At 52.6% G+C, this 66,988-nt stretch overlaps 6 protein-coding genes and 1 long non-coding RNA gene across 18 annotated transcripts; 3 read left to right on the top strand and 4 right to left on the bottom strand.

Moving 5' to 3' along the window:
- The first annotated feature begins 19,790 nt into the window (after positions 1–19,790).
- Positions 19,791–25,772, top strand: LOC110364134 (uncharacterized). Its single transcript, XR_002422697.2, has 3 exons — positions 19,791–20,157; positions 21,022–21,257; positions 23,121–25,772. It is a non-coding gene; the product is annotated as an uncharacterized LOC110364134 (long non-coding RNA).
- A 234-nt stretch (positions 25,773–26,006) lies between these two features.
- Positions 26,007–34,108, top strand: ZC3H12A (zinc finger CCCH-type containing 12A). Its single transcript, XM_065041449.1, has 6 exons — positions 26,007–26,164; positions 26,261–26,770; positions 29,754–29,893; positions 30,232–30,466; positions 30,990–31,096; positions 31,200–34,108. The coding sequence occupies exons 2-6, from the start codon at positions 26,304–26,306 to the stop codon at positions 32,219–32,221; spliced, it is 1,971 nt and encodes a 656-aa protein (XP_064897521.1). The 5' UTR covers positions 26,007–26,164; positions 26,261–26,303; the 3' UTR covers positions 32,222–34,108.
- Positions 34,109–37,947: 3,839 nt separating this feature from the next.
- Positions 37,948–40,645, bottom strand: LOC110364119 (uncharacterized). Of its 9 annotated transcripts, XM_065041459.1 has the most exons (6): positions 40,012–40,585; positions 39,761–39,893; positions 39,362–39,418; positions 39,067–39,166; positions 38,838–38,995; positions 37,948–38,770 (listed from the first exon to the last, which is right to left on the bottom strand). In XM_065041459.1, exons 2-6 carry the CDS (start codon positions 39,884–39,886, stop codon positions 38,570–38,572), a joined length of 642 nt encoding a protein of 213 aa, XP_064897531.1. In that variant the 5' UTR covers positions 39,887–39,893; positions 40,012–40,585; the 3' UTR covers positions 37,948–38,569. The 9 variants fall into 9 exon arrangements, with proteins under 9 accessions (XP_064897531.1, XP_064897530.1, XP_064897522.1 ...); XM_065041458.1 differs by having other exon boundaries at positions 39,067–39,466; positions 40,521–40,645; XM_065041450.1 differs by having other exon boundaries at positions 39,067–39,466; positions 39,761–40,302; positions 40,521–40,632.
- An 81-nt stretch (positions 40,646–40,726) lies between these two features.
- On the bottom strand, positions 40,727–47,151 carry MEAF6 (MYST/Esa1 associated factor 6). Of its 4 annotated transcripts, none has more exons than XR_010468136.1 (8): positions 46,975–47,151; positions 46,731–46,846; positions 46,564–46,651; positions 46,124–46,169; positions 45,307–45,499; positions 42,657–42,714; positions 41,988–42,021; positions 40,727–41,526 (listed from the first exon to the last, which is right to left on the bottom strand). XR_010468136.1 is itself a non-coding variant. In XM_065041461.1 (8 exons), exons 1-8 carry the CDS (start codon positions 47,068–47,070, stop codon positions 41,518–41,520), a joined length of 612 nt encoding a protein of 203 aa, XP_064897533.1. In that variant the 5' UTR covers positions 47,071–47,145; the 3' UTR covers positions 40,727–41,517. The 4 variants fall into 4 exon arrangements, 3 of the variants coding, with proteins under 3 accessions (XP_064897533.1, XP_064897534.1, XP_064897535.1); XM_065041461.1 differs by lacking the exon at positions 42,657–42,714 and adding an exon at positions 42,818–42,847 and having other exon boundaries at positions 46,975–47,145; XM_065041462.1 differs by lacking the exon at positions 42,657–42,714 and having other exon boundaries at positions 46,975–47,145.
- Positions 47,152–48,863: 1,712 nt separating this feature from the next.
- Positions 48,864–50,883, bottom strand: SNIP1 (Smad nuclear interacting protein 1). The gene is made up of 4 exons (XM_065041240.1): positions 50,726–50,883; positions 50,557–50,647; positions 49,564–50,156; positions 48,864–49,128 (listed from the first exon to the last, which is right to left on the bottom strand). Exons 1-4 carry the CDS (start codon positions 50,881–50,883, stop codon positions 48,864–48,866), a joined length of 1,107 nt encoding a protein of 368 aa, XP_064897312.1.
- A 54-nt stretch (positions 50,884–50,937) lies between these two features.
- On the top strand, positions 50,938–54,808 carry DNALI1 (dynein axonemal light intermediate chain 1). Its single transcript, XM_065041460.1, has 6 exons — positions 50,938–51,150; positions 51,287–51,411; positions 51,491–51,660; positions 52,202–52,380; positions 52,657–52,821; positions 53,564–54,808. Exons 1-6 carry the CDS (start codon positions 51,070–51,072, stop codon positions 53,597–53,599), a joined length of 756 nt encoding a protein of 251 aa, XP_064897532.1. The 5' UTR covers positions 50,938–51,069; the 3' UTR covers positions 53,600–54,808.
- Positions 54,501–64,181, bottom strand: GNL2 (G protein nucleolar 2). The gene is made up of 16 exons (XM_005509649.3): positions 63,954–64,181; positions 63,785–63,869; positions 62,574–62,668; positions 62,121–62,260; positions 61,252–61,436; positions 60,740–60,806; positions 59,340–59,498; positions 58,662–58,775; positions 58,263–58,391; positions 57,525–57,629; positions 57,256–57,414; positions 57,002–57,109; positions 56,263–56,696; positions 55,700–55,779; positions 54,896–54,999; positions 54,501–54,681 (listed from the first exon to the last, which is right to left on the bottom strand). The coding sequence occupies exons 1-16, from the start codon at positions 64,015–64,017 to the stop codon at positions 54,532–54,534; spliced, it is 2,178 nt and encodes a 725-aa protein (XP_005509706.2). The 5' UTR covers positions 64,018–64,181; the 3' UTR covers positions 54,501–54,531.
- Between the last annotated feature and the right edge of the window lie 2,807 nt (positions 64,182–66,988).

Raw genomic sequence — 66,988 nt, 5'->3', positions numbered from 1 at the left:
TGCTAAACAGAGCGACCGAGGCATCATGTCGCTGAGGCTGAAGGTGGCTGATGAGCCCTGAGGTGGTTTTACCCAGCGACATGAGCACTGTCACGGGAAGGGGAGGGGACCTGGAGCTCCGTGACTTCTCAGCACAGCCAGCAAAAGGCAGCGGAGTGACAAAAGGAAGCTCTTACAGTAGCGTATGACAGGCACATGTGCCAAATGACTTCTGAATTTTTGCCCAGTTAATTATTTTGTAATTAAATTCAAGTTGAAAGGCAAAAGCGTTGCTGCCACTGAGACAGCAGCTCTGTGGGAGTGAGTTGTAGCGAGGTCAGGAACTCGTGGGGGTTTGCTGCAGCACCAGCTCTGTGCGCTATGAAGGTTTTACCCAAAAGAGGCTCTTCTGGAGGGCCGGTCCCTCTGGCCCGCAGCTCTGAGCCCTTTCGGAGGTGCTGGGGGTGCTAATTGCCCTGAGAGCACCTGCGCTTTGCATGGGATTTATTGTGTCTGGGCTCACAGTGCTGTCCTGCCGGGTTAGGAAGACTCCGACCTGGGAGGTAAGGATTGAAACGTCTGGGGGAGGGACAGGGTTTCCCACATTGGAGATGTTTTCGGGGCATAGAGGAGTTGTTGCAGAACGGGGCTGAAGCGTCTCGCGTGCGGGCACAAGCAGAGTGGGGCTCGGAGCTGGGAGAGAGCAGGATCCTGCAAGTCCCCACTGCAAACACTTGTAATGAAAGAGATTTTCAGCTTTAAGGACAATGAGCATGAGAACAGGTTGCTGGAGAGGATGTGGGATTCTCAATTTCTGAGAACCGAGTAAATAAGCATGTGTAGGAAAGGTGAAGCAGAGCTGCTCTTGCCCGGGGTGGGCGAGCGGCCCCTCGCAGAGCGCGTTTCTGTCCGTCTGTGATGTGCTCCTTGTTAGCTCACCCATCTCAGCCCCGCTCCAGGATTAGGCCCAGCTTTGCAGAACTGTGCAGAAGACTGGAAGGACCTGATCCCCATCTTCCAGCCCTTGTGAACAGCAGATGAATAGGAGCGAGCGGGGAGAGGCACAGGGAGCCGTGCCCACGCCTGTTCTGAGTGTCACTGGGTGGTACAAAGTCAGGTGAATTTTCTTTACCCAAAATACGGTCTGTAAATGAATAAGCAAGTAAATAAACCAGTCGTCTCTCAGCAGTCTTCCTGCCATCTGCTTACCATTACCAGCTGGCATCCACCCATTAGTTTATATCCCTTTTGTTCCAGAGGATCCAAAGCATCTTGCAGACTTGGGGCAGCGTTTGGCTCTCACTCGTACCTGCGTACGTCCAACAACTTTGTCCTTGAAAAAGCTGCTGTTACGGGTTATTGAGCTGCCCACGGAAATGCAGATGCCCCTGGCAAGCCATGCAGCAGCTGCCCGGTGGTCCAGGGTGGGTGGTGGGTGCCAGGCTGCCCTGGGGACCCACTGTCACCCCGTCCCACCAGCCTGGACTCCCCAGAGGAGCGAACGGCTGCTCCCGCGCTGGGCACGGGGTGGGCGCAACGGGAGGGTTCCCCAGCGAGCGGCACGTACCCGAGCTCTGCACGAGGAGTTGGTCTCGGCTCTACGGCCCAAGTCAGCCACGGAGGAGCGGAGTGAGGAATTAGAAACAAATTGTGAACAGATGTCAGGCAGAATAATAAGAAATGCATGGAAGGCCCACCAGGACAGATCGATGAGGCAAAACCAGCTCCGGGCTCGCTCGAGCAGCAGCTGCTGTCCCGGGAGGAGGAACCAGCCTGCGCGGGGCCGGCAGTGGCCATGGAGAAGCTTCGTTTGCGCAGGTTGTGGTCCTGCGGCTGCTGGGGTTGCGCAGCAACATCGCGTCGGGATGCGGGACTGAAACATCTCGGCTCCGGTGCTGCAGAGCGGGAGCTGGAGACGGCTTTCCCTGTCCTTGCGCCCCATCCATGGCTGCAGGGAGGGAGGAAGCTCGTGAACAGGACAGCTCATAAAAGAGGCAAAAATGCCTTGCAAAACCTTCTTTACCTTATTTGTTTATAAGGGGGAAAATGTAGGTTTTGTCATTAGCACGTTTTAAAGTCGATTCTGATAAGTGAGTCTGGCTGGTGGTGCAGAACTGTCAGGGGAGAGACGGGATTGGGTTTGACGGACGCTTAGAGCCGGTGAAAGGCTGATGTGCCCGCGCAGAGCTGGTGTCTGTCCCCATTAGTACCAGCTCTCCTGCCCGGGCTGCTCTTGGACCAGTTTCTGGGATCCCTGTCTCACCCGTAGGCCAGATGCAGCCCCAGTGCCAAGTGTCAGCCCAGGGCAGGGTCCCTGGGGACACGTGTGTGACCCGGGCAGGAGCCCTGGCCCTGCCATCCCTTCTTTAAATGGGTTTTTCTAGGAAATGCTTCTTGCCAGTGCTAACGTTGATATTTAAGAGTGTTTCTTTTTAGCGGTATCTTTAAGCAAAATCAAGCTTTTAGCTGTGATTCATTCCCACTTGACAATCAAGCAGACACACATAGGCACAGATATATCCGCATATATATATATACACACACACACACATAGACACATATATATCTGTTCAAAATTGGAAAGCGATCAATTCCGAGATTTATTTAATGCTGCATTGCACAAGTTTGATAGCCGGGTTGGTTAATTGTCGCGCTAATAACGCCCTTCGTCCAAAAGATTTGCAGGCAAAAATAAAAAGCTTCAAAATGGAAAATGGCAGTAAATACAGACCCTTTCTGTACGTGGCCCGGCGCTTTTTAAAACTAGCATCTAAATAGCAAATCAGCCGACACTGAGAACTGTATTTGCAGTGCAAGGTCGCGGCTGCAGAGCCGGGACTGCGATTCACGGCGCTGCTGAGCGCGCAGGCAAAACCTATCAGAACGTAGGTAATTTGATTAGAAATTAATTGGCCTGCATCAGAGCCTTAAAAATCTAACAGATTTGCTGCTGATAAAATTAAACTTAGAAACGGAATTGATTAGCCGGTGCCAGCAAAGGAACCAAAATGTCAAAGGCACCAGCTGCACATTTGCATTTGGTACTTAACGAAGTTCTTACCAAAGCGGGTGAGAGATGTTTGACATTTCCGTGATTTCTGCAATTCTAATGTGTCTTTTATTGATATTAATTTAAAAATGCAAGGGAATCATGATGCCTGCGGGTCCCCTCCCATGTGTCCGTGCATCCCATGCATGCCTGCGTGTCCGTGCATCCCATGCACGTCTGTATGTCCAAGCCATCCCGTGCACATCTGCGTGTCCGTGCATCCCATGCACGTCTGTATGTCCATGCATCACATGCATGTCTGTATGTCCATGCATCCCCTGCCTGTCTGTATGTCCGTGCATCACATGCATGTCTGTATGTCCGTGCATCACATGCATGTCTGTATGTCCATGCATCCCATGCACGTCTGTATGTTCATGCATCCCATGCATGTCTGTATGTCCGTGCATCCCATGCATGTCTGCATGTCCGTGCATCCCATGCATGCCTGCATGTCCATGCATCCCATGCACGTCTGTATGTCCAAACCATCCCGTGCACGGGGTGATTTTTCAGGAAGAGCGTGTGCGTGTGTTAGTGCAGTTGTGTGGAAAGGGGACGAGGGGCCGTGTCCTCACAGCCCATGTTTTAAACAGGCAAAGTGAATAAATCACTTGATTCACTGACTCATTTCCATTGGCAGCGCCCGTGTCATTTTTATGCTTACCATGATGAAAAAGGAGTGCTTGTGGAGCGTAAACCCCGGTGAAGTTTTAATTGGGAGCAGTTATTTTGAAACATTTTCTTCTGTAATTTATTTTACCTTGGGGACTTGTGACTGGGGGAGAATCCTGTCAGGTTTCTGCAAAGGTTTCTGCCTTAGTCTATGGGGATATTTTAATTTTAGTTTCACAGTGAGATATTCAGGAATAAATAATTGTAAAGGTGCCACATAGAGCAATGAGGAATTGTTAGAACTTTTACCAGAGAGCGAGAACTTTTACCAGAGAGATGTTGGGGACAGGGGACATTGGGGACACTGGGGACAAGGGGACACTGGGGACAGGGGGACACTGGGGACAGGGGACATTGGGGACTCTGGGCACAGGGGACACTGGGGACAAGGGGACACTGGGGACACTGGGGACACTGGGGACAGGGGACATTGGGGACACTGGGCACAGGGGACACTGGGGACATTGGGGACAGGAGACACTGGGGACATTGAGGACACGGGGGACATTGGGGACAGGGGACACTGGGGACAAGGGGACATTGGAGAGAGGGGACACTGGGAACATTGGGGACACTGGGGACGGGGGACATTGGGGACAGTGGACACTGTGGACAGGGGACATTGGGGACACTGGGGACTGAGGACATTGGGAACACTGGGGACAGCGGACACTGCGGACAGGGGCATTGGGGACACTGGGGACTGAGGACATTGGGGACACTGGGGACAGCGGGGACAGGGGACATTGGGGACAGCATCCCCAGGGGTCCGAGCCCTGTGCCAGGACCCCCAGTTTCTCCCCTCTCCTCCCCATCTCTCCGCACTTTCTTGCCGTGTTTTGCTTCATATCTGTCCCTGCAGGCTGAAATTATAGATAGGTCAGATGAAAAGCTCCGTTCTCTCAGAGTGGAGGTGAAGGAGAGCCCATAAATTCTGCAGCCTGTGTCTGGAAACACAAAGGACAACTTAAAATTCCCTTTAAATCAAAAATCCTTCCTGCGTTATAAATATTAATTTCAAGTACGTGGTAACAAGAGAGACGGGGAGCCTCGGGATTATTTCACTGATATTAGCAACAGTTTAAACATGGCAGTTGCTGTTTGATATGACGCTAAATTAAAAGGTTCACACTTGGTGTCAAAGATTGGCTTATTGAAGAGGAGGGCAAATGTGGTTCTGCAGGTCAGAATTATTCCCAGCAGATGTGTTGATTAAATTAGGCACTGGCACATGGTTCGTTAAGATGCCGCCTGGTCCCTGGATGGCGGGGGCAGAGCCGCTGTGCCCCCAGACACCTCAAGACCCTCAAACAAGCCACCGAAAGAGAGGAAAAGATGGAATATTCCATCCCTGGGGAGCAAGGTTGTGGGTCCTGGTCCTGGTCCTGGTCCTGGTCCTGGTCCTGGTCTCGGTCCCGATCACAGTCCCAACCCTGCGCTGCCAAAAGATGAGCACAGAAATCAATAGTCATGTTCCTGATCCAGGCAGATCTGGATTTCATCCTTCAGCACGTTAATTGGACATCACTTTTCCAGTCGTCTTACAGGCTTTGGGAAATAGGAGGCATGGTTTCTTTTTGACACTAACGAATAGAGCAGCTGCTGGTTGCGAGGCTGGTTTGGGTGACGAGCTGACGGTGAAGGCTCCGGTCCCAAAAACTGCTCGGGACTGAGCACAATCCCGCAGATCACTCGTGACACTTTAACAGACTTACTGGGAATAAGCTGACAATAACCAGAGGAACCTCAGCCCCGCATCCTCTCTGTACCCGAAACCTGCTGCATCCCCCACAATTAACAGCCCGAGCCAGAACGACCCCGTGCGGCGCCAACCATTTGAAGTCTGTGCTGTGATGCCTCTAAAATGACCAAACCTCGCTGTACTTAGGAAATAACCATTATCAGAAGCTACTTTTATTACCATGGAAACAGAAAGATAACCCAGGTCCGGTCCCATCTCTCGGCCAACAAAGGCAAATATGTATTATGTATGCGTGATGTTTATGGATGAGGCGGCAGCGATCGCTGCTGGCCTGGGTGAGGCTGGGGTGCATGTATACATGTGTGTATAACACATACATACAAATGCATATCGGAATCTCAGCAGAAATACAGTTTTGTGTAAAACTACCAGAACAGGCCAAACACCAAATTCCATTTTTCCAGACTTGTAGACTGAATTGTGCAAAAAAATAAAAGCAGAAAAGCCCAGGGGGCACCACGGTGGGTTTGATGTCCCCCAGCTCTGGGGTCTGTGCCCCACGGGCTGTGCTGGGGGGTCACTCGTCTGCTTCAGGCAGCAGGAAGCAACCGGCATCTGCATTTCCAATGGGACTCATGTTCTCCTGTGTGTTCCCCCTCAGTCTTGCGCTCTGATGAGTGTTTTGATTCCAGGCAGTTGTTCCCTCTTGCTCGACATTAAATCTTCAGCTCATCAGCACTTGACTGCGTTTGTAGAAACAAATAGAAGAGGGAACTTGGGCATGATTTAACAGCTTAAGATTAGGAAAGAGTTCATACAAATCCCTGATCTGTCTGTCCGTCAAACGTGGTAACACAGGGACTGAGGTGACCCATTGCTGTCCGTCCGTCTGTCCCGACACAGTGGCTGGGACTCCTGCGCTTTGCAGCCCCTTTGCAAGGACTCTAATTTACGAATTTCCCGTGATGTCAGTCAGTATTTATGCACGATATAGAAAGTAATAAAAGGGCAGCCGTGCCGAGGGTTGCGTTGGTACATCTGAGCAGCACCGGCCTTAAAACCTCCATTAAGCTTTCACGATGTTGAAATAGGAGCAATAAATAATGACACAGCTTTTTAGAACTAAGAAATAAAGCAGAAGTAAAGGGCTATGCCAGTGATGGATTGGCACCCCTCAAAACACACAGGATGTTATTGTGCAGAATGATTTCCGCGCAGTTTGATGCACAGTGCTAACATTAAGCACTGCGCTGCTGAGAAATCCTTGTGGGCGCTTGTTATGCGTGTTTTCTAAATAATTTGTTAATCTTGGAAGATGGGAAGAGCGATCAGGTTAAAGGTGCAGAGAGCACATTGGCTGTGGAGCAGCTGCATGATGAAGTTCGATAATTTGAAGGGTCTTTTCCAACTTCAATGACTCTGTGATCCGTTTTTTTCCGCCAAGACGGCAGGAGGTGCGAGAGGAGCCAGGGTCTCCCGAGACAGCCGGGCTAACTCGTCCCCCGTGCTGCCTGTTGAAATGGATTACATTGTGCTGATGAAGTGAAATTAAAGCAAGAAGATTTCAAATGTAGCTAAAGCAACAGTTTCCCTATAGGATGCAGGAACACGGAGCCGAGCTGGGAGGGATGCGGGAGCAGCTGCTCCCCATGGGCTGTGGCAGAGGGAGCTGAGCCGCCCGCAGGGTGCCCTTCTTCTCTGCGACAGATGGCGACAATGACATTGCAATCAGAATGTCCACCAAGGGTGCGGAGCTGGAGCTGCTCCAGCTCCACCTTCATCCTCATCTCACCTGCGATCGCCTGCAGACCCATCTCGGAGCGTTTCGTGGTCTGGCTTTGCGTAGGATCTCGAGCTGCCTAATTTACACTCCTCTGAAGCAAGAGAGCTGCTCAGTCTCTAATTTATTTGTTTTAATCAGGGCACTGAGGTGTGAGAGAGCTCAAGGGAGACGTGTCCCTTTTAGAACCAAAGTTATTGCTTTAATAAACATGGGAGGAAGGCAGTAATGGACTAGGGAGCTTCCCCTGGTTAAAAATTTAGTAATGAAGTGCCGCTCTTAATGAAACCGAAGATTAGTCCTATGGAACAGAAGCTCGTTTCTTGGCAAGGCGGTGAGGAGTGGCGATGGGAACACGGGGAGATGCCACCGCCCGGCACAGTCCCGCTGGCGCGGAGGTTTCTCACCTCTCAGGAGCCCTTTGGTCCCTCCTGGTCCCCGGGTGCCACCCAGGGAGCCACCAAACCCGGCACCACCTCCGATCCTGTGCCCGGGACAAGCGCCGAGCTGGTCAGAGCGCTTCGGCATCGTCAGCTAATTAATTAATGCAAATATGGCGCAGCCGTGCCGGTGCTGGGCAATGGGTGAGTGGCCGCGGTCCAGCCGGGGCTGGAGACAGGCGGCCTTGGAGAGGACTTTAATTGCTGCCATTTGCCTTGCGGTCGTGATTTATTGCTCCTTGTCTTTTCCCAGTTGGAACGGGAACCGGGGCTCTGGGAATGGTTTTCGGTGCAGTCTGAGCATAACCTTGGGGGATTTTTAAAGTTCGTTTTTTATTTTCCTTTCTCTTGTTATTGGAATAAGTTCCAAAATAAAATCTAAAACATGGTGGGAAGCCTTTCATAGCTCGGCTTTCTCCAGCGGTGCCCTGTAACTCATAGAAACAATAGCGACTTGCAAAATGCAGCAATTTCCATCATGAATTTGGAGGGCGAGGTGCACCGAGATGCTGCTTTCTGGGGTTTAAATTGATTTACAGCATATTCAAAGCAGCTGTCCTGCTCCTTCACCGCCCTCCTTCCCCTCCGGTGCACACAGCGGTATGTGCTGGAGATCCCTACTGGTATTTCTTGGTCTTTAATTGTGGTGTAATTTACTGGTGGAGCCAGCGCGGTGCTGGTGGCTCTGCCCGCCATGGGCACCCCTGTGCTCCCCGCTCCTGCTGCCCCGTTCCGAATCTGCCTGTGTCCTGCCTAACTTTGATCTAGGTAATGACTCTGAACTCTCGTTAAGTCTCATTTCATGTTGCGCCTTTCATGGTTCCTTGTCATCTTGTTTATCCCGCTGCACGCTTTGAAGTCCCCGTGCTGCGCGTTGCACCTCCCCGCGTAGCGGGCTCAGCGCTGCGAATTAGCGTCATTATTTTTTAAGAGCCCATTTGCAGAGCTACGGTAAGTCTGTCCTAGAACAAAGGAGCCCCAAAGCACGCCGGGATGTGCAGGGCAGCAGCGGGTGGTGGCACTTGGGGACGCTCCAGCCGGCCCCGGTGACTTCGCTGCGGGAAGGTGGCGCTTGGCATCTGGTCTTCTGAAAACAGCGATAATACCTGATACCAGTATGCGCCAATTCTGCTGGTTCGCTTGGTGCTCAGGTTCTGCCATCGGGTCACCGAGAACACCCTCATCTCAGGCAATAGGACGTTGACTGCCCCTTTATTCTGCTTTTCAACTTCTCGCTCCTCTGTTCGTATTTAAAGGCGTAATTCTGTCATATCGTGCTTGGCAGCGAGTCAGGAGCCTGTGCCAGTCCAAGTGGGAAGCGAGACTGGAGGATTTCCTTCACACATCCACTTCTATTTAAAATATTCTCAGTAATCACCAGATCGGTTCGCATTTGCTCTTGAAAATGCTCCTTGTGCAGAAATCCTGCATCTCTGCCCACCTGGCTTGAATCTCCCTGCAACCAAACACGAGCTCAGCTCCAGCTCTGTGTTCACGCAGCAGGAGAAAACCCAAGGGCAGCATCCCATGGAGCGCACGCAACGAGACAAAGAGAGCAGGAAGGGGTTTTTGCGAGACAAGTTGCTATAAAAGGCATTTATTCATTTTTCATAGTTCATTACAGGTGAAACGAGGCTTTTCCGCTCAGAGCCCCCCGCAGCGAGTCCCTGCGAGCCTGGTGCTCCCGCTCCAGCACCCCGTTATTTCGGGGGGTTCCTTCCCGCTTGTCCCATCTCTGCTGCAACACCCACCGGGAACCCCCTAATGCTGGGTCAGCTCTGCAGGGCAACCACTCGCCCCTTTGGCAACTGCACAGCCAAACACCCCCCGGTACCGCGTGCCTGCTGCTGCACCCTCTGCTTTAGTGCCTTTGCACTATATATATAGATTAGTCCTGCTCTAAGTAGTTTAATGAATCCAGGCCTTTAGGGAGAATTAACAGTGTATTAGCACTGCATCTGAAAAATTAAAGGAATAGTCAAGCAAATTTGTTTTTATTGACTTTTAGTGAGGCATTTAATCCAAACATCTCGTTAACTGCAATATAACTGTACTATATAATGGGTTTTGCAATAAGAACAATTAGCTTTGCAATTAGCATAGAGTGAGCTCTCTGCAATTGGCAACGGGCCTATTAAAAACATGTCCTGTGGAGAAAAAATAATAGCATTTCAGATGGGTGGATTGAAACCGTTTGACTTTAAGCACCAATAATATTTCTGGTATTGATCCAGTGTCCCGGATGATGGAGCGGGGGGAGGGAAGGTCAACCGCTCGCGGTGAGCCAGTTTCTCCCCTGTCATCGGCACGGCATCGATCGGCATGATTGGTGGGTGAACCGCGGAGCCCTGCGGTAATTAGCCCATCCCGTTAATACTCGGCCTGTCTGACCGAGCGGGGCTGGGTGGAGATTGTGCTGTGGGGATTTTCTGTGTCCCTGGGGCTGCCCCCGAGCCCGTTTTTGGGGGAACACTCACCCGAAGCGCAGATAAAGTCTCGATCCATCACCTCGGCGTGGAGCTTCTCCCCCTTCGGAAACTGAACCCGACAAGGTTTGACATCTATTGAATAAATACTAGCCATCCAAAATGTCTGGATTTAGGTTTTATTTAAATCTCTGAGCCAGCAACACTAACTTAAACTTTATGATGCACCATTACAGTCTCCGAGAGCGTTCTGCCTGCCAAACAATATGTTCCGTGAAGACTGATATAATCTGCTTGTTATCTGCAGCGCCGCCTCGTAGTGGTGCTTTATTGATTTTCTGCACAATCACACTAAAAAAGTCTTTTTTTTTCCCCCCCTCTGGTATCTTTTTATGATTCTGGAGGATTTGTTGCCGCTCATCTGTCATTTTTTACCCACTCGCATCTTGGCTGTTCTGTAATGGTAAAAAGGAAGGAAACAACAACCCGCTGTTGATTTGCTTGACCACGTTAACAAGCGTAAAGCTGATGAGGAGTAGAGATGGTGATAACCAGCTACATGGACAGACAGGCAGACAGACAGACAGACCCTCGTGCTCTGCCCGTCCCCACACCGCTGCCCTCCTTCCCCGCGCCACGCTCCATCTCCAGCAATAATCTAAAGTCAATTTGCTCTAACAATTGAGAATATTCCCTTCTGATGAATGCTTGTTTGCCTTTAATTTGTTACAAGACGATGAGACTTAAAGGAAATGTTCGGCTGTCAGGGAAACGCGCTCTTAAGACACTTAAATGTGTGAACTCTGGTATAATTTCCTAAGCCATTTTCTCTTTTCTAACTCCCAGCATTGTCACTGCTGGATTTTCTGTCTCGCTCGCATTTTCTAATGCAGCAGGCAGAATATTTTACTTCTGGGGAGCCTACCTGGGCCTTGGTGAGGTTTAGATGCTTTGAAATGTCACTCGCCATATGCTGCCGTTATCATTAAGACCTGCATTCAAATGAAGAGCCTTCTCTCCCAGGTCCATAGCACCAGACCATTGCACTTCAAGGGATGCAAAGTGTCCCTCGTTCAAATGCCAGTGGGAATCTCATCCTCCTGATGAGCACCTGCTCCATTTTCAGCATCTGCACGTGTCCCCTTTGAGAGCAGGTCGTGGGTTTGGCCAGGGCTGGGACCTCATCTCCAGCAGCACTGGGGTCGCAGCCTGGCTGGGGGTCCTGGGCTGGGCCACTGCAGCAGAGTCATTAAGCTCAGCTTAAGGCCCTCCTTGTCCTCAGGCAAACCACTTCCCAGCTTCTCCTTTGCAGCGGAGAGGCTCCTCAGGGAGAACTCAGTCTTCATAACCCAGAAAGAGGTGGTTTTCCTCCTGGATATCCCGTTATAGGTCTGGTTTACCGTGCTGGGGCACCGCGGCAGCATCGGCGTGTGCGACGCCGTCTGATCTCCCAGCGCTGCAGTGCATCTCTGCTCCTCCTGCACAGCTCTGCTGCTGCTTCCCTTTAAAGAAGGCAAGGAAAGAGGGGGAAAAAACCTCCTTGCATTTCTGAGAGTTATGAAATAATCATGCAGTGTTGCTCTTCATCACTACTAATCACAAGAGCAAGCTCTCACACAGAGTTAGTTTGCACTAAACCTTCTGTGAATCTCTGAAGCCGCAGATGAGAGGTCGCAGAACTGGAGATTATCACTTTTAAGTACAATTCATTACCTCAAATTAGCATCAAACTACACAGACCCGTAGGCAGAGCTCTCACGTACAAAACCGCCCCTGCCCTGAGCCATGAGCCGTCCTAACCCAGCGGCTCAGATTGGATTAGTCAGAGCAGGTTTGGAGAGCTAGGCTGGAGAGGAACAGTTCACGTTGGATTGCATTCAAAATAGCGTCTTCTCCCCTGCTAGAACGTATAATTGCATTATTAGGCAAAATAGATTTTAGCATTGATTTATCATCCCCTTTGGAAAGGCGTTTTGCTGTGGTATACCATTTAAACTGAGCTTAACGGGCCGTGCATGGGAACGCATCATGAGCTGGTGGCCGGGGAGGAAGGAATCCGCTGTCAGGGCTTCGTGTGTGTGTTCTTGTCACCCTGACAGCAGCAGGAATGGGGCGGGCAGGCTCTGGATGGTGTTATTATTATTATTTTCACCTATCAAGAAAAAAGACCCGTTACAACCTGCAAACATCAGAGGGAGGATCTGCTGACAGCGTGGTGGCTCCCGTTCCTCTGCTCCGGGGGAAAAGTGTATGAATAACTTATTCTGACTCCAAGAGCTGTGGAAACTTGAGAAATAATTCCTGAAACTGATGACTGTGAAATGTCAATAATATCACTGAGGGCTCTGGAAGGAATCGGAGCAGTGGGAGCCCGGCACTGGGCCACCACGTTCCCCGCAGGAGGGCTGCAAGGGACGTGCCGGGGGAGCCGGGCAAGGGGGAGATCGAAGCCCTGGGTGTTTCCATGTTGCTTGTTTGCTTTGGCTCCACAGCGCTTAATCCTGGAGAAGTTCCCCTCGTGAAGCTCCCAAATGACAGAACATCCCATCAGCGCTTAGCAGAGCTCCGGGGAGACAGTCTCTGATTACCTACCCTCGTTTGTGCGTGAGTCAGATGAGAACTATCAGCTCTCTTCTTAAAAGCCCTTTCTTAAGCTGCAGTAGCCCCTGCGGGTGCCTCCGCAAGCCCACGATGTGGGGGCCTGAGGTGACACAGTGACCACCCGTCATGCCCAACCGGCGCCGTGGGCTGCGACAGGAGCCGGAAGGGGACCCCGGCTGTCACCAGCACCGCCGAGCCCGTCAGCGTCACCGCCATCCCCAGCCCTGCCCCAGGGGCCAGAGAGGGACACGCTGGGGACACAGCTGCCTCCGGCAGCCCGGGGACACGCTCTGCCCCTCCCTGCACCCAGAGCCAAGGCAGCTCGTCGCTCAGCACACAATCCAGATTTATTTATATGTGCACAACAGAGGGAAATGGCTTTGCTGCCAGCATCAATCCTTCAATCTAATGCCTCTCACTCCATTGTAACTGTATTTCATGACCTTCTCAGGGATTTTCAGGTTTTTCACTTGAAGGAACAAGAGCTGTGGAGAGAAGGACGTGAGAATAAAGAGCTCTCTGGTTTCCATTCAAGTACAGAATGACCCAGGCGGGAAAGGGAAACTCATGAGTTGTGATGATACGCAGTTTAGATCTTTGCGGCACCCAGCGATGCTCTGTGTTGTGTCTTTGTGTTCTGTCACTGCAGGGGTCACCTACTTGAGCATCTTCTGCCGCTCGTGAATCCGGCGCCAGCGCCCGGCTCTGTGCGCGGGAGCAGGGCCGAGTCCTGCACCGCGTGTGCCCGCAGCTTCCTCTCGCACTCCTGTTTCTTTACGTTTGGGATGCAGCCGGGAGCGCGACCGTGGCGCGTTTTCCCCCTCGTTTTGGAGCAGACTGGAGCGGGAGGGCGGCTGAGCCGACCCAGCGGCCGGGAGGGCAACCAGGGGCTGGATCCCCCGCTCCCCTGCCTGCCTGCGTGAGAACACACATCCCCGCAGCAGCGGTACAGCAACAGTCCGTTAATTATGCCGTTTAATTAGATAACGAATATTCATATTTCAGTAATGACTCTGCTGCTCATTCTGCATTTAGCGCCTCGTGCTGCGGTGACGCAGCCCTTACCCGTGCGCTCGCTCTTAATGAACAACCACTTAGAATTTTAAAAAGTGGAGGATATCTTTCTGAGTTAATTAGCTTGAAATTAGCTTAATCACAGCTCATTTAAACCTATCTAAACAACAGCACAAGGAACTCTAGGAAAACTTGGGCTCAGGCTTACTCTGTGTTGGGTGCTGCGGGAGGAAGAGCATCGTTCTGACGCCAAAAATGATTAATTGTCTCTTTTAGAGATAAAATGAAGCTGCTTTTGAAATGTAAGCCAGGCTTCTGCCTTAGGACACTCCAGGTGAGCTCGAGCTGTGAGGGTGTTCAGCAGAACGGTGTGTTGGTGGGAAGGGACGTGTGTGCCCAGTTAATGCCATCTCAGCTTCCCTGCCCCGGTGCTCGAGTCCCCCCGGTTCCTCCCATGAGCTGTTTCCATCCTTCACGCTGCTCGTGCACAGTCTGCAGGTATACGAGGTGTATTATTCCTCGCTATGTGAGATTGATTTGAATATTAATTGTACATGACCTGTTGACTTCAGCTCGTGCAAAATCCACCCCACAATTAGTTGGCTTAACTGCTCTGTCTCCTGCAATAGCTGTCAAGAATAATGAATTAACCCTGAATTTGATCCTGAACAGGGAAGCTTCGCACTGGAACAAGTTTATTATTTCATGTGCTTTTCGGAGTTCTTGAACTCGTAGGTAAGATCTAATCAATTGAACATCTGGGTTTCCTGGAGGCTGAGGCAGGATCATGCAATATTTACATCAGTATTCTGAGATCAAAGGCCGCTACAGGTCTTGGAAAAAAAACCTCCACGCAGAGGGATAAAACAGGGGAGAAAATCAGAGCTGTGTCTGAGCCCTGTCCAGACAGAGCGCGGCCGGGGCAGGACACAGAGGTCCCTCAGGGAGCCGCTGGGACCCGGGTGCCATCGGGGGGCACAAGGGAGGTGGCAGCGTTTTCTTCTTCAGAAGGAGCCGATCATGTTGCCCGCGCAGCTCCCGGAGAAACCAGCTCCTGTTTCTGTGTTTGGTGTTGGCAGCTCTGTTGCTGAAGCTCCTACAGCAGAGCAAATGTCCCCGAGGAGCGGTCGAGGGAGCGTGGGGCCGAGCGGGACGGGATCCACTGGGTCCCGTGGGCCGGTGTGGAGCGTGGCAGCACCCTGCGGGAGTCTGGGCGCTCCTGCGCTCCATCCCCAAACCGCCACGGGTCTCATCCGCCCTTAGCTGCAGCTTCACAGAGGAAAACCCTTTAACACCACGTCGCAGCTTGCGGAGCAAGTACCGCATTAAATTCCCTTGCGAGCACCCGAGAGCTGCGTGGGAGCAGGAGATGCTGGGGATCTGCCCACCTTCCAGCACCGAGGTGTTTCTACCTCCATCCTGCTCCCCTCCCAAGTGTCCGGGTGGCCCCGTTTGCAGCCTCGTTACCCAGGGCTGGGGCACATTCTGCAAGAGGAGGACGGGGGCTCACCCAGGTAACAACCTAATTGCAGGTTTGCTACATGAACGGATTATTTCCACTGTGCTGGTACTTAACAGAAGCAGCTCCCTTTGGGGACTCTCTTATTTCCCATATCATGAAAAATGTAAGGGCTATTTAGGGCCTGTTTTCCCACTCTTCGATTTGCGTAGCTCTCATTAGCAATAGGCGGAAGCGTTGTGCTGCTCTTGGAGTTGGAAGTGGCTCCTGTGTTTTTAAATCAGACACAATATAGAAATACTTCAGGGCTCCTTCAGAAGAGAAATAAACACCGCTCTAACCACTGCAGTGAGGTACCAAGTCCCTCTGGCTTAGTCATTTAGTCTGCAGTTAGCAACAAGGTGAATTTTAATTCCAGGCCATTTTTTTCAGTCCTGCTGCTCTTTGCGTGTGTGCTGCTTTTCTAATAACAATGCGAGCCATATGGTGCCTCCAGCGCTGGGACCGCAGCCACGGGGTAACAGATGCAAAATGGCCCTAGACAATAGATTTTAAAGTTTGCCTTCTCACTTTTGAGGAGTTTGCAGAGCTGCTAAACACAACAGCATGAAATATTCAGCAAACCAAACATGGCTGGAGTACATAAAGACCAGCCCTTCTGGAAGTGATTTCTTCTGGGGACCCTCTCTAGGACACTTTGGAGGCGCAGCTGCAGGAACCACGTCTGCCCGAGAGCAGCCGCAACTCCACCCTGGATCATTTTGGGAGCCCTGAGGTGTCGTCAGAGCCAGGGCGAGGGGTGAGGTGCACCCTGGGGTCCTGCCCATCCCCGGCTTTGACGTCCCTGGACTCTCTCTTGCGTTTTCCCACCCCCAGGCTGGCCTGACTGCGCCGCTGGGCTCCGCACTGTCCTGCCGTAGCCAGGCAAGTCCCGTTCTCCAAGAGCTTCCTCTGGCTCAAAATAACAGAAACAAGGGATAACTCTTCAGCTCTGGAGAACGGGCTGCTCGGGTTCAGCGGCCTGAGCTGCGCAGAGCTAATCCTGCTCGTTAGGAGACATTAAAACCTGAGTTACAAATGACTGCGGAGTTCCACAAATGTCACTTCCGCCGAGCTGTTATTCATTCATTGATTTCTATTAAACAAGTAGATAAATACTTAATCTGAGCAGTGACAGCGCTCTCATCATAAAGTGAATTAGTGCTTAGAGTGTGTCTGGCTTATTAGCAGCCTTGCCGCACTTTGTCACTGTTACCAGGACCGCCAGCCAAACCTTTTCATCATCATCCTCATCCTCGGTGGAGCCGGTGGGCTGCGCCTTGGCTGTGGCGCTGGCCCATGGACACGGCACCAGCAGCAGGGCCGCGGTGAGGAGGCAGGAGAATTGTAAGTAGTTTAAAAAGGTAATTAAGACTTCGGACAGCTTTCTCATTACAGGTGGGAGCTGGTACTGATAGTGTTCTTCCCGGGCTATTCTCCTGTGAAAGGAATTGATGTGGAAAAGCAATGCAACAGCGTGTTGGAAGAATCCATTCTCATCATCCCCTTTCGCACCCCGTTTCCCTTCCCTGGCTGCCTCCTCTCCTTCCTTCACCTATCAACCAACCAACAGTTTGGCTCTAATTCCATAGGACAAGCGTTAGGAGCTGCGAGGGCAGCGCAGCGATGGGCGGGATGTTCCCTGTGTCCCGCTGCGCGGGGCGGGGAACAGTCTGGGCTGATGTACTTTAGATTTGAGCTGGGAGTAAATTGGAAGACATGAATCATCTTGACACAGACGCTCCTCAGATGGATTACCTGGTCTGGCAGCTTGTTCCTGTCTTTCCACAGGCTTGCTTTCTTCTTCCTTTCAGTGAAAAGTGTAATTTCCCAGACGCAGGAGGTTCCCGCTCCATGCCCCGGCACGCCGGGGAGCGCGGTGCCGCTCTGCGGCTGCTGCCATGGCCGGGCTTGATGCTGCCAGGCAGGATTCAGCCCCTGCTCTGGCCCAGCGGGCCTAAATTGCTCGTTAAATACATCCAGATACCTTGCCACCTTAAAGATTCAGCACTTCACCCCACAAATCATGTGCAAAACAGGCAAATAAGCCCCATCCCCGTTTTGCAGTGATTGCAGCAATCAGAGCCCAACTCTGACTTGCTCCCAGGGACTGTAAATGGTGAACTCTGCAGGCACAGCCCCCAGGTTGATAACGAGTGATTAGCCTTAATTCCACCTCTTCCTCTCCTTTAAGATGGTTCATCGGGAGCCCCCACGGTGTCGGTAAGCGCAGGTTAATCACAGCCCCGCGCGGGAGCGATGCGCGGGCAGCATCCCTGCCTGCTGCTCTGCCGCTCTGCCCTGGCCTCCTTTGCCTCTTTGTCTCCATCTTCTGCTGGACCTGATGCTTTTTTGTGGTGGGAAGGGATTGGAAAGCACAGGGACACCTGGGGAAGGAGGCAGCACCTTCCTGGGGGGCTCTGGAGGAGCTGCCGGCCTGGGGCAGGTACATTTGGGAGCCAACCCCTCCTGTGGCACCGAGCCCTGAGCTGGGCTGTCCAGCTCCCTCCTGACACCACCATTCCCATTATCTTTGCCCTTCCGCAGTGTTCCCACCTGGGCCGTGGGGCTCTGAAGCCCGTCTGAGGAATGTGAGGTAGGATGCAGTTTTGTTTGCATTTATTTTCTTAAGAGCTGGTGAATTTTGGAGAGCAGCGTGGCTTCCTCTCCATCCCTTTCTCCACCCCTTTGAACACATCGTTCCTTTTGCAGAGCCCCGTTGTTTAATTTTGCCAAGTGCTCATGTTAATTAGTTTTGCCCGTCTTTGTGCATTCTGTTAAACGAGAAAATGCCGCACGTAAAATTCTAATTTCGAAAGCCGCCTTGTTTGTTTTATATTGAAATCACCCGCGCCGCTCCGGCCCGCAGAAACAGATGCTTTCTTGTTTCATTAAAAACTCTTTGTGATGATAAAAAGCAGTAGAAATGAGATAAAAAGTGGTGTTTCCTTAAAGGAACATGAAAGCGAGGGAGATAAATCCCGCGTATTGTAGGGGATCAAATGCGCGGCGAGGCTGCCGAGCGGTGATACTGGTGGGTGGCGCCGTGCCCGCCCGGCCCTGTCACCACCAGGGGACACGTCGGGCTCTTAGTGCTCCCACAGTTATTCCACCCAACAGGACCTGCAAATCAGTGCAAAGGAGAAACAAACTTCCAGCTTCACGCTTAATTGTTTCACTTTTTATTTCCCCTCATCACTTAACATCAAAGTGAGTTTCTTTCTTCTCGATTTTCAATTTTCTGTAGCAGTTGCTGAATTGCTATTCGGCTTTACTGAGTTTTTCCACCCACTGTCGTTTTAAAGGTCATTTAATTATTATTACAAAGAATTACAGAAAGATAGAGAATTGTCTACGTGCCTTAAGCTGCAACAAGTTATTAGAATGGATATTTTTTTTTTAATAGCTGTGTAAAATTAATTAGTGTTGGCAGCTTCGTGCTAATCATAACTCAGAAGTCTTTGCGTGGGACTGTGTCGTCCCGCTGACGTTGGGTGGGGGGTCAGCCCCACGTGGGGTGGTGGCTCCTACCAGGCACCGCTGCCTTATAGAATACTGGGAGATGTTTTTGGGGGATTTCAGGCTGGTTTCAGTGGTTCCGCTGCAGCAGGACCAGAGCTGAGCCTGCACGGTGCATCAGCCCTGTCCCGCTGGGAATGTTTTATGAGCAACTGTTGCGTGCACAGGATTTTCCCTGCATTTCAGCAGCTCGTTAATGGGCAGGATCCCTGCTAAAGCAAACCTCGGCGGGCACCGAGAGCCAGGCTTCTGTTTCCACGAGAACACGGTTTCTATCACAATGCAGTTCTCGCTGGTGACCAGCCAACCTTCCAGCCTTGCCAGAAACACAGAGCGGGAACGAAGAGAAGGGTGTGAGGGCACCACGCTGGCAAACAGGGACTTGGGAGCGGCACACCAGGTTTATCTGCTGCTCTAAGCAATCAGAAGTTATTGATATTTACTGTACAGACAATTCAAGATTATAAACCAAAGTAAATACTTCCCTTTCTACATGTAAGATTGGACAGACAAGCCCAGAAATGCAACACGTGTTTATCGGCGTGGTGGGAAGGTGGCATTAACCGGACCTCAGCCTCTCAGTAGCCTCCTCTCTGTACCATAGCATCCTTTTCATCCCTAACACTCATTCCACAAAGACAGGCACAATCAGCCAGAAAGTCTGGACTAAATTGTAAAACCTTGTTCAGTCCTCTAGGTGGAAGGCTGAGAAAACAAATCTAGTTATTAGAAAAAGGGTAGTTTGTCCCAAAGAGCAAAACTAGGAGTGCAATCATTTCTTTACTTGATGTGAATCAGGCATGTGGGTTGGGAGGATATTGTCAAAGGCTTGAAACAGTCTGACAAACAGACCTCAAGATCCCACATGCCGTTCCTGAATATTGTGTCTCTTGAGCCTTGTGCTCCAGATGCTGTTTTGCAATTCATGCATCACTTCTTTTGTACGCTGTTGTGTAAAAGTGGAAAGACAGGCTGGAGCCTGGCGGTGCTCTCCCGGTGCGGCACGTCGGGGCTGAGCCGAGCAGGACGCGGTTTGGCAGCGCAGGGTGGCAGGGCCGAGGCGCCGGCCGCAGCGTCCCGAGCGCGGTGCTGCGCCAAGGGGGTCCCTGTGCCAAGGGGGTCCCTGTGCCAAGGGGGTCCCTGCGCCCTGGCTGCTGCAGAAACCCGCAGCTCCCCAGAGCCTGGCACAGCACAGGCTGCTGCGGCGCCGTGCCAGCGAGGCACTCCTGGCGCTGGGGAAATCCCCAGCCACGCGTAGTGAAAGCACCGTCCTCTCCCACGGAGCCAGGACCAGGGAGAGGCCAGTCCTGCTCGCACTTCTGCATTGTGTGCATTGCACAACCGCCGCGCCAAACGCAGAGCTTCCCTCTGACACCAGGCAGCTCAGCCCTTGTCCCGTCTGTCAAACGCTGGGAAGGAGCTTTGCTGCTGAGCCGTTGGCCAGTTAACACCTTCTCTGTTTTAGCCTGAGCAGGTAGGAAACCATGTCTCAGCCCCTGCCCACCGGCTCGGCCGGCTGCCGCGCTGACACAGGCTGACTCACATCAGATCGGCAACCGGAGCGGCCGCTGCCGCTGACATCATGGGAGCCGCGCGGGGAGAGCCGTGCCGGCTGTTTGTGTCTCTCGGTGACACACATCCGTCCCGTGGGAGGGCGTGGGGCGGCCGGCGCTGTCCCGCGTTGCGCAGCCGGCGGGCGGGCAGCAGCGCAGCCCCACGAGCCCGGGGTCCGCGCTGACCCCGCCGGCCTGGCCGGGGAAGGAGGAAATGAGAGTTTCCTGACAGGCAACGTGCGCTCAGCTCCGCGCCCTGCGGAGCGGGAACCCCATCCCACGCGGCTTTACTGGGAGCACTGGGGAGATCCAGACAGTGTCCCAAGGGGCTCCCCATGAGCCCCCATAGCACAAGAGCTGCTGTCGGGATTTAACCCCTTGGGTTTGGAGACTTCAGCGGGGCTTGTAAGGGAAGGACTGGAGATGTCCGTCCCTGAGCCCCTGGGTGCCCAGAGCAGACACTCCAGCCTGGGCACATCTGGAAGGTGGTCCCAGATGGACAGTCCTCCTCCCTGTGACGCTCCCACTGCATGGTGGCATCACCAGCGTGTGCCACGGGTTGGGACCGGCCTGCTGGAGAGCGGCTGATGGCACCGGTGTCCTGGGCAGGGCCCCCCGAGCTGCTGGTGTGAGCACATCCCTGTGACCCAGGGAGACGTTCCTGCTCTCAGGGCTGGAAACACAGCAGCAAACTGCAGAGCGGACAGCGCGGGGACACGTGTCCCTTTGCTCAGGAAACGTTTGGCACTTCTGATTTTTGCTGCATGTCTCCGTTCATCCCGCAGACATGCCTATGGATGACTAATAGCTGCGAGCCATGACACCGCACGGTCTCAGCGCCTCTCTGCGCAGCCAGCCTTGCCGACACGGAGCCCGGCGTCACCGCACGCCCGTGGCACGTGATGGACGCGCTGCCACGAGCGGGCACAGGGCTCTCCCTCGCTTGCTTGTCTGGGGCGCGCTCTGCCTTCCACTCCTGAGAACAAAATCTCTTTCCCCCATGGATGTGGCTTCTCAAGAGGTATTTGCTCAGCAATGGGTATAAATCCTCCGTTCTTCACATTGCCCTGGGTGGGATAAAATAGTCTGTGACTGTCTATTTAAACATCTTATATTAATACCATGAAGTGTTTGTTCAACTTACATTATTCTTTTAGCTCTGAAGTAGTAAACGCTCCCCAGCATGCCAGAGTACAGCAAATCCACAGCTACGGATGCTGCATCTAAACAAAACTTGGCTGAGCAGGCAGGGCTGCATCTGGAAAAGGGGCAGCTGACATTTTCCGGCAGAGGGGCTGTGAGTGGGAAAACGGTAAATAGCTGCTGTCACAGACACTTGCGTAACTGCTTGGTTTTCCCCATCATTATTTATTAGTGAAACATGTTGCCTCTCTCCGCTTTTGACTCTGTTGCAGTAAAGCCGAGCTTAGCCGGTAAGCCGGGAATGCTGCTTTGGAAAGGAGAAGGTGCTGCCAAAGTGTAAATGCTCTTGCGTGTTTCTGTTGAACGGCTGCTGGGACGGGCTGGTGGCAGCGGGAGGAACCCTGCTGACATCGGGTCGCTGCTGCATCCCAGCAGGGGCTGTGGGACCTGGTGGCGGGCAGGGCCGTGGGGACCGTTCCCCGGCGCAGCCGAGCCCTGTCCTCGCTGCCGGGACGGCTGGTGACACCTGGGAGCCATCCTGGCACAGCGCGGTTCGTCAGGGCGTCGCTGGGTGCAGGGTGACCTCTCATGGAAGACTTTGGGAGACACCCCGAGCGGCACAGCCCCGGGTGGGTTCACTCGCAGCCCCTCGCAGGCCGCTCAGCCCAGGGCACACAGCGCTTGGAGGGACAGCGGGGTGACGGTGCGGCTCCTGCCATCTCTGTCCCATCAACCCTCGACAACAACAGATTTATAGGCAAAAAGACCTTGAAAGGGATGGCTCTTTTCCTTGATGGAAGCGCAAGAGGAAAAAATAGCCAGGGTGTGCCTGATCCATCTGTCAGTGAGGAAATAAGCCCGCCCTCCTCTAGCTTAATGACACCATTCACTAGGACCAAAGGTAGAACTCAAGGCTGCTTACAGCGAGTAGTACGGTGTATAGTCGGCACACGGGCAGTCGCGGTGACAGCCAAATAAATGACTCTGGCGCGGTCCCTCGGAGCGAGCGCTCTCCTCCAGGGCAAGCAGTTGCCTCCAGAACACATCTGCTCCGCCAGGAGCCCTCGGGCTATGCAGGGAGTAAGTTACTCTGCATAGTGCCTAGCAGGATCTCCTTAGAAGCCAGGAAATAAGTTCAAGACAGAATATTTGAGAGAAAAATCAGTCTGTCTGCAGCTGCGAACAAATCCCATTCTCCTGGGTGAAGGCGGCATTGGGAAGGCAGCTGGCGATGTGCCGATTGCTGTGGGCACACGGGCTCAACACGCGAGTCAGTTCTGCACATCCTTGGTTAGCTTCTCCTCTAGTTCTCCCTCACTGCATCCCTCTGGTTCCTCTGCTCCCAAACCCACTGAGGGGCTCTCGCTCTGCACCCTGTTATGGTGCTGCCATCAGGGACATCTTTATTGAGGTGAGCACGAGAAGCAGATGGTCTCTCAATCAGCATCTCCATAAATGTGAGTGGTTGCGGCTATAAAAGCAAACTGCTATAAAGGGACTTTGCTAAGCTTTCCTTCCAGCATTATTGTTCGTCTTTCCTCATGAGGCACGGTCACCCTCTTCCAAAGAAAGGGCATACATCATCCATTGCTTTTACCTTTAATTCCTGAGTGCTGTGTAATAAATTATACCGCTCACTGTAAAAGAAAACTCGGATGCAGCTCTGCCAGCCTCTTGAATCCCTGCGTTGCAGGTGATGGGAGGATTCAGTTAATCTTCCTGGTATTGTTCACTTCCCCAGGAGCACGTTGGTGATGCGGTGAGATGAGCCATCGGGTCGCTCTGCGGGTGAGCGGGGGTTTGGGATGTCAGAGCTGTGGGCAACGCACAGACCCCCGACAACCAGCCCTGTCCCCTCCGAGCAGGGCAGCTGGACCTGCGCTCAGTGCCCAGGGCTCCTCCACACAGCAGCCTGAAGAAAGCTGAACTCAAGTAACTAAATCGAAAGTGGATCAAAGAGCATTAAAATTCTGCATAAAACTCTCATTCAGAATTAAAGTGGCCTTAATTCAGTTTAATTTACTCCCAAATGCTACTAAATAAAGCCATTTAAATTGTTCTTAATTAACGTAAGTGTTCCCATATAGGCATTTATAAATGAAGTTTAATTAGCCCGTTTTTAAAAGGGAGTTTACTGCCGCGAGCGGCCGTAGATCGGCAAGCCAGGTCCACGGGCTCTTTGCTGACGCGGCTCCCGATTGAGCTGGTTAGCGGTGGTTGTGGAGCGCTGGCATCTCCTCCCGAGGCCGCGGCACCGGGACGGCTTCCTTCCCAACAGCAGGTATCAGTAACGAGATCCTCGATACCACCTCTGCTGACTGTGTTAAATGCCAGAGGACAAGCTCTTCCTTTAAAACCCGGGACATGGGAGGCGCAATCCCTATAAAAATTCCCTAGAAAAAGGTGATGTCAGGATTTTACAAGAATTGTTGATGAGCAAGGAGCCAGACAGGAGGGCATCGCGTGCTGAGTCAGCAGAGCTGGAAGGACACGGAGCACGGGGAGGGACGGTGGGGCAGCTCTGGCTTCCACCCCCTGTCCCTGCGCAGGGGACACTCCATGTGCTTGGGCAGAAACAAAGTCCCCGGCCTCGTAGGTGACAGTGAAGGGCCACCCATCATCCTGGCAGTGGCTTCACTCTGGAAACCTTCACATCCTCCACAACGGTGCCAAACAATTGAAGCACTTTCTCTTCAAAGCAATTTGAAAATGAAAAGGAAAAATCAAAAGTAACCACGGGGAGTTTGGGGTGCAGCCAGCGTATGACCCCTTTTGACTCGAGGGTGGAGAAGCCAACAGACCCTCTCCAGCCTGGCTCGTCACCAAATCAAACCAGGCAGCGTGCCGTTGCTGTCACTGCTTTGCATCAATCAGAAGATCCAGATTTGTGGTTTCACTTGGGGGTTTTTCCTATAAAAAGCACATCTGTGGCCATACTTTTTGGTGCAATAGACTTTAGCCTGGAAGCAAAAGCACACAAACAGTGCTAAATTCATGCTGACTGGAGTAGATTCCAAGGGAAAGAAGAGTTGGGAAAGCACCTACTTAAGTACTGACTAAGGATATTATCTCTGATCTGAATCTCGCCTCTGTGTGTGTGTTACTGTTGAGTACACAGTGCGGTTTCAGACACGGCCAGAGACAAGAAAAAATGATTGTTTCGGGGTAACCACAAGGAAGATGAATGCAAATGTATTCCTGTAACTGGGAGAGTTCCCTTGCTCTTAAGCTGGGCTCTGGTACATGGCCTCGGGGAAGCAAATTTGCAACTACCTTCATTAAATTGTTTAAGAATGATTAATCAGAGGGCAGAGACATAAGATTTTTGCACGTTGTGAAATGAGAGTTCAATTCCTGCAGTTATGTACGGTGTGTATGGATGGCTTTCGCCAGCAGTCAGGGGACAGGTCCTGGTGATTGATGGATGCTTCCTGCGGGCTCTTATCTCCTCCACAAGCCCGGGCTGATAACTCCGCTGGCTGAATCACATCCAGCCGCATCCCTTGGGGCTCAGGGTGGTGTGAGAGCCGTGTGTCGCCGGCTCCGGTGCGATGCGTGCCCGCCGTGCGGCCCCTGTGCCCCCGGGCTGGCCACCGCGGCACCGGAGCGGCCACCGCGGCAGGAGGTGCTGCCTGCACCCCGACCACACTGCCATGTCTGACCATCATTCAGTGTCACCGGCTGCTGGAAGTGCAGCTCCTGCAGAACACAAAAGTCCATAGAGCGCCTTTGCTGATGTGCCCGCAGCCTGCAGCTGCACGTTCACACGTTCCTTCTGCCTAAAGCTGCCTAGAGCTTAGGCTTGGTTTAAGTGCATTCTCAGCCTCTCCTCGGTGACAGCAGGATTGTCATTGCGCCTGATACACCATCCCCTGCGCTCTGTCCTGTTCCCTCCCTTTCCAGGTGCAGCTCGTGGGTCTCCTCTGCTTTCCAGCTGGGTGCTGAGTGCGCTGGGGCTGGCGTGAGGTTCTGAGAGCCCTTAGGCCAAAGCCTGGTCTTTAACGTGGCGAGGGGCAGTAGGTTGGTACCGCCCAGCACCCACACAGCTCGGCAGACGGACTCTTCTGGGAAGCACTGAGCGTGTCTTGGAGCTCTGGGACTCACTTTCCATTTGATCCGCCTCTGATGGGGGGGACGGGGAAGTAAAAAAGGACCAGGGCTGGCGTTTAAGTGTGTTAATGTTTTTAACCTGAGTAACAGCAGCCAACGAGAAGCTGGAAAACCCTCTGAAGAACCAGCTTCTCTGTGCATAGACCCCTTTGATGGGATTCGCCTCCCACATCGGCTGCGCTCGCAGCGCCGGCCGGGGGCCCGCGGGGAGCGGGGCTGTCCCGGGACCGGGAAGCAGGACGGAGCGTTTACCCAACGCGTGTCGGGGCAAATCCGCCCGCATCGCAACACGATTTGCATAAACCCGGGTGTCTGCGGCGCGGACCCGGCTCTGCACCTGCCGGGGCTGCTCCGCGCGGAGGCGCCGGGGGGAGCCGCGCGGGCCGGGGGGTGCACAGACCCCGTCCCACCTCCGCTCCGGCCGCCCGGCGGGGCACCCGGGACGCAGGGCCCGAGCGAGGCCGCCCGGCGGGGCGGGGCCGTGGGGCGGTGATCCGGTCCCGCCCCGGAGCCGCGGCCGGGCGGGGCGCGGGGCGGACCGGGAAGCGGCGGCCGCTCTGCCCCCGCCCGCTCTGCCCTTCCGCCTTGGCGCGGCGCTGCCCAGTATAAAGCGGCGGCGGCCCGTCCCGCTCCGGCCCCATGGAGACACGGCGGCGGCCCGGCGGCGGCAGCCCGGTAAGCGAGGGCGGGCTCGGGGCGGGGGTCTGGGCCCGGCCTTGGCGGGGCCGCGCGGGGGGCCGGGCCGCCGCTAACGCCCGTCTTGGCCCGCAGGTCCGGGGCGTGAGCGGAGCCCGGGAGTCCCCCGCGGGCAGCCATGAGCGTCTCCGCCGTCCCGGGCTGGCCTGAGGCGCTCCCGGCCGCCCGCCCGCCGACGTCCCGGCTCGGAGAGAGGATGAGCGGCAGGGAGCCGAGCGAGAGCCGCGGCCCCGGCGCGGAGCCGGCCCGGGAGGCGGGGAGCCCCGGGCGGGAGCCCTGCGACAGCGCCGAGATGCAGCTGAAGGTGGATTTCTTCCGCAAGCTGGGCTACTCCTCGGAGGAGATCCACGTCGTGCTGCAGAAGCTGGGCCTGAACGCCGACACCAACACGGTGCTGGGGGAGCTGGTGAAGCACGGCCCGGCCGAGCGGGACGGCACCGAGGCCTCGCCCGAGGCCCCGGAGGCCCCGCTGGTGCCGCGGGGGGGAGCGGCCAACAAGCCCCCGGCCCCCGCGCCGGCCCCGGAGGAGCCGGAGAGCGAGAACCTGCGGCCCATCGTTATCGACGGCAGCAACGTGGCCATGAGGTGCGTTCGGGGGCTGTGGGTGCTCGGTGGTGGCTTTGCGTGACCCGCAGCTCTGACGTGTGCTGAGCGCTCGCTGCCTGAAAATCTGCGGGGGTTCTGTGGGGGTTTCTCGCCGTGAGCGGCTGCTGCTGGGTGCCCCGCAGTGCCTGGTCATCTTTTCCAGGCTGTCGGAGGTGAGCATCGCTCTGCCTTGGCGGCCACGCCTGGCTGTACCGGCCCGTGACCAGTGGTCACAGGGCTCTGACAAGGGAAATGAAGACATTTCCTTCCACTTTCTAGCTTAGGAGCAGGATAACTGAAGATACGCTCTCCTCTTACCTAATGGCTTTATGTAAGTTTCTGTAGCAGGAAGTTGCTCAATAAATAATTACAGGTTTAATTAGGGAAGGCTTTGTAATATGAAGCTGTCTCCAGTGTTAGAGACCAGTCTCCAAATTGTGACTCCAATATTTTGGTTAAATTTCTGTCCATTGTAAGAGATGGATGGGGTGCCGAAGGGGCACTCTGGTGTCACCAAGGCAGTGACTTGCCCCCAGCATCTTGGGTGTCCTGGTGCTGACAGCACAGGTCCCGTCAGGCCCTGCACCCTGAGCACACAGGAGCCCTGGGCTGGGTGTTCATTAGCCTCGTGTCCATGCTGTCACCTCTGGTTTTGCTCCCCATGACAGCAAGTGTTGCCTGCCCCCCAGCCCCGCTGCTGCACCTCTACATGGGGCTTCTGGGCTCCGCTAATTTAGTGCAACCAAGTTTCTGAATTGGGCTTTGTTGGTGCTGTTGAGAAGCGAGCCTCCCTCACTGTGTTTTAGCTTGATAGATCTTCTAATGTGTGTTTGTGTACACAGACCTTTTTATAAAGAAAAAACAACAGCCAAGAGGGTGCTCGCGGCGCTGCTGCGTTACCGTAGGCTTTGTCCGAGGTGAAAGTGCTGAGCGGAGCTGCGCTTGCAGGTGTGGTTTTCCCTAAGCTGCGGTTGACAGCTCTGAGACGGGACTGAGAAAAGACGAGGTACAGTCTGCTGTGCGGCTCATGAGCAGAGCCTGCGTGTCCCAGCGCGGATACGGAACCCCCGTGGCGATCGAGCGGGGCCGGAGGGTGACGGCTGTGACCTGGGCGCCTGCGGAGAGCACGGTCCTGGTCCTGCTCGGCTCCACCGCTGCGCCGTCACTTGAGGAAAATGGCCCATTGTGAGACCTGGGCTGATAAGTGTGACTCTGGCATGAAGTTTACCTTAGATAAGTGCTCAGGCTTAAACAACAGAACTGGTTGTGTATTTTGAATGAGGAGCCCCTTAGCCGTGAGATTTATCCCCAGAAGAGCAGGGGGATCACAGCAAGTGTGACTCAGGGCAGGCCAGGCGGTAATAACGCGGCCCATAGGACAGAGTTTGATGTGAGAAAAGCAGTCTGGCTTTTTTAAGCAATTTGCTAGAAGGGGAATTCCATTCTGAAACTTCCTGTATTGATGGTGTGATGTTCCCTGCTGATTCATTTGCAGTGTGTACCACGGCCTCCCTGAACAGCTCTTGACAAACATATGCAAATCATAGTGGAAATTAGCTTTTACTTCCTTCTAAGGGAATTTTTCCTTGGCTGCTGCCAAATCAGATCAGTCCAATTAGTTATTTTCTGTAGACTTGAGATTGGTAGCAGGGACTAAAAAAAAAATCTCTGCTTTTCTCATTTATCTCTACACGACTGCAGTAATGTGTGTCTGGCTATCTGTAGCAAACCCAGTCTGACACTGGGGGAGATTTTTAGAGCGTCTTTCTTCCGATTGCTAATGTCAGCCTTTCTGTAGTTCGGGTCTCTTTAGGTGTTAGTTTTGGTGTTAGTTGTATAGTTCTTATAGAATAATTATTTTGGTCCAAATCTTAGACTTTCATAAGAGCTTCAGAGAAGGGTGAGGACAGGAGGAGGAATGAAGTTTCATTCTAGTGGTACAGTTGTGCTACCATAGCAGTGCTTTTTAGCAGCGCCTCTGCTGGGGTGCGAGTGCTGTACTAATTACAGAGGAGTCCATGGGCATGTGAGTGGTGGTGGGAGTTGAAATGCCATCCAGGTGTAGGTGGGAAGAGTGAGACTTGGGGCAGGAGTGGTGCCCAGGTGGGGAAAACCTCACTGAACTCTGAGACCTGTTATCTTCAGTACAGCACATCTTGGCAGGGTGTTATCCTGAGATGCAGGCTGTTAGATCCCCGGAGTGACAAACCGGCTGTCAGACAGAAACGCTGAAAGTTTGCCAGAACTGTTATCAACAGAAGAGTTAGTGACACGGTAAATACTGACACTCGTAAAACAGGAGCAGTAGTTTCCTCTGTAGAAGTTCAGGAAACTTATTGATATGACCTAATGAATAATTAAGCAGCAGCTTTTTGCTTTGGTACAGCTTGTGTTGCTGCTGTCAGACTTTGTTCTCAGCCTGCCAAGGGCTGTTAGGACTTTCAGCACTGATCCTGTTAACGGGAGCTGTTTCTGTTTTGTACAAACAGTGTGTTTGTAACTGACTTTTTGGGCCATAACATAGTGAAGAAGAATCTTTCCTCAATGCTGATGCCCTTGAGTGCAGAAAATGCTTTCTGTTCCCTGACTTGAGAAGAACACCACCTGGTGAGGGTGCAGTTTGCGCTGGCAGAGGTTGGCCGCTGCTGGTAGCTGGCAGAATAGGACAAAGGGCGTTCAAGATCACATTGTACTCAGGGCTAAAAATAGAGCTCTAGAGTCCAGAGATGAAGCAAAGGCTGTTGGAGAGCAGCTGCTCTCTCCCTCCCATTGAGCATTTGGGTCTTTGCTGTGCAGAACTGCTAAAAGCACCAGGAATTCTGTGAAATCTCGCTGCTGCGTTTACACAAGATGAGCAATGAGTGCTGGTTGTGCTGCGCTAACACTTCTTCACTGAAGGTCGTGTGAATTGCTGGATGCATTTGCTTGACTAGTCCTTACATAACCTGAATATTGAAATTCTCCGTTTTCCTCTCTGATGCAGCCATGGAAATAAAGAAGTGTTCTCCTGCCGAGGAATCCTTCTGGCTGTCCAGTGGTTTTGGGACAGGGGACACAAGGACATCACGGTCTTTGTGCCGTCTTGGAGGAAGGAGCAGCCACGGCCAGATGTACTTATAACAGGTGTGGGAATATGAAAAACAAAAGTAGCTTGTCAGGCTGACTGTTTTGTCACTTAATGAGCTTGCAGAGTTCTGACTAGTTAGTAATTAACTTATGAATGGAAGATGTGAGTAGTAGGAGGTCCAATAAGCCGAGCTGAGCAGTGAGAATTAGTCATTAACTTCTCCCCTAAGCAAGTTCTTGCCTGGATCAGCTGGAATAATTCAGAGAACCAAGAATGTCATACTACTCTGATAAATAACTTTTACTTCACATGAGTTTTGTCATTTATTTATAGTGTTGCTTTATCTGTGCCGAGGCCCTTGGGCTCTGTAAGTTCACAGTTGTGTTTGTTCTAGACCAGTACATTCTCCGTGACCTTGAAAAGAAGAAAATTCTGGTCTTCACTCCTTCCAGGCGGGTTGGAGGCAAGCGCGTCGTCTGCTACGATGATCGGTTCATTGTGAAACTGGCACACGAGTCTGATGGCATTGTGGTTTCTAACGATACTTATCGGGACCTGCAGAATGAGCGTCCTGAGTGGAAGAAATTCATTGAGGAGCGGCTGCTGATGTATTCCTTTGTTAACGACAAGTACGTTCCCATTCTTCTTTTGCTTTTAAAACAGATTCATGTGAGCGTGCCATCTTGTTTTAATGAAACAATGGCAAGTGATGCATGAAAAGAGCAAAATGTTAGTACAGAATGGGGGAAAGAAACCTGTAGACATTTTTTTGGTAGAAGGAAGCATGGTGGGAAGAACTGCAGTACAAAGGCATAAGGAATTGGAGTCATCTTCATGGCTGCTCAGGGTTTGGAGCTGGGACTTTGCCATAGCTCTTAGGAGAGCCCCAGGATTGGTTTCCTCGTGGGAGGATCATTAGCAGGCCCAGCAGCAAGTACTAATTCTGGTCAAAGAGCCGCAAACCCCGCGTGTGCCTGCGGCACAGGGCGCCAGTCTTCAGCAGGTGACAGGAGAGGTGTCACTGCAGTGAAACGGGAAAGTTCTTCAGGGCTCAGAGCTTTTGACCTTCAATGAAATGGGGAACTTCTAGGAGAAGTGAAACCCTGACCCAAGAAAGGAAGCTGCTCCTCAATGAGGTTTCATTTTGTTTAGGTTTATGCCTCCAGATGATCCTTTAGGGAGACACGGCCCCAGCCTGGATAATTTCCTCAGAAAGAAACCTGTGGTGCCAGAACACAAGAAACAGCAGTGTCCGTATGGTAAGAAATGCCTTCTGAACGTGAGGACTGAGGTGTCTGCAAGTGTAATTCACGCTTTTACTAAAACGCGGCTGCTCATTCCGTGCTCTGCCTTTCCTTGCAGGGAAGAAATGCACTTATGGAATTAAGTGTAAATTCTACCACCCTGAAAGGATCAATCAGCCCCAGCGCTCGTTAGCTGATGAACTCCGAGCCAATGCAAGGTTGTCTCCTACCAGAAGCACCAGTGCAAAGGAGGAGAAAAAGGGCAAAAGAGGTTCCCAGGCAGAGCTCTTGTGCTCCGTGCCCACAGAGAGTGAGAAGAGCTCTTTGCAGAAGGTCTCTGCAGAGAGGAAGAGCTTGGCCCACAAAGCAAAGCCCAGCGATGTTCCGCTTCAGGTCAAGGGCTGCGTGTCAGGCAGCGTCCCTCCTAACAGCGGGAGCCACCGGCCCTCTGACAGCTACCAGCAGCCCCACATGGACTCTCTGTCTTACATCTCTCAGGAGCACCTCGACTCGGGCATTGGGTCTTTGGAGAACCAACTGTCCGACATGTGGCCTTACAGATGTGCCAGTCACTGTGATCACTCGCGTGCCGATCCGGTGGCAGTCTGCACCTGCGGGAGACAGAGACCCATCTACCCGCATTCTCCCAGCTTAGAGCAAAACGGTCTGGTGTCTTACAAGCACGGTTCCCATAAATCTTCCTCTGGTGCTAGCTTCTTGCAGTATAGCCCTGAGCTGTCTCACTCAGGACCACCTCACTCTTTCTCAGGCTATGGGGTGCCTGTCCACCCCGCTAACGCTGGGCAGTACAGTCTGCCCAGTGAGTACAATGCCCCCCTGCCCCATTCTCGGGAGTTCTGGTCTGAGCCGTACCCGATGCCGCCTCCGCAGGTGAGATCTCCCAGCGTGCGAGATCCGCGCTCGGTGCCGCGAGCCCCGGGGCCGGCGTATGGGGACTCCTGCCAGTGGGCTGTCTCTGACCAGTTTGCGGAGGAGCGTGCCAACGTGCACGTCAAGCTCTGTGGCATATTCCATCCCCACCTGGTCGATGCTGTCATGAGCCGTTTCCCCCGACTCCTGGATCCCCAGAGGCTGGCTGCAGAGATCCTGACCTACAAGTCTCAGAACCCCGGTATCTGAGGCAGCTGCTGAGGGCAGCTGTGCATGTGACAAGCTTTAGGGACAGTGTTTGCACCTGTAGCTGCCACAGATGCCTTCTGAGGGTCCTACTTATTCCTTGGAAGCAGCAGATGGCAGCTGCAGGCTGGATCGCAGGTGTGCTGTGCTCACAGCCAGCTCTGGTCTGGATGTGACCGTGCGCCCTCAGGTCCCATTGCTCCCCGAGAGCGCTGGGGAGGCTCTGGGTGCTGGACAGGGGAGGCTGCAGCTTCAGAGGGGGTTGTTCTTTGGGACTTGTGTGCTGAGTCAGACACACCTGAAATCCTGCAGTCACTCACTGAATGTGCCCCTACTCCTCCCATTAGCTTGGTTTGGAGATGGTTTGGTGTAGTACCGGGCTCAGCAGGCTCGTGGAAGATAAGGGGCTTCTGCCTTTGCAGCGCTGTGAGGCTTGTTTGTGAAGACCCAAATGCATTGTTAAGGCCCCTTAGCTCTTAACCGAGCCTCTTTACTAAATCCTGCCATGCAAATCTGTGGAAAATGTTGGGTTGTAAATCTAGTATGAAGCCAGGTTTAGCAGCCTTCGATTTGGTTTTATTGGCGCACTTCTTTAACGACGCTTTCCACACCCCTCCCGCTGAAGCTCACCTTCCCGAGACAAGACCGCTCGTGTACCCGAGTGCTCCGCAGCAAGAGGAGTCCTGATCCTGATCTGCGACTGCCATCCTCCTCAGCACGGGGGGCCCGGAGCTGCACGCGCGTTGTGTGCTCGCTGTTTGAAGAACGCGGCTGTCAGACCCGCGGTGACCGCGCTGCCGCTGCTCCACAACAGCGACCGTGGCTGGTAACCTGGCTCGGGCTGTCTCTGTGCGGCAGGATTTATGATGTTGTGCCTTTTGTCTTCAGACAGCAATAGTTTTGAGCACTCAGTAAAACGGCTGGGCTGCTGCCAGTACTGTTCCTGACCATTCCTTAATATTTTTCTCTGTAAAGCTGTTGCTTCACCTTCCTCCTCACTCATGTTTTCCTGTCCCCTTCAGCCTTGTCAAACCACAGCAGCAGCCAAAAATGTAGAATAAGACTTATTTGATAAGACTGTTTCCGCTTCCTTCCCTTTTACTGTAAGGTGTTTTTTTTTTACTGTAGATACTGTAACAGATTTTAAATATGCAAAACCAATTGCTGTAGTAATTGGTTCTGGTCCTGGAGTTTCACTGTGCTTAGAAGGCAAAGATGTTTCTTGCACTTGCAGGCCAGAAGCAGTTGATTTGTTGATACACATTGTATCTGCGTGTTTGGTTATGTTTTTAAATACGTCCATCTGGTGGTTAAAGCGAGGTCGGCGAGCAGCAAATCGCAAAGGGGAGAGTGGAACACGGCGCTTGGAGAACCCTCTGGGAAGGGTTTTGTCTGTCACTCTTGTCCCCTGTGACGTCCAAGCGGGACCTGCCCAGACTGGCACCATGTGCCATAAAACCACAGGGACACAGAAACCTGTATACCTGGTTAATTATGATACATTACAAATTAGTAATGTTTCATGTTAGTAAGCAAAATGCTTCTTAATTTTAAGTAACCTGATACTTTGCATATTTGTAAATTACAGGAAAAAACGGTTTTTAATGTTATTATCCAGCGACGTGCTGCTTGATGCTGTTTTTAATTAGTACTATTCTTGACTCAGCCATTGTGTTACTTGGTGTGGTGTTTTATTTTCTGGTAGAATGCTGATATATGCTGCTTCTCTTGCAATCAGAAGATTAACATTTTATACTCACAAGCTGACGTTTTGATGAACTTTCTGTATCATTCTGCAGTATATAGTTTATGTACTGAATGGAGGCAGCCGTGCGGAAGCCATGGCCAAGAAAGACCTTGTGTTATAGAAATAAAAACTGCTGAGTTGAATTGTTTGGTCTCTTGTGGCTTTTTGAAAACCATTGAACATTTTGGCTTTTTAATTGATGGAGTGTGACAGGTAAAAAATCACATTTCTCCAAATTTGTGCTCTTAATTTAATGCAGAACAATGGCTATGACTAGTTAATCAAAACCAAGGAAAGCGGCTTCTCCTGGAGTTAGTGCTTGGTTTAAAACAAACACTAAGAAATATGAACCTTACAGTCCGAAGGGTCATTTATTGGCTGTGGGAGAGGAGCCTGGGGAGGGTGTCGTCTGAAGTGACAGTAAGTTCATGTCACTCTATACGTGTGCGATGGGGAGGGGGTCAAGTGATGGGTCACAGATTAGATCAGACCTTTCAACCAGGGGAAGACTCTTCCTGCTGTTAGTGGGGTCTGCAGTGGGAAAATGCTGCAGGACTTCAAGGCTGATATTCCTGTAAAATACCTGAACAGACAATTGTAGCTTTGCAGGATGTGTAGATGTGAGGGGGAGATGGTTATGTCTATTATATTTCTGTCAATGCCGGACTGATACAACTAAAGGAATTGGCACAGAGGTTTGTTACCATAACCAGGAAGGGAAGAGCTGGTGGTGATTTAGTTGGGTTGCGATGTTATAACAGCTTTTCTGTTGCAGTGACAGTCCAGGTAGCACACAGAGCGATTTGGGAGGGTCAGTGCCTCACACAAGACTGGTCAAAATTATTCCCCCAACCTGCTGCTGTGTCACCCAAGAACCCTGCGGAGATGCGGCCGCTGAATCCTCTCGTCCTCTGACACGCGGCTCCTGTGAGCGACGCTGCTGCCTCCTGTTCGGGCCCATCGATGCTGCCATGTAAGTGCTGCTCAGGAGCTCGGGAAACGCGGGCGCTGCTCGTGGAGGTGTCATTGATCTGTCCCCGCTGTGCTTTCCCCTCCCCGAGCGGAGGAGCTGCCTGCAGCCGCGGGCTGTGCCTGGGGAGCGTTCCAGCGCGTCCTGTGGTTACCGCTTCCTCGGGAGGGCCCGTCGTAGCTGCCGCGCATTCGCCTTTGTTTCTCATCCTTCTGAAAGTTGGGCCTGAGTTAAAGAGGTCACACGCAGGCACCCAGTTGTTTCCTGTGCTTGGGGGGGTTGCGATGCCTCCGTCCTGGCCTCGTGCTGAGCCCTGGGGGCTGGATCCTCTCCCAGCTGCTTTTCCTACCCCCACAGGGTGAGGAGTTGCCGTTGTCGCCCCCAGGAAGATAAGCGGCCATGCTGAGCTGGAGAAGGGGCTGCAGAAGTGTCAGGGCACAGCCATGGGAAGGAGCAGGAGAGTGTCTGAGGTGGCCCAGGCTGTTTCTGTGGGACAGCGAGGCCAACGGGAGCTGCCTGGGCGGCTGTGAGCTCTGCAAAACAAGCACTGAACCCATCCATCGCCAGCTCTGTCCTTCCAAACTAAGCGTCCCGTCCTTTACCCTCCGGCAGTGGTTGCTTGTGCTCCTCGGGATATCTCCACTTGTGTTTTTAAGTCAGTGCTCAAAAGAGGGAAGGACAAGAGGGGCAGCTGTGTTGGGCAGAGGCAGCTGGATTCCTGTCTTCGTCCCCTGGGCGGTGGGTGCAGCCCCAGCCCAGACATGGTGTCTGCACCCCGGCCTCCCCTCCCCTGCGCCAGCCGCCTGCTGCCCTTCTTGCTCACCCAGCTTCTGCCTGAACCCATCTGGTCCCTCCCATCGGGGGATTTCCAGGATGTGGCAGGCCCAAATCAAAACATTTTAAGGCATTTCCAGGGGCAGGAATCTGACCCCAGGCCCCTGTCTGGGCCGTGGGAAAGGGGCCATGAAGGAATGGCAGTACATGGGGCCGTGGTGTCATGTGGGGGCTGTGGCTGTGCCACCCGGCCAGGGCAGCCACCCGGCAAGGAAGCAGGTTCAGCATCAAACCGCTGTTTTCACCCAGCGCTGAGCCCACAGGGCTGGTTCTGCCCCTGCAGATAGGAAGAGGTGCAGCAGCAGCTCTGCACCCCGTGTTGCAGAGGCAGCTCGAGGCTCATTCTTGCTGTGACACAGAAATGCAGGAAGCGAGTAAGTGCACAGGGTAAATGTTGCACCTGAGGGAACAGAAAGGTGAAAGAGCCACAGAGGGTCTGGGTCCTGCAGGGGCTGACAACGCTGCAGGTCCCTGTCAGTGCTCACCCTCAGCTGCACAATTTGAGTTCAGCTGTCACCAGCCTTCCCAGTGCCTTGGGGTTCAGGCCCTGAACACCCCTGTGCTCCCTCAGGCCAGGGTTATCCTGGGGGAGGTTTTCCCTTTGGTAGTTGAAGTGCTGTCTTGCCATCGCAGTGTGTCCTGGAGCAGACTGCCCTGAGCAAAGCTCAACCCCGAGCAAAGCTCAACCCCGGCTGCAGCGACTGGAGAGGCAGCAGCCGCTCAGCCCCCCGGCAAAGCCACGGGCAAGAGGCAGCCCTGAGCTTCCCCGTGGCCTCCCCAAGGGCTGTGTTGCACAAATGTTCTGGAGTTAATGCGGTGTCCGGTTGAGCAATAGGTCAGGAGGATTCGCATGGTGTGTTGGCCCTGGAGAGGGGTTTCTGCAGCCTGTGCGGCAGCTGTTGCCTCATTGTGTGCGGATGGTACAAGGGTTGCATTGGGGCTGCACAGGGCTGGGAAATGCTGCCCAGTGTACCTGTGCTGCTGGATCTTGCCTCCTGCAGCCCGTCCGTGGCTGCTGGTGGAGCGGGGCTGGCCGGGGATTTCCAGCACAGCCCATGTGTTGCTGCTGAGCTGCGGCTGCAGCAGCACCACGACCTTGTGCCATCGCTGCCGTCTGACACGGCCGGTGCTGCTGCCGCGTCCTGCGTGGCTGTGGTTCCTGTGGGAGTTTGGGGCTGGGGTTTGCTGCAGCAGGAGTGGCTCATTTGCCGGACCTGATTTATTTTGGTATTTCTAAGAAGCGTGGGGCTGTCCCACCTCAAACACGGCGCAGGAGCCAGGTTGGTGCAGGCTGAGTCAGGCTGCTGTTATTTGCATTGCATCAGTTCCCTGACGGTCTGGGGTGCTGCTTGGGCACGTTGGATGATCCCAGCTCGCCGAAGGAGCCTGTCCCCAGTCCCTGCGCTGGGCCAGCTCCCCGGGGACGGTGCGGAGCCTGCAGCCGGGCTGTGGGGATGGTTCCCCCGTGCTCTCCAGGGCTCAGGGGATGGCAGCAGGGTCATGGTAGCTATTCCTCAGCATTGCAGGGTTTATTCTCAGGCAGCACCGGACAAGTCTGCCTGGTGCTGGCAATAAAACTGGAATTAAAGTATTCCCATGCAAGCCTGAGGGCTGGAGGCCAGGCCTGTGCTGCCTGTGGCAGAGCGTGGATGCTCCTGTGTTAGTGCTGCCCTGTCTCTGGGGCAGCTGCAGCTTCTGCAACAGGCCGATTGCCAGTGAGTGGCTCCGTTCCCCTGTACCTGGCACTCATCAGGAGTTATTGGGTGCCAGACACTCGTGGGGTCAGCGCTGCCAAGGGCGTAGGCAGCTGGCGGTGGCAGCCAGCGTGGTGCCAGGGCCCGCAGGGAAGGGCTGTGCACACAGGGTTGGCGAGACGTGTTCTGAGCGGTGGGAACGGTGATGAAAAGGGTTTGCCCATCTCTTGGTGAGGAGCGGCTGGTTTGCACGGCCTTCTCGCAAGGCAGGATTAGCTCTGGGGTGGGAAGCGCTGCTGCTACCCGTTCCCCTCGGCGGGTAACACTTCCCTGACTGAGTCACCCCTGGGCACACACTGTGCCGGGCTGGGGACCCATCCCCTTGGCACCCCCTCCCCGGAGCTGTGGGACCGGGGTCTGTGCGGGGTCGGTGGTGCAGCTGCCCCAGCCTGGGTGGGGGAAAGACCAAGTGAACACAACCAAGTGGGAAGCAGCCGCCTGTATTTTGCAGCAGCTGTGAGGGGGGTCCTTGGCAGGGTGGGGGCAGCAGGACCAGAGCACAGAGTCACCCGTTGACGTCCCAGATGGGAGCTCAGCATCCGTGGCTGAGCCGTTCTCTGGGGATGAGACAGCCCCCCCCCAAAGCCAAGAGCTGCAACTTGTGTGGAGCAGCTGATGGAGGGGACTTGTCTGGCCAACAAGGAAGTAAACGAGGCAGCACTTGGGTTTTGCAATTCATCCGTGACACCAGCGTCTCCAGCTTGTGCAAGGTGAGCGGGAGCTGGCAGAGAACCTGCCTGGGGACAGTCAGCTGGGGGTGGCCCTGGGCACAGCGCGGCTGTGACGGGCCCTGGGCAGCGCGGGAGGCAGCACCTTGCCCAGAGCTGCCTCCCCGCTGTTCCTGCTTCTGGGAAGTGGCTGCAATTCTGCGGAACAGGCAGGACGGGACAGGGCCCGGCTGGCACCGCGGGATGGCAGCACATACAGGGACATGAGAACACAGCCGGGACTGTGGTGTCCTGGCCCACGTCCCATGGTGCCTGGGCATGGAGGACGTGGGCTCCTTCTTCTCACCACCACCCTGCTTGCACATTCACTTACATGTTCTACCTGTCACAGAACTGCTGGCCTCTAAAGGCTGCCTGGGCACGGGGCCGGGTGCCAGCATGGCTCCATCCACCGGTGTCCTTTAGCAGGTCCCCACCTGCCGGGCTCTCTCCCTCAGTCCTGCTTGCACATTCATCCTCTGCCTCCCCCGGCAGCTCGGGACTGTCACCGCTGTCCCACCGCCACGGCCGTTCCTGCAGCTGGGATGGGGCGTGAGTGCCTGGGGTCCCAGAAGGGACAGAGGGGCCGGGGGCCATGGGGACTCACCCGCTGGCGCAGGCCCTGCTGCTCCTGCAGCAGCTCCAGGAACCGGCTGCTCCACAGCAGCTTCTCGGCGCCCAGCTCGGTGCAGAGGAATTGGACGTCGGCCTCCAGTGCCTCCAGCCTCCCCAGCACGGCCTCGCCAGGGTCACCGCGCCGCTGCCCTGGTGCCACAGCTCTGCTCCTGCCACGGCCCCACACACCCGCCCTCCGCCCCATGGACATCGGGACCCACCTGCCTGCCCTGGCTCCAGGACAGAAGTGGAGCCCCCATCCTCCTCCTCCTCGCTCTCCTCGCTGCCGCTCTCCAGCCTCGCCCGCAGTGCCATGCTGAGCTGAAAACCACCATGGAGAGCAGGGACTGACGGAGACACCGGACACCGAGCCTGGACTGACCCAGACTGGGGAACCATGTGGTGCCCCGGGGACCTACAGCCCCTGCAGGGCCACACGTCACTGGGCTCCGCTGTGTCCTGGGGCTCGGAGCTCACCACAGCCCCTGCGCTGCGGGGACATGGTGGGACAGTTACCTCCTCGGTGACCTGGAAGGCGCTGTCCCAGCACATCTTGTAGCAGATCAGCAGGTACTGGGGGAGAGGATGTGGCCACATGGTGAGTGGTGACTCAAATCCGCCCTGGGGAGCACAAAACCTCGGAGCACTGTCACCAGGGCTCATGGGAGGTAGAACCACCGCCCCACCCCCCACCCCCCCATCGCCCCCCCACCCCCCCCCGACCCAGGATGAGGGTCCTGAGCCCTGTCATGCTGCCAAATGGGGTGGTGACCCCCTCCCAGAGCCCCCAGTGCCACCAGTACAGAGTGCTGGCAGCACCCACACCCCGTGTCCTGGCCTCAGCTCTGGACACGCGGCAGGTTTGGGGCCAACAAGTATCTGAAGGTCCCTGGGGATAGGCCCCATGGTACTGACCCACAGCAGCCTCCAGAGCCCCCGCAGCCCCCGCAGCACCGTCCCCGAGAGCGACAGGAGCCGCCAGCACCCGGCGTGCAGGAGCTGCCTCCACCTCGGCACCGGCGGGACGCGCTGCCGGCCCATGGGGACCCTGTGGAGTGGGACACAGAGGTGACGTCCCCAGGACCACCCCCCCGCCGTGCTCTGCGCACCCAAGGGACGTGCGCGTGGGGGACAGCGGCTCCCGCTCCCCGGCTCTGCCCCCTTACCCATGCACGGATCCTCCTCCTCGGCCACTGCTCGGACCGGATAAACTCCTGCTAATCCTCTTGGTGACGAGGCTGTGCAGGGATTAGTGTCCCTCCCGCTCCACCTGTGGTGGCTCTGAGGGCAGCTGCTGCTCTGCCACCCTTCCCCTCCCCATTTGCTCTGTTCAGGACTCATGATTTATTTTTAATTGCTACTTTCAGCTTTCGTTGCCATAGAGCAGCTTCACTTAGACATTTGCCTTTGCAGCACCCCAGGAAAGTGGAGGGGCAGCAGAACGGGACGAGCTGTCCCTGGGGACAAGGACACGTGTTGGTGCCGGGGCTGTGGGTGACACAAGTCTTCCCGGGGTGCAGGAAAACAGGAGCCACAGAAGCAACTCCCCCCCTTGAGAAAAGCGGCGCCTGTTGCAACACCAGCACTGATGTCTTGACCCAGCTCCTGTCACAAGCTCCTGATCAGCGGGCGGCACGCCAGGAGCTGTAAGAACTGACTCACATCCCAGTCCTACCTTGAAGCGGGATTAGTTGAACACAGCTGGAGATTAGTGCCTGGCAACCCTTTCAAGTACTCGGTGTTTTGTCTACCCGAGGAAAGAAAGCAGCAAGGGATCCTCCTCAGGGTCACGAGACAAGAACAGCTACCACGAGAAGGTGGAAGGATTCCAGCAACGTCTTCATAAAACAGACGGAGAATAAAAAAGCACTAGGAGTCAAATTTTGAACTGAACAAAGCGGTAGAAGAGAGACAAACACGTAACTTTTATTGTTTATGTACAAATGACAGAAGTTTGTATTAAAAAGAGAATCCACCCAGCCTCAAAGATAGGAAAGAGCAAGAGGGTTCTGAGCTCCAGCCTTCCCTGCAGCTAAAAGCACTGCATGAGTTTTAGGGGATGGTGGTGGGAGAAAAGGGTTCACCACCCCCTTCTCTGCTTGAGTAAGAATCAAAATCAGCTGTTCCACAAAATGAAGAACCTTCCACTTTGCATGGATTAAAATAAAGAAACCAAAAGTCAATTTGTTAACTATACACTTTGGTTTAAAAAAAAAGAAAAAACCCAAACACAACACCAACAAAATACACACCAACCCCCAAACAAAAATTAAACTACAAAGCTAAGTATCAGCAACAAAAGTAATCTAAGCCCTACAACACGGATGGACGTACTGACTCATACCCCGGTTCCAGTGGAGAAAGAAACACCCCCATGGGTTTGCAGAGGAGGGGGCGGCAGCAGCAGGAGCAGCCAAGTTGAGGAGCTCCCGGCGGAGGTGGAAGTCGGAATCCCAGCTGCCGCCGCTGCTGCGCCCCCTGCAACCGCGGGGACCGACACACGATGCGCAGGACATGGCCCAAGATTTTCTCCCCCCCGTTGAGTTCTTTAGAGCGAGCGGCTCCGTCTGCAGAGCGTGGGCAGAGCTGCCGTCCTGCTCCTTCAGCCCACCGGCGGTTTTCTCAGAGGGGACTCGTGGACCTAAACCCCAGCGGCATCGGCACCCGTGACTCTAGTAGTCCTGCGGAGAAAGGCAACGACAGGCACGTTACGACCCTTCCGCCTCCAGTTCTGCGCCAGAGCTGGGATGCTCAGGCTTCTCTCATTTCTACACACCATTAGTTGCAGGCAAAACAGAAAAGAGATATTTACATTCCAAAGAAAGGACCCTTTAAAACCTCAGTGCAAGAGTGCATCAACTCAAACCAGATGCTCTTAATGCTCCAGATCATGACAAGATAATAAGACACAAACCAGCTTTTTGCATAGGACTTGACTGCGACCTCGCTTCATAACAAGCCGGCCTGGGCTCATTTACTGTTAAATCCACAAGACAATGCTTATTTCATACCACGATACTCCTCAACCATGAAAACAAGGTCTTGAATTACAGCAGAGGGAGGCTCGGTAAGGGTGGGAGTCAGCCAGCCACACGAGTCTAGAGATGAGCAATGAAAACAAGGACAGAGCACTGATACTTACGGCTCTTGGCTTTTTGTTTAACTTGAGATCAATCCTGTGGTTGGAAAGATAAGAGAAACGTCCATTTCAATACATTAAACCAAGACCAGAGTTCAAAGAACCAGCTACTGCATATGGCACAGGCTACAACAAAGACTATTTGGTTAATTCAATCCACATTCTCAATTCGGCTGAGCCAAATCGCTGTCCCAGTGGTACTGGACCAGAGAGCAGCAAAGAGACCGAGAGTGGATTCTTTATTATTTGCCAAAATGCATATTCCGGCCACTCACAAAGAGAGTTAATAAAGGTTCGGAATAAAAATCAGAGGGGAGTTACACAGCATAAAGAGCTCAGGTTAAATACGCATGCTCTACGTTAATTTGTTAGATGTGTAACTATGCCACGGGTAATTACTCAGACATAGTGGTAATGGTTATTTACTTGGAATAGCGATAGGCAGGAGTTTAAGAGGACAGGGATTACATGAGGCAAAGGTACTGAGTTCATTACAGTTTTCCAGCAGGAAATATCCAAGTCTACACTAATCTCCTTAAGCAAAGCCAGAAGAATCAGTTTTTAAACTACGATTTTTAAGTTAAAAAGTTGATATATTTTAAAAACGAAACGGAAAGGTAAAGAAGAGTGAAGTTAATTTAATTTTGCTGAAGTTATTAAATAAAATGTTACCTCCATCACGCTTTTCTGTTTTTAAAAAAAACTTCCCAGCCTAACCTAATATACATACCTACAATTAAACAGATAAACTATGGGTTAGAAAGGTCTCAAAAGGCACATCGGTGTCTACACACTAACAACACAGCACAAGTACTAATTCAAGTCAAACTTACTCAAAGTCATAATCAAACATGCCAGACGGGCTGAGGGGCAGCATTTGAAAGGAAGAAAGCAATAGAAATTAATATACTAATGAATTAAATAAATTAGTTGATTAGCCACCCTAGCGAGATCACTAAAAAAAAAATAATAAAATTAAATTTTAAAAAATAATAAAGCCAGTGTTCAAATGCCATAAAGTTCTTCAGGTTTCTTAAGCAGAGCTGGGCACAAAAAGCTCCCCAGATGTGGGAATGCAGGGTCCCCCCGGCCGCGTTTTTGGGAGCGGGGGTGCCGGGGCAGAGCGGTTCAGTGCACAGGGAACCCCACTGGGTGGGAAAAGCCCCGAGTGTCCACATTGTGACAGCAAAGCAACGCTGGTCCGGGACGAGCACCCGACCGACGCTCATCCTGCCCCTCCGCAGCCCAACGGGCAGTTAACTGGAGCTAATTACAGCCTGGGGACAATCCCACCCCGGTGTCGCCACTTTGGACAGGACTTGTCACCAGAGCAGCTGCGTTTCCTCAGCACTGGGGTTCTCGGTGGAAACAGTTTTGCTTCCTCCTGAAATACTTTTTAGCCACGAAAAGCGCTGATAGAACAGAAAACGCTCATCTTTGTGTTCCTGTGGTGGCCCCGATAACGACACTGTGACTTCCAGCTGCCTCCTGCGTTCAACCGCTGGGACGTCCCCAGTTCGGCCCGTTCCCACCAGTTCAGCCCCGTCCGAGCCCGTTCCCCCCGCTCTCACCAGCACAACCAGCTCCGCACAGCAGGGCCCAGAGCTCGCACCTCTGCTGGCACATGGAAGAGCTTCTCAGCAAAAAGAAACACCAGGATTGCCTTATTTTTGAAATAAACATCATTCCAATGCACTCAAGGAACAGCCTCACGGGCCTCTCGCGGTCTGCCCCGTTTTAAGCGCTCAGCTCCGCTCTCAACAGGCTGGGGCTGCTTCACCCTTTGTAACCCAGAGAGACTTGGAAATTGCTTGGTCTCCTACCAGTGTATAGGGGATGGATTGCCAGTAACGGCATGCAGAATTTTACCAGTGTTTTTATCACAGACAAACTTATCTTTTAATCATCATCTATCCGTCTGGCCATGCCAAGCATGACAGAGCCTCAGTTCCTAACTGCAATGTGGCTGCGTCCCTCGGGGTGACAAGAATCGCTGTCCCAGGGCGGACGCAGGAGAGACCCCAGGGCAGCAGGACCTGCGGGTGCAGCCGCCTCGTCCCGGCGCTCCAGTCCAGGTTATGCAACCAACCCAAAGCATTTCTATCATTTCCAGCATTTTCGGTGCACCCCCCGGCGCCTGCAGTGGGTTGGTTTGCTGGCCGTGTCATCTCTGAAACAGCACCTGTCTTAAGCTGTACTCCAATTTACAGCTTATTTCTCAGAACTTGCTTAAAGGTGTAGGTTCTTGTCTTATTCCCAAACTTCTTGCCAATTATCTAAAGGCAAAAATAAAGAGTTTTGACCCGCTTTGTGTTCCCAAAGGGACACCCAGCACTTCAGGATGTCGGCCCAATTAAGACTGTAGGAAGAAAATTCTGATCTAAGAATTAAAGATACGCTAGCGGCTCAAAACCTAACGAAGGAGAAAAAGGAGTTAAATGTTTTCCAGGTGCTGTACCTACCTCTGCATCTCCCAAACCATCCTGCCCCCAGAAACCTGCACATTTCCACCATTTCTCTTCACAACATTTTTCTCTTGTAATTGCATGGGACGGGCCCCTAAAGCGGAAAGCCCACCCGTACATGAAGCCAACAAGTCAACGTTAGCAAGAACGTTTGATTTTTAAAAGCTCCTTCACTCTAATAATGTTTAGGCACCAGTTCCAGCAATCATTTCAAAAGGGGCTGTGTCTGCAGCGTCTCCTCTCCCTAAAAACGTGGATTTCCAGGGATTATTTCCCCGTGGGGAGTGACTCGCATGCCCTGTCCCTCGGTGCAGGGCACCGGGTGCGCAGCAGGTTGTGTTGGCCCATGGGGAGCATGGTGAGGCCGGGGGTTATTCCAGATTTGTGAGCCCCCAGCCCCCGACGCTGCAGACAAACCTTCAGGGGTTTGTCATCCCAGGTCACCATGAAGAGTTCGGGAAAGCTTCATTTCGGGCGAGTTTGAGGTGAACGTGACAAAGCAACTCTTCCATGTGACAATCAAAAGAGACTCAGTTTGGGGCACTGCAAACTCAAAGGGCTTGGAGGGGAAATCTGAGTGAAGAGCGTCCACAACCCCCAAAACATTCCACTTTGCTCTTTCACCTTCTCTCCCAAAGAAAGTATTGACATTCCTGTCCTGTTTGGCTCTGGGGACGGCAGGTTGTGCTGCTGGGAGGGCCGAACAGGACACACACCACCGAAAAGCAGAGAAATGCCACAACAAGGACCTGAGCTGCTCGACATTCTGACAAATTACCGGTTCCTTCACACAATAAAGGTGATTCAGCAAGAGCCAAGCACTCAGAAGGCACAAGAAGGCTGCTGGTGCCACTAACCTGTGTCGGTTTTTGTTCTTCCGTTTTTTGTGGCTGCTGTGGTGGCTCCCGGACGAAGTGGAGGACGCAGCTTTCTGGGGCTTCACCCCCTGCACAGACCCATCCAGCTCCTCAGCGTCCTCCTGGTTGGGCTCGTTCTCCTGATTGTGAAAGTCTGGAGAAGTGTCACTTTCTGTGCCACTGCCCGGCTCCCCTGGAGCGTGACAAAGGGGAACGAGCACAAGGTTACACCCCAGCAAAGCCCCGCACAGCAGCGACCCCCAGGAACAGCGCCCGGGGCAGCAGAGACAGGCTGAGCATTACAGCACCACAGGTAAATAAGTGAACCTGAAGAAGAGGTCTGAAGCTGCCTCCTCAGCGGCTGAACCACCACGCTACAATTGCAAAAACATCTCTTACAATCCTGAACACAAGCGGCTCCTCCCCGTGTCACTTGCAAGTGACTCGCGGGCGGTTGCCTCAGCAATCCGAGCCTCTTCAAAGAGCACCGAGAATAAGTTTGATGCACAATAAGTCCTTGCTGAGCACAAAGGTTGACCCGAGAAAGGAAGCTCGACTTTACTTCTGTTCCTCCCAGCGCCACTTTGCTGACCTGGAGCGCTCGGGAGCCCCCGAGCACGGACCCACGCGGGGGCAGCACGGACCCACGCGGGGGCAGCACGGACCCACGCGACCGGGGCAGCACGGACCCACGCGACCGGGGGCAGCACGGACCCACGCGACCGGGGGCAGCACGGACCCACGCGACCGGGGGAGCTGACGTGTGGGGAGAATGCAGCTCTTCCCAGGCTCTGAGAGAAATTAAGAAGTGACTTACGCTTCTCAATGAGCTGGTCCTGGACTCCAGCTAACGCACTGACCGCCTAGAAACCGAAAGGGGTGTTAATGAAGGCAGGAATTCGCTTACCCCTTTTCAAATGCTCAAAAGCCACAGAGATCACTGCACAGGGAAAGACACGTCAGGCTTTTGCCTGGAAGGGCTTACGGCCCAGCACCAGCACAGCACAACGGGGGTCGAAGCAAAGAGAAAATGACACGGGTGGCAGTGACAAGTGTGTGACACAGGTGGCTCTTGACAGCGGTTCCTTTCACCTCTCTGGGCACCAGGAAAAGGGGTTTGGAAAGAGGCTGCAAGGGGAGTGAAGATGCTCGGGGTCGGGGCTTAAATGGAAAACTGGTCCTGCAGCAGCCCTGGCAACCAGGAGGCGCAGGGCAGGATGGGGATGGGGACGGACACAGGGACAGCCTGGCACTCACTGCTGCCGAGGTGACCGAGGACTTGCTGAAGAGCCGTTCAGCCTCCTTGAACTTGCGGTTCCTGCGGTCGTTTTTGCTGTTGGAGTTCCTGAAACGGAGAGAAGCAGCATGGCGGGGGCCCGGCGGGCGGGCGGCACCGGCGGCACCGGCAGCGTCCCCGGACTCACTTCTGGTTGGTGAGGTAGCGGTCCCAGCCGCGGATGATGTTCCCGTACATCTGCGTGTCCTCCAGGTAGCTGCCCTCGAAGGCGTAGATCTGCCGCTCCAGGTTGGCCAGCGTCTCCTGCCGGGCACAGCGCGGCCATGGAGCGGGCCCGGCGCGGCCATGGAGCGGGCCCGGCCCCCGCCCGCCCCGGCCCCGGCCCCGCCGCCCGCCCGCCCCGGCCCCGCCGCCCCGGCCCCGCCGCTCACCGCCAGCTCCTGCTTGCGCTTCACCAGCTCGGCCAGTTCCCGGCGGGTGTCGGGGATCTGCGGGGGCCCGCCGGCCTTGGCGTGCAGCGCGGCCATGGCGGCGGCGGCTGCGCGGGCCGAGCGGGGCGGGGCGGCGGCTGCGCTGCCGGGAGGGGCCGCCGGGGGCAGCGCCGAGCGGGACCGGCCCCGCCGCTCCGCCCCGAGCCCGCCCGGCCCCGCCCCGAGCCCGCCCGCCGGCACGGGGACCCGCGCACACGGCTCCGGGGCGGCCCCGGTGCCCGCCGGGTGTCCGGTACCGAGCGGGGCCGCGCCTGCGGAGCGTCCCGGCTCTGCGCCCCCGCTTCGGGCAGAAAAAGCCGGTTCGGAACAGCCATCGCAGCCGCTGCCACCGAACCGGTCGCTGGAGCTGCCGCCGCGTCCTGCTGGAGGGAGCGGCCGCTCTGACCGGCCCGTTCCCGACCCCCCCGGCCGGCCCCGGTCCTGCCCCGACCCCCCCGGGTATTTGCCGTTTCTAAGTGTGAACCGGGACGAAGAGCCGGGGCACAGAACGAGCCCCTGGGGTGCGGCACAACCCCTCCGTGCTCCCCACTACACAAATCGCCCACTCTCTTTTTATTAGTAAACTTATTCGGTGTCTCTAGTACTGAAATGAACACTGGAAGTTCATTGGCTTTGGGGAACAGTAAAGGAAACAAAAAAGGGACACTAGAAAAATATTACAACTAAATTAAGGGTTAAATTTACAAATTCTTTATTTAAAAATCCCTAGAGCATATATAAAGGAGATCCTCCTAGTCAAAACTCACTCTGACCACTGCTTGAAAACTGGCATCAGTGCCCCATATTTACACCATCAATGCTGGAGCCCGTGGATACAAAATGCACCACTTGTATACACCAGGTATATACACAGCAGGCAGGGAGAGCTCCTGACCACAGTACAGTGTGGGAAATATACATTTCTTATACCATAAAGCAAACCATGGGGGGGAGACACCCAAAAAACAGGCAAGATGCAAGTACTTTCCATGAGCGGAATTGTCTTTTCTCTTCCAAAAGCATCGTTTTCTTTGACGGGGGAGAAGACTATTTTAAACAAGAGACAGTATATGTTTTATAAAACTTAAATAGTGCAAACTCTGGTTCAAACACGTGACCACAAAAAGGGTATTTATGTGTGACACGAACAAACCAAGGAGGCAGAGCTGCTCCTCGAATGCTGCAACACACCCCGGGCAGACACCGACCCCCTCCTCAGCCCCAAAATCCCAGTATTGTCACCCCAAATCCAGAAGCATTCACGTCCACCCAAGTGACCCTGTAATTCCCAGGCAGCGCATTCCAGCGCAGTGTCCGTCCCTGGAGGGTTTCACAAGACAAACGACCTGCCGGGGAAACGCTCCTGCCTAGAACTTCTAACAGGGAAAGGAATTTGGCCAACTCACCAAACGACACGTTACAAAAAGCACCGGGTTACTTTCTAACTAGTATTTCAGTTAAGTAGCCTTTTCAAAGGGCTACAACAAAACAATTAATGAAAATAATTTAACATTCGCCATCTGCGTTTCACACCCTTCCTAGAAGAGGACAGTCTCTTAACATTTGTGAGTATTTCCAGCATCAGAGCGTTCGCATCCAGGTGCTCTTCTGCTCGTCGGGGCAAAAAAAGTGAAGAAAACATCTGTATTCCCTGGTATGCAGAACTATCAAAGATGAATAATCAGTGAAGTCCCCCAAAATAAACCACGAGAACAGATCAACAACAGAAAAAGGACTTTAAGGCAATAAGAGGCGTCAGTGCTGCGATGCTCCAATGTTTACAGCCCAATGCACGGGCAGCTGCAAAGACTTGCTCTCCCCTGCCCCCTCCCCGGCCTCCTCCTCATCCGTTAACTGTCAGACTCTTCCTCCTTCTCCTCCTCATCATCATCGTCCTTTGCGTTGGCCTCAGATTTATCTGAAGATTCGTGGAGAAGAACGTATTCCCTGCTGCTGAACCCGAACTTCAGCACGTCCTTCTCCTTCAGTTCGTAGTAGCGCTGGGGCTCGATGCGCTGGTTGTTGAGGAACGTGCCGTTCCCCGAGCCCAGGTCGATGATGTAGGGCCTGACGCGGCGGCCCACGGTCCCGTCGGCACGCGTGTACTCCACCAGCCTGCCAAAACAAAGCGCACCCGCTCAACCACAACACACACAGAGAACGCTCTCCAAAATCCCCCCGTGACGCCGTAATCGCGGTTCCCAGCGCTGCGGATCAGCCGCCTCCGTTGTGAAAACCCAAACGAATAAAACCTCTCCTTGAAATGCTTGTTCTGCCAATTACACCTGCTGGTTTATTCCAGTTTAGATGATCAAACCGTTCTGTGTTTAACCCTGCTGGGTTATCAGCCTGACTCAAAGGCTTGTGGTTACACGAGAAGAGTGACAGATATTTCTGATTTCTAGGATGACATGCAGCAGCCAAACATAGATTCCCTCTCTCTCATGTACTCACAGCAAACTCATACCCTCAGCTGGGGCTGTTTGTGTGTTTGCTTTTCCCTCAAAGCTCCTGAACGCTCCTTTCGGAGTCGCCGCGGCGCGTACTCACCGGTACTGGAACACGGCGTGCTGCTTGGAGCAGGACGGGTGGTCGATGGGGATGTCGGCGATGCGGCGGTGCCTGCCCAGCAGATACGCGCTCTGCCTGTGGATGTACATGACCGGCAGAAACTCGTCGTTTTTGAAAGGGTAGAGGCGCCATCGCTTCTTCGGGATCCGAGCCTCGGGGGGCTCGCTGTACTTAATCACAACCCCTCGGAAAGTGTTGGCGTCCTCTAGCAGCGCGCCAGACAGTTCAAAGTTTGGTTTCTCCTTGCTGACAGGAGCTTTTTCTTTAGGTTTGTTGTCAGGTTGCCTGAGTTCCGGATTCTGGTCGACGCCGCCGCCACCCTCGTTATTTTGTCGATGCTCCCGTCTTCTCTCGTTGTAAAACTCCCTCTCCGCTTGCTGCTCACGGATGTTCTGAACATCCCTCTCTCGCTCATGGCCCCGAACTCCGGGCCTCTCGTTTGGGTTCTTCCTCCGGTCTGGGTGGTCTCTGTGCCGCTCTCTGTCCCCGCTCCTGTCTCTCCGGTGTTCTTGTTCTGTCGGGTGTCTCTGCTTCCGCTCCTCGTTTCCTCTGCGACAATGATCATCTCGCTCCTGCAACCAAGAGCCGCTTACAGTGATGTGTTCAGAACCAGGATGAAAGAGCAGCGAATCTACCTCGGCTCGTAAGAAACGCACAACCCTACACTTGGAAAACGTGCGCTCGGGCGCGTTCCGTGCGGATCTGACGCAAAGCGAGAGAAACTCGTTCCCTCGCCGGGTGACTGAGATTCGTACAAGCGGCGCTGACCAACGCGGGATCGGCAGACGGCGGCCGCGTCCCCCGCTCCCGGTGCGGCGTGACCGGGCAACCGCGCCGAGCTGCCGCCACAACGGAACAGCCGGGGAAAGGGGCTTCGTACCGCGCTCGGCCGAGCCCCGCCGGGAAGGGCCCGCGGCCCCGGTGCCGCTGGGCGGGCCGGCCGGGCCCCGCTGCCCCGGCGGCGCCATTTACCTGCTTCACCTTCACCTGGTGCGGGCTGCGGCTCCTCCTGCCGCGCGGGGACCGGCTCCTCCGCCCCGACCGGCTCTTCCTCTTGGGCGATCTGGAAGCCAAGGAGAGCGGGATGAGCCGCGGCCGGGCCGGGCGCAGCGCGGGGCCCGCAGCCGCCGGGCGGCCCTACCTGCTGCTCCTGCCGCGGCTGCCCTGGCGCGACCCGGCCGGCGGAGACTGGCTGCCCCGGCCCGAGCGGCAGGGGGAGCGCCGGGGGCTGCGCTTCTCGGCCTTCACCGCCGCCTCCCGCCGCCGCCGCTCCCGCCGCCGCTCGGCCGCCGGCTCCATGGCGGCCACAAAGGGAACCGAGCGCCACTTCCGGCCCGCACGCCGCCGCCCGTAAGCACTTCCGGCGGAACGGGTGTGACCGGCACCGCCCCCCGGGCGGTTCTGCACCCGCGCAGAGGCGTGTCCGGCCTGCGCACGCGCCCTCCTCACGGCGCCGTCTCCATAGCGACCCGGGACGCAGCCGCCATGATCCCGCCGCCGGACTCGCTGCTGCGCTACAACCCGCCGGTGCTCGTCACCCGCCGCACGGAGAAGCGCTCCGCGGGGGTGAGCGGGGCCCGGCAGCCGCCGCACGGGGCGGCGCTCCCCGGGGGTGAGCGGGGCCCGGCAGCCGCCGCACGGGGCGGCGCTCCCCGGGGGTGAGCGGGGCCAGACCGCCCACCGCGCTCCGCTCTCTCCGCAGGCCCACCCGCTGAAGGGGACCCCGCCAACGCCCGCCGCCGCCGGGCCCGTCCCGCCGCCGTCCCGCACAGCGGCCGTCGCCGAGAAGCCGCCGCAGGAGCTGCTCAACGCCATCCTGCCGCCGCGGTGAGCGGGGCCGGGCCCGGGCGGACCGGGCAGCGCTGGGCCGGGCCGGCCCGTTGACAGCCGGTGCTTGTCGTTGCAGGGAGTGGGAGGAGGACACGCAGCGCTGGGTGCAGGAGGTGTCCAGCACGCCCAGCACCCGCGTGGACGTGGTGCAGCTGCAGGAGCTGCTGGACCTGCGGCTGCGGCAGCGCCAGGCGCGGGAGACCGGGATCTGCCCCGTGCGCAGGGAGCTCTACGCGCAGTGCTTCGGTCAGCACCGCACCGGCACGGCGCCCGCGGGACGTTCAGCACCGCCCAGGGCCGTGCGGGGCACCGGGGGCTGCCCCCGCACCAGCCCGTGCCGCTGCTGACACCAGCAGAGCCATCGGCTTTTATACAGACAGATCGTCAAGTGCCTACACATCATAATAGTAAAAGATGCAAAGATTAAAATTCCCCTAGTTGTACTTAATCCAACAGTTAACTAACTTAAACCACCGTGTGAGAACTCGTGGTGCTGGTCAAATGCTGATGCTGGCCTGGCTGAGGAGGCAGCTCCTGGGGATCTTCACTCTGCTGGGGGTTGTTGTTCAGTATCACTGCTGTTACCATAGATTCTGTACCCCCACTCCACTTTTATTTGCTAAAACTTGATGCTAGAGCGGTAACGTAACAAAAAAAACTATTACTACCTCTAGTAAATCCACGTTCCTTTTGTGGTGCAGAGAACAGGTGAGAGACAAGAAGCCCATTCCCACACAAACGTACAATAGCTGCTCTAACGAGGTGGTTGTACTCTTTTTCTTTGAAGATGAATTGATCCGTGAAACTACAATCAACTGTGCAGAGCGAGGGCTGTTGCTGCTCCGCGTCAGGGACGAAATCCGGATGACAATCGACGCTCACCAGACGCTGTACGAGAGCAGCGTCGCGTTCGGCATGCGGAAGGCTCTACACGCCGAGAAAGGCAAAGCTGACTTGGAAAAAACAGTAAGTTGGGCTGTCAGACCCATAAAGCAGTTTTCTGCAGGTGATAGAGCCTAATGTAACATTTTATATGTAATATCCTTAAGTCACTTATTTCCATTTCCACTGGATGGCAGTAAAGCTCAAAATACTTGTCCTACTGTCTTCCTTGATTGCACTTCCTAACTCGTCTGCTTTGCATCTGGAACACTTTAAAGACTGTACAAGATACAGTTTCGTCCCATCTTAACTGAAAATCATTAACAAGCAAAACGTGAGAGATCTGTGCTCTTCTCCAAGATTGCAGAGCTACAAGAGGAAAAGCGGGAACTGCAAAGACAAGTGAATGAGCAGAAAGCGAAATGTGAAGCTATCGAAAAACGTGAAAGCGAAAGGCGACTGATAGAAGAGAAAAAACACACCGAAGAGGTTCAGCTCCTGAAACAAATAAATCAGCAGCTGAAGGTAAAAAAATAGGACTTCTCATTTTTTTTAATTAGATCAATATAAAAACAATTTCCTTCTTCGGGAAGATTGTGCTTTTGCCTTCTCTGCTTCCTCGCTCAGTCAGCGATTGGTCAACGCTAATAAACCTGATGATGGCAACAGCAGGTCAGATTAATTGAATCTTGACCGTACACATTGGGCAAGGAGAGAGCAGAATTCGTTCAGAAAACGACCAATTGTTGTAGCCAGTCCTGGAAGCCTCGTGCTCTGCGCGCTCCCCCAGCGCAGGGAACTCCCCCATCAATCTACTAATTGGCCGTCAAGTTGTCTCAGGAACTGAAAAACTCACTGTTCCCAGCTACTTTTGTCCCAGAGTTGGTTTGTGTTCCAAATACTCAATTTAGCTAACACAGTCCAGCCTGAAATCAGAGATTTCAGACCACTGTTTCAACAGCTTTTATTTAATTTCCTCTTCAATGCTTTACATTATAAAATGAGCCTTTCATCGTATGGAACCAAGGCCAGCGCTTTTCTTCTCAGAATGCAACAAGTGTGCATGCCAAGAATGAAAAGCTAATTTATAAAACATGTAGTAAGGAATCAAATAGCTCATGAAAAAACCCCCAGCCTGCTTCTCTTGTGAAGTATTGCAGCATCCCTCAGCTCCTCGCTTTGAATATCTAATTTATCGCTTTACAGCAATGCAGTTTTATTTTGTAGGTTGAATCTAATTTGACTTACTGTCTCATTTGTTTTTCAGGCCCAACTTGAAAGCATCCTTGCACCAGCTAAGTAGTTTTTTGTTGTCCTCCAGGCAGTGCTCAGAAGAGCTGGCAAAGCAAGAAGTTTGCAATTAGTGGCAAACATTTGTCTTCATAAAACAATCTTGAATTTTCACTTACCGGTAACTGTAATTGTATTCTTTCATCCTTTTTCTCTTCAAGAGCTTTGTTAATTACTGCACGATCTTTCAGTGCCACCTTTGCATTCAACTCCTTTAGCAGTGAAGCTGAGACTGGCCTGGTGGTAATACACTAGATGACCTTCAAAGCAATAAACTAATACATATTTTTATATGCAAGCATCTCTGTAACATTATTACTTTGAAAATGCAGAAAATTCAGAAACAATATATAAAGTGTCCACTAGAAACACAAGTCACCTTCACCGAGAATCGAATGGCAGGTAATCTCAGACAGGTATTTGGAGGGTATTTCCTTGAGTAGGTGTGAACCGTACATCCAAATCCCTGTCAGAACCGTTGGTGGTCACCTCGGATGGGCAACACGATTGTTCCCCAAGAAATGAGGGTGCGACACCATTCCAAGCATCAGCTTTTCAGTGGAAGTGACTGAAATCGTTACTTGAGGTACCTGTGTGACCAGCTGGTTGTATGCAGCAAGCAGAAAGAGAACTGGCTGCAGGCACATGAAAAACTCACAAAACTAGTTTCCAGGAAGAAAAAAAACCCCAACAAAACTACCACCACTGAGCACTTCAGGATATGTTCTGCCAGTGCAGTGTTCCTGGCCTGAGATGGCGATGTGGAAATACCATCATCTCCAGTTGCATAAAGGACTTTCAGATGATGCAGAAACAAAGAGGGAGATGCTACTCCTGGGAACAAGACAAGTCAAACCAGGCTTTGAATGGGAACTGCAAGTTTTATATTAAAAAAAGCCACTGCATACTAGAGCTGTTTTATGTAAAATTTAATAGAATAAGCAGTTACTGCCTGTGTTTGTATTTTTTGTGCTTTGATCTCTGTCCCTCCAAGCCAGTTTTTTTCTTGTTCTTATTCTTATTTTTCACGTTGTGAGTTTCATAATACCGGACTCCGACTTTCTTGGAGCGCTGCTGCCTCTCAGCTCGTCTTCTCTGCAAATACACACAAAACGCATTAGTAAATCCTCAGTATCCACAGCCTGAATTTGTTTGCGTTATTTCATGTTGTTCACTTTGCATTCCGCACGCTTTAAGTAAAATAATTTGAAACAAAACGTTACTGATGTGTGTATATGGACATCAATATGGAATCCACCCGCTGCCCACCTAGTTCCAAACTGTCCCATTGCCCAAGAACCACACTCACTTCTTTGGATGTAAGCTTCTTGCACGGCTGTTTACCCGAGTGGTCATCATCATCATCATCATCTTCCTCTTCTGCTTTCCTTTTTCTTTTCTTCTCTGTGCTGCCTGCGAACAGCAGAGATCACATACTCAGGCATCTCCCAAAACAGCGTGCCAAACTTAACACTGGGTTGACCATCCTATCTACTTCAGCAAAGCATTCCTTTGGTCGTATTTTAACAGCTTCTACCAAACAAACCCATAAGTTTCTTACCAGAGAATCACTGGCTATTACTATAAACTGCTTTCGAGAAGCCAGTTGCTCAAAGCCCCGAAGTCCAGAAGAATTTCATAGTCTTGTCAGAATAGGGCTCTCCCATGCGATTTTGCGTTTAATCACACTTACTATGGAAACCGAAACCACAGATTCTTGACGTCACCACAGTAAAACCTACAGCCTGAAGTAGCTCTGGGCTTTTATAATGTTGTAAACCCCTTCCGCTCCCTCTGTGTAACATTACACTGTGTGGGATGGAAGCTGCTCAGACTGCAACCCATCCTCAGCACCATTCTTTTGGAAACACAACATCTTTATCTTAATTTGCTACGAGAGGGATGTGACTTACTGTACAGACAGGGGTTCTACAGAAAGGCTACAGCAAGGCCATCAGGCAGCCCTTCGGTGAGCTATAGAAAGATTTAAATAGCTCTGGGGGGAAAAAACCCTTGCAATCAGGAGCTAAGGAACGCTTATTCCCTTAACTCTCTTCTGTTGCTTACAGGATTTCTAAATGTAAATGAAGAACATCTACTAATCCTGTTTTACCTCCGACTTCAGTTTCCTTGGGTTCCTCACACTTCTGCATGGATTTCGCAAACACTTTTTCAGTCAGCTGCTTAGGGATTCTACAAAATAAGCAAAAATGTTGTAATATCAGGAACAACCTCCCCAGGGAAGCGGTTGATTCCCCAGCACTGGACACTTAAGGGTGCTGGGCCAGCTTGTCTAGACCAGGCTTTTGTCAAGAAAGGTTGGACCAGGTGATCCTTGTGATCCCTTCCAACCTGGGATTCGATGATTTTATGATATTGCTACCCAGAACGTCGACAGATTTCTAACCCAAAGCTTAAGAAGCAGCTTTCCAAAACTGTAAACATTTTCAATTATGATGGCAAATAGGACTTCTTGGAATGATGTTTCAAAACCAAACTGCTGCTTAACCAAAGTTCAAATACCTATGGCTTAAGTAGGTAAGCCGTGGCAACTCGTGTGTGGCAACACAGAGGAACTAGTCACACAAGCCAGGGATGGAGGGAAATGGCAGCAGAGCCACATTAACCCAGTTTCCCTGCTGTGGGATACCCGAGCCACCGAACAGGTTCAGATACCTTATTGCCGAGAATCTCTTGGCTTTGGCTTTATCCAGAAATTTTTTGTATTTTGCAATCTTCTCCTCCAAAGCCTTAAGAACTGTCTTAGAGCTCTCCCTGGCACCTGGCACCGCCAACTCCGACTCCTCCGCCACTGAATCCTGATGTGGCTCATTTTCCTCTTTCTCCTCTTCCTGCTCCTCCTCTCCAGCAGAATCACTGTCCGTTTCGTCAAAGCCTGGCACATCCACAGGAACCAGGTCTTCTTCTGAGAACTCAGGTGCCACATTAATCTTCCCAAAGTTCTGCCGAACGTGTGACATGAGTTGCCTCATTTCGGTGTTTGTATTATTCTTCTGTTCTGCTGGCTCCACACTTGCTGCTACTGACTCTGGGGTTTTCTCCTCATTATTATCTTGGCTTGATGTCACAGCTACTTCCAACGCAGTAGGCTACAATAAAGAGTGCAATGGATACATTAACCACAAAGTCTGCCCCAGCACCTCTGAGAGCGATCTCCATTTTATCTCTGGAAAAAACATAAGATGAGATGCTTGTAAAATGGCTCAGACATCTCCGCGAAGAACATTGCTACCTAATCCTCACCAAATCCGAGTGCACCTGAATCACCAGACTTGGGCAGCACCCAAGATGTACACTGCCAAAGTTACATGGCACTCCAGGAAAAAAACAACAGCGAATACTATTAGGAAAACTGAATAATACATGAGAAGAGGCATGAGCACCACATTCTTACCTGGGGACCTGTTTCTGCATTCGGTGGCTTCACAAAGAATGGAATTCTGCCTCTCTGCCAGTCATTGAGAACCATCTTGCTCACAGTTTGTGTGTCAGGTTCACCACCCTGAAAGAACCCAATAAGAATTTATGTCCACGTTTGCAGGACACACCACCTTTCTGTTACCCGTAAGCAACAGAAACAGTCACATTTCCCACGTTCATAACAGGCCACAGGCTCTTCGAGCCTGCAAATGCAGAAAGTTGTCACACCTTGAGCAGTTTCCCAGTCCTAGCAGCAAGTTTCTCAAGGAAGTCTTCAGTATCACTCCATGAATCAATTTTGTATGTCTTCCTGATGTACTCTGGCTTGGCTCTTTCCAGCACAGCACTAATGTGATCTTCAGGGCTCTTAATCTTCTCAACTTGAACCTGAAAATGAACAGTAGAGTATCAAGTCTTTGCAAAGTGTGCGTTCATTCCTTTGAACCCGCCACACTGACAACAGCAAATATTTTCCCGCGTTTAGTGCAGCTACGTACCACTCCCTTCAGCACAATGTCTGTCTCTGAGTCTCCAGATGGATAAACTACACCTGGGCAGTCAATGAGAAAAATCCGCCGCATCAAGGTGATGTATTGCCACACCTGAAAGAGATCCAGAGTTCCCTGTGTCACCTCCTCCCACGCAGCCCTCGGGTCTGCTCTTCATGTGCACGGTTCTAATACACAGGAATTACCTTAGGAAGTTGGTATTAACGCACAGAAACACAACATAACTTGGCATTTTTGTGAGCCAGCCAAGATGTACTGCACCTTGCTCCTTCTGTGTCAGCCAATGCCATCCCTACGGCTTTCCATCAAACTACTAACTCACGGGACCAAGGTGAGGAAATTACCATTATGACAAACTCTGATATTCTCTGGTTTTCCTCTTCCACCATTCTTTAGTGATATTTAGAAGTAAAATATACAAGCTAAAAAAGAAGATTCCTGTAACTTTGTCTTCACATTTACCGTCACGTTCTTGAAGAACAGCGTTAGAAAACCAGCACGAGCAGAGCCTGAGAGCACAAATATACCCGATCATTGGATTTGGGAAAGCACAGACACTGAGCCAGGGCAGCTGAGCGTTCAGCTCCCAGCAGCAGAGCACAGGTCCCAGCGCCTGCACAGTACAAGTGCTTGGGAATGTCACTGAGCTCGTTTTACATGGGTTCTGCCTTTGACCATACACTCACATAGCTAATTTTTATCTTTAACGTAGGGATCTCTTCCTACCTTTGTTTCACCTGCAATAGGGGCCACATTGCAGACCTTCTTAGACCGTAACGTATTGATCACGGAGCTTTTGCCAACGTTCGGGTAACCGATGAAACCCACGCTGATCTGTTTCTTGTCAGAATGTAACTGTTAAGAAACAACACATCTTTTCAACACCACACAGAGAAAGGCGGATGGTCAGACCCACTTCTTCTGGATCTCCTCAGTCTGACAAACATTTTGAAGATATTTGAAGGAACATTTTCTCTCCAAGGAAGGGAACTTTAGTGAGGAGTCCTTTGCTAATGGAACCGCCATAGGAAAGCACAGCGAGCCCCAAACACTAACAAAATATAGCACTCCATGCTAAACACTCCCCAACAAACAACACCACAACCCCCCCAAATTGTTCTGTACCTTTCCAAACTGCCTTAGGAGCTGTATGAAAGCACCTTTGCCAAAAGGGTTCGTGAGGCTGGCGTGAAAAGCAAGTGTCGGGTACTCCTGGGAGAGGACAGCAACCCAGCGCTTCTGTGGAGGAAAACAGGACGTGGTGAGCGATCCTGCGCTGCAGAGGCGCCAAAACAATCTGCTTCCGAGCACAAGTACACAGCGTCTTCACTTTGGTCACGGATGTAACCATCTATGAAAATTGCTATGTAACAACCTTTGAAGCATTTCACCAACCCAACGCTAAAAGCACTGAGCATTGTTTTTATAAGAGACAAACAATTTCCCAAAAACGCCTTCACTGCTAGCTAAAGCTAATTAGTTTAGCAATTTAAAGCAAACCAGCTGTGGTGGATATGGATCTTAAGCGGACTAACATTTAGCATACTCTGGAGACATCAGCTGAACTGTTAATCCAGACAGAGGAAGTAGAGAATTTGTGGCTGGCGAGTGTTGCCCAACTCAGCCAAACTTGGACAGATTTACATTGTAATTGTTACTTTTACAGCAGGCAAGCAGAGCGCTCCCATTGCTCCGGTTACGTTACGCCCTTTGAGACAGCATGAGGACTGGCAACAGAATTAAAGCAGAGGCTACAAAAGGAACAAAGAAGGCCCGAGGAATAACAGGCAGGACTGTGCTTACAGTAGCCCAGGTAGGAACAAGATCACACTTGTTCAGGACAAAAATGAGATGTTTCCAGTGTTTCTCCTTTTTAAGGTAAGATTCCACATGAGGGGAGCGAGTGCCCATGGGATCCCTGGCGTCAAGAACTTGAACAACAACATCTGATGAGTCTATCACCTAAAAAACAAACATGCAGAAGGAAAGGATTTTACAGAAAGCAAGACATCTATACCTTCAAAATGAAAACCAGTAATTTCCTAAACTACATCACTAATTTAAAAACCTCGTATCCTCCACAAACAACTGTTAGATCCCCACGGACTAGAGAAGCTCAGAGCAACATGCACTGACCCTCCACACCCTCCCTTCCCGAAACCCCCCCGAGTCAGGCTGGATTGCTGAGCAGCTCTGATCTGTTCGTGTGCACCAGGAATTGCTCGTAGCGCTCAGGAAATGCTGCACCCAAATGGGAAAATCCACTGCTTCAGTAGACAAAAACAATGCTCGCTATCCATCCTGCAGCAATTCAATTCTGCCTTTTCATAAAGGATCACGACATAAAGTGTGTTTTCTGGATCAATATGAAACGCACACCAGGCAGGAACCTGCTGTTAACCCGCGAAGCAGCTACAGCAGGGAGCTGTCATTTCGTGCACTTGTTTCACAGCTAGTTCCTGCACTTTTGGCAGCATCTTACTGAAATCTGTTTTGCTCTATTGTTCCCAGTGCTTTAAAATCCAAGTGAAAAGGTTTCAAGCTACATTCAGAAATGTAGCTTGAGCAAAAGCTCACGCAAGTGCATACCTAACAGTCATGGGGAGCACAGAAACTGTTCTTACAACCCTCATTCCTTTTCAGTTTCCATTTTTCTAGCAGGCAAGGTGACTCACAGGGAACTGAGGCGCAGCACCTCCCAAAGACAACCCTTTTTAGCCTAAAGAAACCAAAGACTCTCTGACTGGTTGGTTTATTTGTGGTGAAGCCAACACCCTCACTCTGCCAGTCCATCCCTAGACCATAGATGGATGTTTGTTCCAGTGGATAAGAGCTGAAGAACTGAGCTGAATCAGGCAGAAATCTGAACATTAATCTCTGCTCCCTCTACAGTGACTGTTCTCAGTTCCCGTTTACGTTCCAGGTCAGTACCAGGAAAAGGCTGCGCGGTTCCTAGTCAGTCCATTCAACGAGGTTGACGGGAAAGGAGAGGGAGTGACAAACTCAGGACATCTCTGCCTGAAGAAAGTCATTGAATGTTTCCAAGAAACTTTACAGCAAATTCAATTGTATCAAAGCTCCCCAACGGAGCAATAAACGGTTTTCAGAGCTTTTCTGAGTATTACCGTACAGGATTTCCAAATGCTGTGCTGAAGCACCTGACTTCACAAAGGCTGGGAGACAGACCTGACTCTGCTGCTCACCTTGTAGAGCTCACCCCAGATTCTCTTGGACTGCCCCTTCTTAAATATTTCCTCTTGTGCTTCATCCCTGGAAGTGGATTACAGAGACATCAGCACCCACAATAACAGGTTACGGCGTTGTCTTCTCTAAAGGAGAGGAGGCCCAAGCGACAGCCAGCCAGGATTCTGCTCCCCTCCCCCTGTCCTGATTGCCCAGCTGCAGAAAGAACCCACCAAACACACGATTCCCCCATCTGCCCACTGCTCATTTCCCCACCCAACCCAAAATGTGAGCTTGGAAATATTCTGACACGCAATAGAAAATGAATTAGGAATAAAGACAGAAGGGTCCCACAGAAGCAAGTTGGGTTAAATACACAGGGACAAAACAGGATTAGAATTTCCAAATTCAGCTACTTTCAATTTCCTTACTCCTCGTACAGTAACAGCATCAATGGATGTACTAAGTGCTTATTTGAAAATAAAGGTGGCTTTTCTGAATTTAAACAATGGATAACTTCCTTTCTGTTTACCTTACACCAGTGTCTTCCGTCACCAGGTCTCGGTCCTTGCCCTGATCGTACGATCCCGAGGAGGCTTCGGCGTTTTCCACCAGGGACTGCACGTCGCTGGCAGAGAGATTTGGCCTTTTCCTCTGCGCTTTGGGGCCAAACGTCGTTTCAAATGTTTCTGTGTCAAGAATGTGAACCCTGGAGGTCTAAGGAAAAACAGGTTGGTAAAAAAAACCCACAAGTGCTGTTTTTTCCCCATCTCTCATGACATAGTGAACGAGACCTTAGCTCCTCACAACCTTGCAACCTGTGACAAGAGTTACAGGCCCTTTCCTAACAATGTTTGAGCTTTCCAGCTTAATCTTTGAGAAACATAACAGTGGATATTTAACAAGCAACAAAACACATTGCACTTGCCAGAGAACTACGCTCCAGTTCCCTCAGCGTAAATTATGTCAAATGTAATTAAAGGTACAATGATGAAAATTTAGCTGCTATCTTTGATCATTTCTTATTTTTCTAACAAGTGCACCATTCTTGACAAATTCGCAGATTTTTGTCAGGGGTAATTACAATCAAGACTGTAGACTTTAAAGCCTGTAATGAATGCCAGCTTTTCCTGGAACTGCATCCAATTCATTGCTGAAAGAAGTTATTTGTTTTTGTAATGCACATTTTAGTTTCTTATAACTTTCTCCTTAATTTAGGTAATATTTTTACGACATAAACCTGGAAAGCTTCCATGTGAAAAAATAGCTAGCAAGGACCCAAAATAATAGTTCAAATACCAGGAAAGAAACTTGGTAATAACTAAAACTAGGTGTACAAAAAATGAAAGGTTGCGTGCACAAGAATTGCCCATTCAAGATAAAAACCACCGCAGCACTCACGTGAGGTTTAATCCGATCATAGAAAAGGGACATTGGCAACTTTCTCTGCTTCATGACCACTTTGTAAGGATCTTTCATGACTGTTTCCATCTCTTCTTGAAATTTCTGCAGGGATGATTGCTTGATCACACGAGTATTTCCTGTGTGTCAAAACAAATATTGCACCTTATCACTCCTCAGCTTAATGGCTTCAGAGACCCCAGCTACACTAATAAAATATTAATATTCTATCTGGAATAAAACAGTGACAAAATAATAGGATTTGACTTAAGACAGCCCCCAAACTGGCATAAACAAGTCAACCCCTTTCCTTCCCACCACTTAAAGAAGATTTTTAAACTATTCTGTCCCACACAGAACCGCGACCACAATTCAGGAAGCGAACACACAACATCCAACAGTTTTTACGTCTGCAGAGTCGGAAAGTTGAGGGGGAAAAACCCCAAAACTCACCAAACCATTTAATATTTGGTTCCACTCTTGCCACTGTGCCCGGTGCCACCGTCGACTGGTACTGCAGAGGCTTAATCACTTTGCCGTGTTTGTTCCTATGGGAGAAACAAGCAACCGAGTCAGTGCCCGCAGAGCACCCACCCCCAGCGCTGCCGTTCACCGGACCAGCAGCCCCTCCACACCGCCCAGAGACCCCCAGGGCTCCTTCCTCTGGAAGCAGCGCTGCCGCTCACCGCACCAGGAGCCCCCACCCCAGCCCCACCTCACAGTATCACAGTATGTTTGGGACTGGAAGGGACCTCAAAAGATCATCCAGTCCAATCCCCCTGCTGGAGCAGGAACGCCCAGGTGAGGTCGCACAGGAACATGTCCAGGCGGGTTGGAATGTCTGCAGAGAAGGAGACTCCACAACCCCCCTGGGCAGCCTGGGCCAGTGTTCTGTCACCCTTACTGAGAAGAAGTTTTTTCTCAAATTTAAGCGGAACCTCTTGTGTTCCAGCTTGATCCCATTACCCCTTGTCCTATCATCGTTTGCCACCGAGAAGAGCCTGGCTCCATCCTCATGGCACTCACCCTTTATATATTTATAAACATTAATGAGGTTCCCCCTTAGTCTCCTCTTCTCCAAACTAAAGAGCCCCAGCTCCCGCAGCCTTTCTTCATAAGGGAGGTGCTCCACTCCCTTAATCATCTTCGTTGCCCTGCGCTGGACTCTCTCCAGCAGTTCCCTGTCCTGCTGGAACTGAGGGGCCACAACTGGACACAATATTCCAGGTGTGGTCTCCCCAGGGCAGAGCAGAGGGGCAGGAGAACCTCTCTGACCTACTGACCACCCCCTTCTAACCCACCCCAGGTCCCATTGGCTTCCTGGCCACAAGGGCCCAGTGCTGGCTCATGGTCATCCTGTTGTCCACCAGGACCCCCAGGTCCCTTTCCTCTACACTGCTCTCTAATATGTAATTTTCCAACCTATACTGGAACCTGGGGTTGTTCCTGCCCAGACGCAGGAACCTCCACACCACCCAGGGACCCCCGGAGCCCCATCCCCTGGAGCGGGAGCCCCGCGGTGGCTCCCGGGGCTGCCCTGCGGCGAAAGGGGCTGAACACACCGGCACCAGAGGCCAGGCTGCCGGTCTGTGCCCAGAAACTCGCTCCCTGCGCGGCCCCGAAGGGAAACCGGGCACACGGAGCCGCCTGCGCCCCGCGCTCACCGCCGCTCCTTCTGCCGGTACATGTTGAGGCGCCGGATGGTGGCTCGGTCCCGCATGTTGTTTCCTCCCGCGCCCCCCACGCGATCTGCGGAGACAAGACAGAGTCAGGGCGGGCCCGGTACTGCTCAGCTCGGCCCGGTCAGAGCAGGCCCGCGACCCCCGCACGAACCGGGATTGGTGCTGGCGCGGGAGGGGTTGATGGTGCTACGGCCTTTGTAGCGCGGCTTCACCATCGTGCCGAGCGGGGCCGGGCCGAGGAGAACCGGGAAAACGGAGAACACCGGGAGAACCGGGAGGCCGCTCCGCCACACACGCCGCACCAGCCAGGAAGCGGCGGCACAAACGCTTCCGGCGTGCGGGTCGGCGGGATTACGCACTTCCGCTAAGCAATCGTCCGGCGGCGCAGGCGCGTCAGGTTGCCCTGACAACCATGTGTAGACCCCCCCCGGTCGCCATGGCAACGATGGGGCCGGTCTGGCCCACCGCCCCGGTGCCCCAGTTTCCCCGGTCCCCCGGTTCCCCGGTTCCCCCAGTTCCCCGGTCCCCCCGGCCCGTTCGCAGCGTGTGATCCGGGCCATGTTCCCACCCTGGGCACCGCCGGCCCGTTCCAAGCGGCGAAGGCCGCAGCGAGCAGGCGCTGGCCCCGGCGCCGCCATTGTCCGTGAGCGCTGGTTGTTCCAGACACACAATTAGAATCATCGGGCCCTGGTTTTTTTTCCCCTGGGTTACCAGCTGTGACTTTTTAAAATTAGAATTTACAACACTGGCGTTTTTCTATGCATGTAGAGAATTGTGTGGACAGTGCGGAAACCTAAGTCAAATTATATGTCTAAAGACAAAGCCTATGTTCATGTTAGTGCCGGATTTTAACAGCCATTGGAAAGATTCTCACCTTGGGGGGATTAACAAAGCTCCACTGAAATCGTGTTAATTCATACCAGAGATCGGGCTGGGGTGGAACTGCCCAGCACGTCGGGGAATCATCCCCCAAACGGAGCTCTCGCCCATCGTCTCTAAGCGCTCATTAGCAGCAGAGCATTCAGAGCTTGTTCAATTTCCTTCTAGTTCTGCTAATGCTTTTCTCAACCCAGAACAATAACAGAGATGCTGAGGTTTTGTTCTTTTAATGATTTTCAGCATTTCGCTTTTAGGTAGTGCATAGTCCCGGGCGTACAATGAAGCCCTAATGAGTCAAGGCTTGTGCGATGTTTTGTAAGATGGCACTCTTCAATTTTCAGTCTGTTTTGGTTAAGCCTACAATTTCCATTTTTTCTCTTAATAGCATTATCTGTGCCTTGGGCATTCAAAAAATACACATTGATGTGGGCATGAAAAATTAATTCCAAATTGCAGATAATTGTTTAAGCTATCAGACTCGAGGCTCATGTTGAAGAGTTTTCCCAGGACAAGTGTGTTTTCTATTAGGGTTGATATCAATCTGTCAGAAGATCCTTTTGATTTTCACATTTTTAGACTAAATAGTTGAGTAATACTTGCTCTGTTCTCCCCCACTCTTTCTTCCTTTTCCTTAAGAAAACACTCTTTTTATTGTTAGCAAGATACCTTGGAGTGCATCCAGACAATTGCTGCCTCTTTCTGTGAAAGAGCAGAAATCGCTCGCTTCAGAGATGAGGTTACGTCGTGGAGAATTCCTATTGCAAATGCGCCCGAGTTAATTGTTGTTCCCACGTTAAAGCTTCACCGGGGAGGTCTCGGCACGACGGCCCGGCCTCGCCCGCGGTGAGCCCGAGCGGGCCACAACCCCCTATTTTCCATCTTAAGAAAAGATCACGCTGATAATGTCTGGGAGTTGCATTCAAACTGGAATAAATTCATAAATAAATGCTCCTCGCAGGCTTTTCCTGACCAAAGCTCCATGGCTGGGGCTGGCGGTTCATGTTCATCTTGCAGTATCTCTGTAGCCGGGGTTGTTTACTTGTGTGTCTGATAACATACGAGTCAGATTTTTACTCTAATACAATTTTTGTTGCTGTGTGACTCACAAGCTTTTCATCTGCTATTGATGCATCCTCCTCTTTCCATTTTTAACGGGCCGTTGTCCATCCCGTGTGCCGGACAGGACGGTGACAGATGCCGCGTCCATCAGATGTGCCAAACGGCCTCGGCTCCATTGACAAAATGAGCCTGAAATCAAATAATTTTGAATTGTATGTGGCCTCTTCCTTGTCAAAATCCCAGTGAATGTGGTTCCGTGATGCTGTCAGAGTGACTCATCACCATAATTACATATGTTCTAAGAGGTTATTCCCATTGTATTATTAAAAACTAGTGATGTCTGATTTTTTGGCAGGGACTGCCTTCTTTGTATGATCTACAGATTTTGTCAATTAAATGAAGGAAAAATAGATTTCCAAGACTTCAGAACAAGACTGGACTTGTACTCGGAGCACTTTCAGTGTGGTATGGAGCTACTTTGCTTTATTGAAGAGGAGAAAGGCACCGCCAGCCATCTTGCTCTTCTCTCACGTTTTATTTATGGTGACTGGTTAAATACAGCTGGTATTCCTGTAATTTTAATAGAGGGTTTTTTTTAATGTTATGCCTAACATCTCTCTTTGTGAACACTATTGACTTAATAAAATCTGTAAATATATAAAAAATATCCTTTTGAATGTTCTCAGACAATGTAATCCAAATAATAGTGCTAGGGGTAACCTGTCTCACTATCCTACTCGATTTCCTTTCATCAAAGCTGAGATTTCTTCTGAGTGAGAAATCACTTTAACATAAACATGGGCTAAAAAGTATATACATTGCCTCTATCTCCATGGGGGCAGAAAGCTAGTAAATTACTGTTTGAGGAGTATGTGTGCACACATTTAGCTTGACTGCGGCTGATGAAAAACACAGATTTATATTACACAGAGAGGATAAGAACATCATACAGCCAGCCTGTGTTTGGCGAAATTTGTCTGCCTTAGCTCCTAAATCCCAGCAAATGAGATCAAAATTAAACAGTTCCGAACCCACGACTGCGAGCTGTTCAACAGATTATTCCTTGCCCTTTGTTTCCCATTACATGGGATGAATTACCCCCCAGCCGGGTCACTGGGGAGAGGTTCTTGCTTCCCAACATTTTGGCCGGTTGGGATTTGACTCCAGTTTTGACGAACGAAGCAAACAACGCTTGTTCAGCAAACCCCTGTGTTTATTTATTTGTCCAAAGAAGCGTATTTTACAGCG

The sequence above is a fragment of the Columba livia genome, chromosome 26 (genome assembly GCF_036013475.1).
Source record: "Columba livia isolate bColLiv1 breed racing homer chromosome 26, bColLiv1.pat.W.v2, whole genome shotgun sequence".
NCBI classification, from domain to species: Eukaryota; Metazoa; Chordata; class Aves; order Columbiformes; family Columbidae; genus Columba; species Columba livia.
The sequence above is the reverse complement of the archived record's forward strand: the minus strand, read 5'-3'. Positions and strand labels throughout refer to the sequence as shown.

Coding starts and splice junctions, on each gene's coding strand:
- ZC3H12A (XM_065041449.1), top strand. CDS start 26,304: ATGAGCGTCTCCGCCGTCCCGGGCTGGCCTGAGGCGCTCCCGGCCGCC. Junction 26,771..29,753: donor GGCAGCAACGTGGCCATGAG/GTGCGTTCGGGG, acceptor TCTCTGATGCAG/CCATGGAAATAAAGAAGTGT. Junction 30,467..30,989: donor TATTCCTTTGTTAACGACAA/GTACGTTCCCAT, acceptor CATTTTGTTTAG/GTTTATGCCTCCAGATGATC.
- LOC110364119 (XM_065041450.1), bottom strand. CDS start 40,186: ATGAGTCCTGAACAGAGCAAATGGGGAGGGGAAGGGTGGCAGAGCAGC. Junction 39,467..39,760: donor GGCTCTGGAGGCTGCTGTGG/GTCAGTACCATG, acceptor TGTGCTCCCCAG/GGCGGATTTGAGTCACCACT. Junction 38,771..38,837: donor AGCAGGGCCTGCGCCAGCGG/GTGAGTCCCCAT, acceptor GCCCCATCCCAG/CTGCAGGAACGGCCGTGGCG.
- MEAF6 (XM_065041461.1), bottom strand. CDS start 47,070: ATGGCCGCGCTGCACGCCAAGGCCGGCGGGCCCCCGCAGATCCCCGAC. Junction 46,652..46,730: donor CGCTACCTCACCAACCAGAA/GTGAGTCCGGGG, acceptor TCTCCGTTTCAG/GAACTCCAACAGCAAAAACG. Junction 45,500..46,123: donor GGACCAGCTCATTGAGAAGC/GTAAGTCACTTC, acceptor GTCACGCTCCAG/GGGAGCCGGGCAGTGGCACA.
- SNIP1 (XM_065041240.1), bottom strand. CDS start 50,883: ATGGAGCCGGCGGCCGAGCGGCGGCGGGAGCGGCGGCGGCGGGAGGCG. Junction 50,648..50,725: donor AGCCGCGGCAGGAGCAGCAG/GTAGGGCCGCCC, acceptor CTTGGCTTCCAG/ATCGCCCAAGAGGAAGAGCC. Junction 50,157..50,556: donor ACCAGGTGAAGGTGAAGCAG/GTAAATGGCGCC, acceptor TCTTGGTTGCAG/GAGCGAGATGATCATTGTCG.
- DNALI1 (XM_065041460.1), top strand. CDS start 51,070: ATGATCCCGCCGCCGGACTCGCTGCTGCGCTACAACCCGCCGGTGCTC. Junction 51,151..51,286: donor CGGAGAAGCGCTCCGCGGGG/GTGAGCGGGGCC, acceptor CTCTCTCCGCAG/GCCCACCCGCTGAAGGGGAC. Junction 51,661..52,201: donor GCTCTACGCGCAGTGCTTCG/GTCAGCACCGCA, acceptor TTTTCTTTGAAG/ATGAATTGATCCGTGAAACT.
- GNL2 (XM_005509649.3), bottom strand. CDS start 64,017: ATGGTGAAGCCGCGCTACAAAGGCCGTAGCACCATCAACCCCTCCCGC. Junction 62,261..62,573: donor ACCAAATATTAAATGGTTTG/GTGAGTTTTGGG, acceptor TTTGACACACAG/GAAATACTCGTGTGATCAAG. Junction 60,807..61,251: donor ACGGAAGACACTGGTGTAAG/GTAAACAGAAAG, acceptor ATCCACTTCCAG/GGATGAAGCACAAGAGGAAA.